Here is a 71,225-nt window from a genome sequence, read left to right as displayed (position 1 = left end):
TAGCGACAATACTCAAGGTTAACCAATGTTCAATGTGGGTGTGCCAAAGCCTATTTGTGAGGATCAAGGAGAGTGAGTCGCAATAGGGCAAGTAAGAGCTATAACTTCTCACAATCGAGATGCACAGGAGAGAAATACAATTTGAGTTAGGCGATGGCAAAGACATAAGCCGAGGTAAATATTTCGAAGCGTGGAACTACCCTATAGAAAGACTAGTTGAGAATCAGCCAAGGCATTGAGGTAGTTTCGGGATGAGTTAAACTAGGGTCATTTCGAGGACGCGACAAAGGCATCGCGAGATAGGTGGGGGAGAATGTCATGAGTTACGAATCAAACCCCGTGACCTGAAACGACCCGAAGGTCAGTGTTGAAAAGTATGGTTTTAGAATCTCAATTCTGTAAATCAAAATCATAAATATTTTTATTAAATATTTACAGAGTTATATTATAATTGAATTGAATTTCATCCAAGTACTTTTGGCGAATTCTATATTAATTAAAGGACAGGGACTAAATCGTAAAAGTTTCAAAAGTTTAATTCTTAAAAAATCTTTAATTTAAACATGAATAAGGGATTTAAGAAACAATTAAACCACTACCTTAAGTATAATGGACGGTTGTAACAAGGATTAATTATTTTGTTTTAATAAAAAAATAGTTGTTTTGTTAAAACTTAAAATAAAAAGAAAATGCATATTATATATTTTTTTTTAAGTTAGTGGAGGAAGAAAAAAACATATTATCTTCCTCCTCCTAACCAAATATTAAGAAAGATGAGAAATTAAAGGACACATAGGATTTGGAAGCTTTAATATCAAAATTCAAGTAAATATTTGGTCTTTTTTTTAAAAAAATTATGTTTTCGAAATCCTGAGAGCTCAAGCTAGTTGACCTATGCCTTATTTTTTGATATTTTTAAAGTTTGTGGATATTTCCATTGTTAGATAGTTGAAATTTTAAGGCTTAATTTGATAGGTTTTAAGTTTAGTTATTGAAAAAGGACTAAATTGTAAAGTTAATTGATGATTTTTGTTTAATAGGGACTAAATTGAATAAATTTTGAAATTTGTGGTATAACAAAGAAATAAGAAGTTCAGTTGGGCTTAAAGGGAAATCAACATGAAAATTTGTGGCTAAATTTGAAAGTTAAGTTAGTCTCGATTTTTTAGACTAAATTGAATGAAATACAAAAGTTATATAAATTAGAAATTGAATGTGAAAATGATTGTGTATTGATGATTTGGTGTATTTATGTTAATCCATAGCTAACATCGACCCGAATTCCTCAAAATAGAAAAGAAAAAAATGAAGTCATCAACAAATAGCTCGGAGTTTACAATTTGCATTTTTATAACTCGAACATTTTTAATTGTTGCATTTATGAACTTCGTTGCATGGTAATAACATAAGGTAAGCTGGAAATGATAGAACGAGCTGAATTGAATCGATTTGAATTAGTTGCTTGTGTTAATGACTAAATTGAATAGTTTTGAAAATATGATTTATTGTTATAATTATGCAATTGAATTAAAATTATGATGATTTATGTCATCACATATGTAAACATATGATTGGATGATGAAATTATGTTGTGAATTGAGAATTTGATTATTTTAAATTGAAATAAGGTTAAATAGTGGATTTTGGATTATAGATTCGGAAATATAAAATTTGATTGTATAAACAAGTTATATATTTTGGTATGCAGATAGTCATATTAATTTTCATTTTCATTTGAATTTTTTGATTTATGCATTACATAATTTATATTATGATTTAAAGTTTGGATATAGAAATTCCACTGAGTTATACTCAACGTATGATTTTGTTCTCGTGTGCAGGTTAAGTACTTTTTGATTCGATTGTTGACTTAGCATCCAGCAACGATCCCAAACTCAAGAGTTGGTGATTATTGGTTTGGTCATGACATGTACCTAGGAAAGTTATGTGGTTCTATATGTTATGTATTGGACTAATTTGGCATTTTGAATGTCTTGTGAATATGTATATAGTTATAAGTTTGTAATGATCCTTGAATTTGGTAATCTTTGTGGATTATTAGGTATGTATGCTAAAGTCTTATATGGTGATAAGGTAACATGTTTTGAAATGAATGGTATGCATATGCTCAGGTTGAATGGTCTTGGTAAGGATTTGTGCATGTTTTTATGGTTAATAGTGAATCATTATAGGTTGTTATAAATGGTTAAATGTTGTATTCCATGTAAATGGAATTGTGGTGCCTTGGAAGGTATATTGGATTGGTTTGAATATGGTGTTATGTTTGAACTTGAAATTGTTGGATTAATGTGCCAAATGTGGCATATTAGTTAGGCACTTAGATTGATTGTTATAGTGATATTTTTGACATGATATTGATACCTTTGAATTGGGTGAGAATTGGTATAATGTGTTGCTTATGGCATAAGTGAATTGGGTTTTAAAAGCTTGTTGTGGAAGGTTTCTACAGGTAGACATAGTCTAACACACAGTTGTGTGCCATGTATAGGCATATGGCATGACCGTGTGGTTTATGCATTTTGGGTTTTAATAGATGCACATAGGTACATTCTCTCACATGGCTTGGCAACATGACCATGTGACTGTTTGCAAGTTTTACAATTTAGTACACAAATAGTCATAGTTTGTTACACGGTCTGGAGACACGATCGTGTGACCTGTATTACACGGTTTGACTTCTTGCACACGATTTGCCCACACGACCATGTGGTCAACCCCACATGGCCTCAATCTTTCCACACGGTCAGGGGGCAAGTCGTGTAACCCCTGTTTATTGATTTTCTTATCTTTTTGTTTTTGTTTTGATTTGATCCCTGTTTGATACCAGGTTGGTTTTAAGCTTTCGTAAGCTCGATATAGACTCGAATTTGGTTGTATTACATGTTGTACTTGATTATATATGAATAAATTGATATTGAATGGAGATTTTGGACTATGAAATGTAATTAAATGTTTCGTATTTGCTTGTAGCACCTTATTGCTTGGGTCCGACGATCGGACCGGGAATGGGGTGTTACATGACCATTGCACACAAAATCGCCTATGGAGATCAACTAATCAAATGTGGCTCATTTAACCCATTTGAACTAGTCCAATTCGTGGAACACATGGAGAAGCACCTCTACTTGGAGCCTTGGTGGCTTAGTGAAACATTTTAGAAAAACTAAAGTTACCATGATGAATATTTGTAATCTTAAAGGATATTGTAAAGTGTTTAAATCCCTTAGTATTCTCAAACTTGTAGATAGACTTAATCTTGACCGTCGATGTAATTTAAACTATGCTATTGGATTTGGGGAAATTTAACTATAAATAGAGGTTTTCTCATTATTTGTAATTATCCCATCATTGAGTAATCAAAATACCTTTGAGAGCATTTACTCAAGCACCTTGTGTGAATTGCTTTATTGTGGCTTCTTTGTTCGTTCGTTGCTTCATTGCCGCTTTCCGCTAAGTTCTGTGCCTTAGAGAATTTTCTTTGTGAATTCTCACTTTTTGAGAGTTAGGCTAACTTAGGTGGATTTGAAGCAAAAAAATCATCTAAGACCGCATAGTTTGCTAGACTAAAGTTCTAAACCCGTAACATAAGCGGGTTGTTAATTATAGTTCTTATCAAATTAGAGATCCAATTATGCACCCAAAAAGAAATTAAAATAAAATTTATTCCATTTATAAAGGTCGGTTTCAATAACATTTTCATGCCTCTTCTTGAAAAAACATATTAAAAAAAATATTAATAATATTTATTTAATTTGAATTCCGGTCTAATTCAAAAGTTTTATGAGATATGGAATTCATATTTCAAGTTACATTGCATTGAACATATACATGATGAAAATACCATATATAGTCCGATCCTAATCAATTCTAACCTTTTGAAGAACACCACTAATTGCAATTTATTAAAAAGTTTAATGGGATCCAACTCTAAATTACATCTCATTCATGAATTTCGCAGGATTGGGATGAATTTGTCAATTTTATAAAGTATGGGAACCAAATTCTTTCAATTTTCATAAAGGAAAGAGATAAAATTTATAATTTAATCAATTACTATTTAAACAAATTTTTTTATAATTAAAATCAAATTAAAAACATTTTAGAATAATTAGAACTCGTACCGAATGGATCTAAATTTAATAATTTTGGTACTTGAACTTGGCTTCAATTTCAAATTGGTACTTAAGAGTTTTTTTTTTTGTCTAATTAGGTTTCTAAACTTGACTCTTTGGTTTAAATTGGTATAGTTCAAATAAGTTATTTAACGTAATGTAATGACCCATTTTCAGTAAATTGGAATAGTGGTTTCGTAACCACAAATCTGAGCTAAAAAGAAAATTTATTTTAATATTGTGGTATGGTCTATATTATGATAGGAAGGTTGCATGAAAATTTTGATAATAAAATTTTATTGATTATATGGTAAAATTTATTTAAATAGATTAAATAAAAAAATGCATTTCCGGGACTTCGTTCAGGTAAATCAGATTCGTAAATATTTATCATAAATATTTTACGAAGTTAATTGTGTGTCTAATTATATTTTAACTAGGAGAATTTGATGTAATTAGAAGTAATTAGGAAAAAGGGATTAGATTGAAATAAGTGTGAAAATTTAATTATAAATTAAAGAAAGCTAAGAGGACCAAATAGGCAATTATGCTTTTTTTCTAATTTGAGGCGGCATAACAAAAGAAATATCTGAGATTTTTTTATATATATTATATATTATGTTATTTAATTAATAAGTAAGTTATTATATTATATTATTATAATATTATAATATTATTATATACATAAAACAAAAGAAAAAGAAATGAAAAGAAAGAGACAGAATACAATTCGAAACGAAACAGGGGAGAAAGAAAGAAAGAAAAAGTAAAGAAGAAAATTAAGGTTTTTAAGGTTCAATTTCAAATTGGTAAGTCAAATTAAGTCCTTTTCTTGAAATTTTTGAGTTTTTATGATTCTAGATCAAAATACTAGTAGGTATATGTTGAAAATTTGAAAGTTAGTAGAATTTTTTTATGTAGGTTATATTGAATTAGTGGATGAATTAGAGATTGAATTGATGGAAATTCAAACTAGGATTGGGAAAAAGATTAAATTGAGAAATAAGTTATAAGTTTAATGTAAAATTGTAAGAAATTTGAAATTATGGTTTATTAGTGAAAATTTGAGAGTTAAGTCAAGTTGTAAGTAGAATTTAAGTAAAAATAAGGTATAGATTGTGATAGAAATAGAAATAATTTTAGTTATGAATTAAATTGAAATATTAGCCAAGGTAAGAAATTATTATATCATATATGTTTATTTTTATTGAATAATATAGGAAAGTTATTTGATTGTTTTTCTAATATACATATGTGTTATGTGTTTTATATGAAATTGAAGAGAAAGAAAAGAAAGGAAAGGATCTAATTGAAGAAAAAGGAAAAGAGAAGCTAAGGAGTGAAGGAAGACATCATCTCAACCTTTTTGTTGTAAGTACTACAAGGTTATTTTTATTTAAAATTATTTTATTTAAATGCCTATATTATAGTATAGAATTATTTAGAAATAAAATAAAATAAAGTAAAATAAAAGATTATGGAACTATGAAATTTGTAAAGAAAATTTTAGATGGAAAATATAAGATGGTATATTGTTTGAACATTAAGGAAATGTTGTGACAGAAAAAAAAATATATATGTGCGTGAAAATGTGTGATATATGTGAATTGTGGAACAAGTAGTAAATTGTAATGACGGAGAAATGATAAATCTTTTTGAAATAATTCTATAAAGTATTTAAATGAATGAGATTAAATTTTAATGCCCAAGTAGATGGAATTTAGAACTACCAGGATATTAGTGGCATGCCATTAAGGAACTTTAGCGCGCTCTCTGATTATTAGCACGTTGGTGCTCTCTGATATTTAGCACGTCAGTGCTCTCTTTTTAGCACATTTGTGCTCTCTGTATTTGTTCCGTATATTCGGGGTGTTCTGTAAACTCTACTTTGGGCTAAGATTATAAGCTGTGGACAAAAGTGAATCATTAATGTGTTAAGGTAAGTCTTATAAAGTTTATATGTACGGAAATACGTATTAACAGAATGAATTTGAAATATTTTATTTAAAATTTATTTATCTATTTATTCTTGTAGTGCTTTCTAAGCCTTCACAGGCTTAACGCGTTTAATTTTAACGCGTAGGTACAATTTGACTCGAAGAGATAAAGTCAGGATAGAAGATCTCTCATCTCATCACATCCTCAAGAGCCTCGGAAGTAGGTACCATATTTTGACTTAAAATGGCATGTACATAGACAGTCAGTTATGCTTCCATGTGTTAAGAACTAAAATGTAAACTCTTGGACTTCTATCTATTTTTAGGTACTTTACGTATTTTGGTATATATATAAAATGAATTAGTTAAAACTATATGTATGTTTGTAAATATGGTTGGTAAGTTAAAATGCTATGTATAAATGTTTTAATTAAACAATATCTAGCCATAACAGTTTTGGCACCAAATGTAATAGTCTTATACTGGGTCTGTACGATTAGATCAGGTATAGGGTTGTTACACGTAAGAACTAATTTGGACAAAAAAAAAGCCAAGTTCATGCCAATATGAATTAAAAAGTCAAGTTTAGATATCAAATTGGACCGTAAAGTCAAGTTCAAGTACTTGAACAAAAGAAACCCCTTAGGTGCCTGTTTGAACCATGAAGCCAAATTCAGGGCCAAAATGAATATTTACCCATTTTTAATAATATCATATCGGAAACTTGACCCGAACTAAAAACTATAAAAATCAAAAACCAAATTAATGGGAGCGTGAACTGTCTTCCCACTTTTTTTAGTCAAACGATCAGATAAAGAAACCCTTAATCCACCAGTTATATTATTCCCTTTTATTTATTTATTTATTTATTATTATTTTTTAAACCCACACTCTATCCCGCTCACTCCACTGACTCTCTCTTCCTTTTTCTCGAGAAAATCAGAAAAAAAAAAACCATAGCAAAAAAGAAAGAATTTAAAGACCAAACATTTCCTTCATTTCTTCTTTCTAAGCTCTAAGGGATGTTTCTTCTTTGAGCTTAGAAAAAGAATCAGGTCAATGTTTCAATCTTTATTACACATTTTAATTAATTCTTCAAAATGCCCATTGGCTAAAGCTTCTTTTTCTTTCTTCTTTTTTGTTTTCTTCTTTTTATTGTTTGAATTTCAATGTATAATGCTTCATTAATCTCCAGATCGATTTGGGTTTACTTCAATTTTTTTTTACTCTTTTAGGGAAATGGGTGTTTTAACAAAATGTGGGTTTTTGTTCTTTTTTTGTTTCTTGGTTTTGAGGATGAACTTCATATTTGGAAACATTATTTAGAAATAAAATTTGTTTCCCTTTTTTATTTGCCAAATTTTCTTGTACATTGTTGTTGATTATTATTTGTTTCAAATGGTTTTTGAATTTTTCACGTGTTACCCTTGATTTCTCTTTGTTTTAGAAACTAAAACCAAAAGAAATTTGGAAACATTTCAGATCTATGTTTTGTTTTAGATTTCATATTGTTCTTAAAGATTTCATATTCAATGTTAGATTTGTTTCCTTTTATCAAACTTCTTTTTTTTTTTGAAAAAAAAATTTGGCGTTTGATTTGTCTGTTCTGTTCTTTCTTTGAGAGGGAACAAGACATTTTTTTAAATGTGTTCATATTTCTAGTTTTTAAACTTATGTTCTATAAATGATAGGTGAAATGAGGATTTCTTTAGAGCAAAACATGACAAATTTGTCTAAAAAAAACCTGAATGGAGAACAAGTATGTGGTTTACTAAAGTTACGGTAATTTCATATTCAAATCTGATAGAACAACCTAGAAGAGTCTAAGAAAACATGGTTTGAAAGACATTATTTTGAACAATGTACCAATGTATGTTCTTGTTTTGATTTTGAAGCATCAAATGTTCTTTGTTGTCACAATGTTACCTTATCTACCTTATAGGTTTAGTTTAAGACATTGCCATATGTTTAACCAAACCAATCTATGTTTTAATAAGACCTTGTTGTTTGATCTCCTAATTATGATATTCATTTGGTATGGTTTTCACCATGGATGCAGGTTTCATTTTTGTAGATTCATTTTACTGCTCTGTGTTGTGATTTTCCGGAACTTGTAAATATGAGGAAAGAAAATGGAGTTTCCGCTAATGTTGGTGCACTTAATGGTCGAATCACACGTGCTCGAGCGGCTACATTGCGTGCTTCTGGACAGTTGCTGCCTCTCAATGCACCTAAGCAACCAGATCAGAAACGGGTTTCACGAGCCAACACAAAAAGATCGGCCTTGGATGAAAACCACAATGCTGGTCTTCAGCATAAGAAGAGAGCTGTTCTTCAAGATGTCACAAATGTTTGCTGCAATAATTCATATAAGAGTTGCATTAATGCAACCAAAATCCAGGTTGACATTCCATCCTTGATTAGACTATCACTTTAGCTGTGGTCTTATATATGTATAGCTCTTTAGAAATGTTACGATATCCGTATTTGATCCGTATCTGCTTGGATACTGTTTATAGTTTCACCTATTACTTGAGATTTACAACTTCAACACTGCCAGGCTAAGAGCAACAAGCAGGCTAGGAAAGGGGCGGCCAATTCATCTAAAGTGGCACCGGATGTGGCAGCACAAGTCCAGCCAACTCGAGCCAACTTACAAAAAGAAGACACTCAAGAGCTTGCAAAGATTGAACCTAAATTAGAAGTTACATGCTCGGTTAATTTGAAAGAAGATGCTACTCTTCCGTTAAATAGCATAAATGAAGGTGTGTTTTACCGTTGGCTTTCAAATCGAAGTTCAGCAATGCCTTCACAATCCCAAAGTCGTCCTCGAAGAAATGGTTAGCTTTCTCCTTCACCCTTACATCCAAAGTTAATGGTAAAGATCATATGCAAAGATGCATACACATTAAGTTCTGTTAGCATGGGAGAAAGTACATCTATAATGCCAAGCAATACACAAAAGCTAGCCTCATAAATCAAGTGTTTTATTTCATTGTATTATCTATAGCTTTAAAGATTAGGAAGGGCAGAGTTAGAAATGTAGATGTTCATCTCCTAGATAAGAGAAAACCATTTTCCGGTGGTTTGTCCACAATTAAGTAAATCGACATTGTATAGGGTAAAATGTTGAAGGAGATACCTGAAAAGCCATGGTTGAAGGAGGATTCGTTTACCTGATGTAAATGTATCTGCGGCTTTGTTCTGTCAGCCAACCCCTAATATCCATTTCTAGCAATTTGTACATTGCATTTCTTGCTTTGTGGCTGCAAATGCTGACATTTTTGAAATGGTTACTGCAGGGAAATTTAGCTTTTCCGGGACCACGATAACACCTAGCGACCCGGACTTTGTCGACATTGATTCGGATAAGAAGGATCCTCAACTGTGCAGCCTCTATTCCCCTGAAATCTATAATAACTTGCGTGTTGCCGAGGTATGTGGTATGCATGTCATTCTTATCTTTGTTTCACTTTGATGTTCCCATTTCGATTTAATGTCCCTCTCAGTTCTACTAAAGAACTAATGGATTTCATTCCCTTGATCAGAAAAATTACTAACATGATTGCTGTCTCAATCTTTGTCTAAATTGTGAGACTTGGGAGCTAAGTTACTATGATTATTATTCTTGAAGTACCAATGTCCAACACTTGCATCAAACTCATCTATATGGGGATTTGACCTCCAAATACATGTATCCAACACTCATACCCGAACCCGTGTAACTTACTTGGGGTGCATACAGTATATGCATCCCATCTCATGGTGCATATTGCAATTCTTGGTCATATTATGACTTCATTTGTACCTGAATCCTTAGGTTGAACTTTTGATCTTTGCATTTGGTTAAATCACTTTTGTTCTTCAGCTCGCCCGCAGGCCATATCCTAATTTTATGGAGACGATACAGCGGGATATCACTCAAAGCATGCGGGGAATTTTGGTTGATTGGCTTGTGGAGGTTAGTTTTAAAACTGTTTAATCACTTAAAAAACAGATTATGTTGTTCCGACTCTTCATTTTTCTTAACATGCTCGTGTTTGACATTTATGCGAGTACATAATTGTATATCATGCTCACATCGTGATCAATGGTTTCAGGTATCTGAAGAATATAAGTTGGTGCCTGACACACTTTACCTCACAGTGCATCTCATTGATTGGTTTCTCTCTAAAAATTACATTGAAAGACAAAGACTTCAACTTCTTGGGATCACTTGCATGCTAATAGCCTCGTAAGCTTTTGCATCTACATTGTTTCGAATCTTCATTTTTTTTATCGGACACATATTTGGATGTGGATTTCGGGGTATATGACTCTCCATACACCCAAAAACCGACACTTAGACCCAAATCTGCATTTGCTTTCCTATCGTGATTCTAACATCGATATTCCCTTTAAACTTGAAGCAAATACGAAGAAATATGTGCACCTCGTGTCGAGGAGTTCTGCTTCATCACAGACAACACTTACACTAAGGAGGAGGTATTGTTTTGCATATAGTTTTTTAAGTGCCTTGGACATTTATATCAACGTATATCCAAACACGGGTCACATGTAACTGTATACCCGACAGTCCGAATTCAAGTAACATAGAGAAAACACGAGCCTACTGAAGTTAAAGATATGGACTACTACATTATTCTTACTATTTCTGGTCATTGTTTGCAGGTGCTAAAAATGGAGACTAAAGTATTGAAGTATTTTGGTTTTCAAATATTTGCACCTACTGCAAAAACGTTTCTCAGGTAATTTATTTCAGTTCAATCCCGATATATCCCAATGTATTCTTGAAATACAGACATATTTGGTTTCTCTCAATTTCGATATTCATCAATTAATCCCTTTCGAAAAAAACAGAACAATTTAATCCTTATTAATTTCAAAAGTGAGCAACTAACGACAATTAATCATAAGGCTAATACTCATGGCCAGTTATACAAATTTAACCTGCTAAGTTTACACGTTTACGGGATTAATTGTTCTTAATGTTTACTTTGAAAATTAACGGGATTAAATTGCTTCAATTTCTTAATAGGGATCAATTTGGTCAATACAAAATTAGAAGGGACCGAAAAGGTGTTTTTACCTTTAATTTTTCCTAATTCTTATTTTCTTGAATAAATTTATGGGTTTCTTCAGGAGATTCTTAAGAGCAGCACAAGCCTCTTACAAGGTAATACCAACTAGGAAATAGAACACGTCTCAATTCAGGGTAGAGCCAAGTTCAAGCTTGAATTTGACTCGCTCGATAACTCGAGTTATATTATCAATTTTTCTTTTTTGAAACATATGACCTGAGTTTAATTTATCAAATGCAGAGCCCCAGCATAGAAATGGAGTACTTGGCAAATTATCTAGCGGAACTCACATTAATTGACTATGAATTCTTGAATTTTGTTCCTTCAATCGTGGCTGCCTCTGCTGTATTTCTTGCCAGATGGACTTTGGATCAGTCATCTCACCCATGGGTCAGCCATTCTTTTCCTCTTCATTTGCTGTGATTACAAAACCGTATCAGATAAGTCGGTTCAATTCTTTTGAAGAAAACACTGAAAATTTTTTGTTATGTTTTGGGCATAATCTGTCCAACACGGTCCGCTTGGGTCAACAATTTAATTTAAATGATTTAACATATATTTTTATTTAAATTTAAGGTTAAAATGTCAAAATAGTCACAATTGTTTTCCTCATGTTATATTTTAGTCACTTATGCTTGAAATATTACATTTTAGTCACTGAGTGTTAATTGCCGTTAACGTTGTAATAATAAGCTGACGTGACACGTTAAATCTTTGTTTCAAACGAAAATTTTAAGTTAAATTATACAATTGGTCCCCATATTTTTTTGTTTTGAGTATTTTTTTCCTTTTACTTTAAAAGAGATGGAGAAGAGAGTAGAATAGAGGGAACCAATTGTATAATTTAATCTAAATTTTTGTTTGAAATGATGATTTAACGTGTCACGTCATTTTATCATTATACCGTTAATGACAATTAACGCTTAGTGGCTAAAATGTTACAACACGATAATGTATGTAACTAAAACGTAACATTTCAAACATAAGTGACTAAAATGCTTGTGGTAAAAAAAATGACTATTTTGATAGTTTACCCTTGAATTTAATTATAAAAACGTATTAATACATTTTTAAATATTTTATTGTGTTTAAGTAGTAAAGTGAATTAATCATAAAAAGTTCTATTTTGGCCTTTTAACCTAATTTTAGAGTAACTTTATTCATATTAGTTTTTCATTTTTGTGCAGAATTCAACTCTTGAACACTATACGGCTTATAATCAATCAGATCTGAAAACCACAGTTATTGCATTGCAAGATTTACAGTTGAACACCAAAGGTTGTCCTCTAAGTGCTATTCGCATGAAATATAGGCAACAAAAGGTAATTCTTCCATTTTTCTAGATAATCGTATCTCTCTCAAAATACCCATAGTTGAATCCGAGTAGCATAGTTGATAAGAGAGCTGTAAACAAAATTTGATTCTCCTATATGTTAACTAATGAGGTTTGTTGTTGATACCAGTTTAAATCCGTGGCAGCCTTAACATCTCCGAAACTGCTTGAAACACTGTTTTGAAGACCAAAACAAAAGGGCGACTTACAAGGGGGGACTGGTAACAGATAAAAAGAAAACACAATTTTCAGGTGGTTTGAATTCTAACATAATTTTAGAGCTTCAAAATCTTTGTTTAGGGTTCTTCCAATAACTGTAATTTTTTTTTTGTTTTATTAATCATCTGCCGTGACAGACTAACTGTGTTTAATTGTAATGTTTGTAAGAGAATGAGAAATTTGTAAAACGGCTTAAATATAAGGTCAACTTCTTGCTATAATGTTCTTTAGGTTGTAGGATATTGTCATTATTATTTGGTTATTTTTTTAAAAAAATAATTATATTTAAAAGTATATTTTAGGGATAAATTCAGTTTAAACAACGAACAAATAAAATAGCGAAGAAATTAACAAGATCAAATATAAATATTGTACCTGAAAAAATTCTTCTAAAGAGAATAAAAAATTACTGGCAAAAATAAAAAATTGCAAAAGAGTCAACAGTTATGTTTATATTATTTCAATCATTAATGTACCAAATCTGAAAATATTTTATAACAAAATAAAATTCAATGAAAATCAGTAGGTAAAACAATGTGCAAAAAAATAAAAATAAAAATTCAAGATCCAGAAAAGAAATTGAGAGTTGAAATACACAACAAACAGATTGAAGCTATTAGTGTGAAGGAAGGAGAATTTATTTGAAGGATTGCCTCTCGAGAACAAACTGCGAGCTTCTTGGACTTGGATTGGATGATATATAATTCTAACCACAGCAACAACAGCATTCGCATGTCTCGTAACAGCAGCAGCAGCAAAAAAGTGCAAACAAACTGCACCAGATTCACCCATTTCAAACTCCATTATTTTATAAACATAAAAAAAAAAAACCATCTCAAGCATACTCCTTGTAAGGTATCTGTCTCAAAATATAAGTCTCGAGGGAGATTAACTTTTTGGAAGAAAACTTCGAAGGATTAGACATCCCACTGATTCCCCTATAATTAAAGATATTATTTTTTTTAGGAGGTTTTGTCTCTTCTGGTTTGTCGAGAGTCAATGTGTCGTGAATAGTTGCTCTGAAAGCTTGGGTCATAGAGTTGAGGAGAATAATTATGGAATTCACTCGAACAAATGAGGACTCGATTATTTATAACCCTCGGTTTGGTGGTTTGAGTATTGTAAGTTTATCAAACGAAGTGCTCCTGGCTTTGTGAACTAAACCCTTCGAGTAACTTCTCAGGCACACTAGCTCTTAGCAAAGAACGGGAAACAAAACCACCCACCAAAATACAATACCTTCGATTGTTGGGGGATTAATTCATTTCCTAGCATATTACACTTTAAAGATTTCTCCCGAAAGAATCAACCTCTTTCAAGAGACGATTTTTACTTTCAAAATGAATAATTCGAGTACATAACGATATTTTTAGTATAAACAAGATTAAAATTTTAAAAAATAAAAATAAAACGCAAACCAGGCATAGAGGAAGCCTTTGTCGTCGTGGCGTTTTTTAACTTCTTCATAATATGAAATCTGTTGTGGAGATGGTGCTTCCATTTTTTTTCTTTTTCTCTGTATGATTTATTTCATACAAATGTGGCGAAATATGGATGGAAAACAGTTGCCTGTAGAAATTTATAGGGGAAAATGGAGAGGGAGGGAACTTTAATGTTAGCTTTTAGTTAGAGACCTTTTTCCCATGTAATTTTTTTTTACGAAGCCTAAAATTGAATTGTGTATATTTTTAAATAATATGTAATTTTTTTATTAAATTAATTTTTATAAATTTACAATTTTTAAATTAATTAAAAATATCTACTTATTAATATAAATGTATTTCTTTTGGGTTAACTACAATTGTTACGATTTAAGATTAACTTTACGAGTCGAAAATGATATTCAGATAAAACTATATATTCATCTGTTTAAGAAATGGTATTAATTCACAAATGTATATATATATATAATATTCACCCAAAAAAAAAGAAAAAAGAAAATGGTATTAATTAAGGAGGTAGTTAGTACTTATGGTAGTTAGAGGCTCAACTTCAAACCTCTTTCATTAAAACATTCATTTAATTTTTGGGTTTTACCTCGCTTTAAAGAAAATAAAGTAATTCCAAGCCTGAGTTCTTAAAAAATAATAAAATATTTAAAACTGTTATTTTTATGATTAAATTTAAATAATTTAAAATTAATTTAAATTCGAATTATATCACGCCGTGATAAAAAAAAGTCTTCATTACAGATCTAAACATTTATTAGCCGGATTTAATAAAAATGTTGGTTTTAAAAATATATTTAGGGTTTTAGGTCAATTTCTGAAATATTTAGGAAAATAGATCGATTTTGTAATAATTTTTTGATTTTATAAATAAAAGATTTATTAATTAAAAATATGAGTTGAAAATAAAAAAAACTTAAACAATATATTTATTAATTAAAATAAAAAAGCTTTGAAACAACATAAAATAAAAAAATACAAATTTATTTAAAATCACTCATCTAACCAAAGGAGTTAATAGATTAAAATTAGTAATTAAAAATAAAAGTAAAGCTTGAACAACATGAAATAAAAATAGAAATATGAATATGAATGGAATTAAACCAGGAATTAAAAGATAAAATTACTAACATTTAACCATCTAACCAAAGAGGTTGATATGTTAAAAAGTTAGAAAGTGCGATGTGTAAGACATGTTTTTAGCAGAAAACGCTTATTGAAGAGCGCATTTTTTATTTCTCTCTCCAAAATCGATCTATTTCTCTAAATATCCCAGAAGTCGATATTTTTTTTCAAATTTGACCACATTTATTGATTCCTTTAAAAATAGTTTACTTTGAAAAAAAATTAAATAAAAATCGAATTCAGTTATAAATTTTGTTAACTTTTTTTACTTTTTTTATACGAAATATTTGAATAAAATAAGTTTAAAGATTGAATGGGAACCTAAGGAAGATTCATTTATAAATATTTTTACCATTCAATCTATGATATATATATATTAATTTTAATTTTTTTTATGAAATAAATATTAAAAAATAAAAAAATTTGAGAGAACAAAAGAGAACGTATGAATTTTATTGATGAATGAGATTTTACAATAATTTTTCAAAGTGTATATTTATAGATATAAGTACATATGATATAAAAATAAGTGTATATTTATATATTTACTAGTCTAGCCATGATTCTCAAAAGTATTTTTGGGAAATAAAAATTTTAGGGAAAAATTAAAATTTTCAGTTTCTTTAAAAATTAGGTTAATTTTTGGCTTAGAACAAAAAATTTTTCTTTTAAAAATAACTTATTTAAAAATATTTTTGTCTTAAAAATATTGTTGAGATAAAAATATTTTTTAGAAACAATATTAAACGCACTCTGTTTTCTGGAGAATTGGCGAAAAATGAAGTTTTGACTGGAGTAGGTTTTAAGGCAGCAATAGTACAGTACAACAAACAGAGACCATTAAGAGATACAACATGCACGAAGCAGTTTTAAAGCAAAACCAAGCGGATTTAAGCAATTCTAAAATAGTTTATTACGTTATTAAATATAAATAATTAATATGTATGTTAAATGAGAAATTATTTGGTACACTGCTAGATTATTAGTGAAGTTTTTAGACTTCATAAATAGAATTAAGAGATTGACAAGTGTCATATAAATATGTAATAAAATATTTAAAAAATAAATATTAAAAAAAGAGAAATATGTCAATTTTTAAAGATATTTATGAAATAAAAAAATTACACTGTCGATGTCCTCGTCCATGTTAAATAATCCTAAACATTATAATATTTTTAACAATTAAAATTAAAAATTCATTATAATGTAATAATGTTAACCTTCATTCAAAAATAATTTTTATAAAAAAAATAAAATTATTCATAAATGTATTTTTTTTTAAATTGTGGCTTATGATTTTTAAAATAATAAATTAATTTATAGGGAAAATAGCATCTTTTTCCTTGATTAACTTGTTTCTCATAAAACAAAACATTTTCCATGAAACAATAAAACTAGAAGGAAAAAAAGAAGAAGAAAAAAACAAGGACCAAGACGTAAATAAAATAAATAAATATAAAGGAAACGTCAAATCAAGGAAATTTGATATTTGAAGTGAATGTGAATGACAATTTTGAAGTCATTATGTCGGCAGTGACTTACAGTTAGTTATCCAGAAAAGGAGCGGATGCAATTAATGCTGCTAAGGTCAGTGGATAAGGAAGCTCGTGATGTTTCACTCATCTCGCATAATAAAAATTCCCCTTTTCTAGAAAAAAAAACTTAATTTGATATTTTCTATATTCGTATTATAATGTAAAATATATTTGGGATTTGTGATTGTCCTATCTGATAATGTCGTTTTTAAATTTAAACTTCGTTCGTCTATGAAAGGACGATGTGTATTTAAAAATAATATAAATAAGTAATAGAATATATAATTTAAAACTAATAATAACAACAACATATGTAAGAAATTATAATAAAATAAATTAATTTAAACTAACCATATATATTTATAATTTTATATATCTCTCTACTAATATTAAACTTTTTACTAAATTTGATGTCACAAGTGAAACAGATATCAACTCAATTGAGTAATGATAAAAATATCTTTACTTTATAGAGTAAGTTATATTATATCTACTAATATTGAACTCTTTATAGAGTTTGGTGTCACGAGTCAATTGAATACTAACTCAGTTGATAATGATGAAAATACTCCTACTTTATAGAAAACCATATTATTTTAAAGGTGTTTTTTTGTCATTTCATATATTTTATGTGGAAAAATCGAAATATAAAAATACTTAATAAAATTTGAACCGAGTTATGTGTCTGATAAATTAAAAAAGTAAGTAGTGAAAATTAAAAATTGAATTTTTAGTATTTAATTTGTATTATAAAATTGATTGATATATTAGTAAAATTAACAACCGCATATAATTATTTCGATATTAGTAAATTTTGATTTTTGAAAATTCATTATTTTATAACTTAATATGGCATTGATTATTTTATTTTGAATTGATTTGGATAAATGTTAAAAATAATAATTTCATTATTTTATTTTATTAAAATGAGAAATAATTTATTTCATAAGATTTTATAAATCAACTTAATATTTTAACAGTGTTTGAAAAATCACTTAGTAATTGGATTTAAGTGTAATTACTTGTAATTGAAAGGTCACATATTTAGGTAACCATAGTAATTGGTGAGTCCCACCAAATTGGGTGTAATCGGAGCACTCCAATTACACTTTCCATTTCTTTGGGGAAGATAAGAGTTTAAGTAGTTGCGTAGGTAATTACACTCAAATTCAATTTTAAATAAATATTTTTATATAAGTTATAAGAATTATATTATAAGTATGAATTTATATGAGTGTTTAAGATAATTATGACAAAAAAATTTCTTATGTTATAAATCTTAAAAAATTATATTATAAAAATAATCTACGTATTTTATAAAGTTATAAAAAATTATATTATAGCTTATTATAAATCTTAAATTATTTTAAAAGTTACGGTCAAGAAGTTTTTTATAAAAATAATTTACATGTTATAATAGTGTTATAATATATTTATTTATAAAAAGTTATGACCAAGTATGGACATAACTTATTGATGTGTACATGCTATATATTATAAAAATAATATACTTATTCATACAAAATGTTATAGTTTTTTTATATATTAATTTATTTATAAAAAATTTTCTAAAGTTATTGTAAAAAATTATATTATTTATAAGAAGTATTATGAAAATTTTGGACAATTTATAAAATCTTATTTATAAAGGTTATATACTATAAAATTTATATTATTTTTTACTTAATTTACGTATTACAAAAACATATATAACCTAGTATAAATCTTTGTCCAAATTAAGTTTATATAAGTTTTTATGATTAAAACTACAGAGCAATTGACATGTGAATTCAAATACTATAAGGTCAATGCTAATTGTGCAAATAGAAAAGTTTATTGCACCATTTGAGAGAACAGACTCAAGCTCCATAGACATCTTCTTAACTCTTTAGTCTTTAATTTGAAACATTTGAAGCTTCAAAATGTGGTTGAGAATACATTTGTTGTTCTAAAAAATATTTCTCATATTAACAACATCACCTTAATATAGTATAAAAAAACAATGTTAGATTGTACTAGTATGTTGCATGTTTCACAACTTCAATCATAGGTGGAACATAAGATCATTGATATTTTGTAGAGTACAAGGAAGAAAGAAGTTATGATAATCTTAATGATGCAAATTCAAATGATGATGAACTCGGCCAAGAACCAACAAATAATGATAACGAGCATATGTTAAATATTAAAAATGGAATACCCCAACAAATATACACTACAACAATTAGATAAATTTGCCTATGAAGTTTATATTTCTTGCTATTTTTATTAGTAGTCGTGTTATCAACTAATTTTTTAGATTAACATAATATACATGATGATTTAATTTAATTTTTTGTTATTTGCTTAATTTTTTCATAACACTAATAATTTTTTTGTAGTAAATAATATTTAAAAAAAATATAAACTATGTAAATGTGTAATTACAAATTATACTATATAAGAATTTCAAAATAATTATACTCTTCTTTCAGTCAAACACTTTTTTTATTAAATTTTATATTATTTAAAAGGTTAATATATTTACCAAACACAATAAAAAAATTGAATACTTTTAATGGTTTATCAAACATACCTCACAAATCTCTATAGTGTTCAACATTTGTATTTTCTTACCGTTCAATCAAAACTTCATTTATAAATCATATCATTTTTTTATAAATATATTTATTATATAATTATGTTTTTTATCCACATAATGACTTTCCGTTATTTAATATATATAATATTCAAAGCAATATCCAACCGAAAGTATTTTACATCAACTATGAAAACGTGGCTCAATTAATAGACCAAACACAATTATACATTAGGGATGAATCTTAAAATTATACATGATTTTTGATAAAATGTGCAATATTATACATTGACTTTGATTTTGTGCAATTTTATACATGAAATTTTAATTTGATTCAATTTTCAGAAATCGATAACATCATTGTCAATATAATATCATTTTAACTTTACATATTGTATACACAAATAATTATATTTATGAAATATAAAAATAAATCGATGTACTTATTTATTTAAATGTGTACAATTGGATAAAAATTAAAGTTTTATAAATATATTTATACCATATAAATTAAAGTTTATATATTTTGAAAATTTTTCCTAAAAGATACCCTATATTGATCTATTTTGTTTGGAGTTAGGGAAAACAATGGGTGAATCACACCGAACTAATTAAATTTTTGGACAATATTTTATTTTTATTGAAAAATGGTAAACTACACCCATGGTCACTTTTGTTTACCTTAGGTTACATTTTAGTCACTTATGTTTAAAATGTTACGTTTTTGTCACTTATATTATCATGTTGTAACATTTTAGTCACTGAGCTATTAATTGTCGCTAACAGTGTAACGGTAAGTTGACGTGACATGTTAAATCATCATTTCGAACAAAAATTTTAGGGTAAATTATACATTCGATCCCCATATTTTTTCATTTTGAGCAATTTAATTTTTTTTTATGTTATTTATTTTTTTTTATTTTCCATTATCTTATGTTTCTCCCTCTATTTTCTTACATTCTCCATTTCTTTTAACATATCAAGAAGCCGAATTGGCAGTGAAGAAATAAGTAGGAAGTTGAAAACCATCATTGCCTATAACAAAAACCCATAAACCCATACCATGCTTTTTTCTTCACTGCCAATTCGACTTCCTGATATGTTGAAAGAAATGGAGAAGGTAGGAAAATAGAGGGAGAAGCAGAAGAGAATGGAAAATAATGAAAAAAAAGAAAGAAAGTTAAAAGAACATAAAAGAAAAAATTAAATTGCTCAAAATGAAAAAAATATGGGGACCAATTGTATAATTTAACCTAATTTTTTTGTTTGAAATGATGATTTAATGCGCCACATTAGCTTACCGTTATACCGTTAACGATAATTAATGGCTCAATGACTAAAATGTTACAACACGATAACATAAGTGACTAAAACGTAACATTTCAAACATAAGTGACTAAAACGTAACCTGAAGTAAACAAAAGTGACCATGGGTGTAATTTACCCTTGAAAAAATTGTATAAAAAAATATTATTCATATTTTAATTTGGGCAAAATTTAAATAAGCATAAAAAATAGGAATATTTTAGAGTTAAATAAAATTTTTTCATTTTTAGTAATTACTCATATATTCAGGTTTCAACTTTTTTCTTGGGTCCTATTTAGTCTTTGAATTTAGTAATTGTTTCTAGGGTTTGATTTTTTTGTCAAAGTTAACTTTTAAATTTGACAATTGTTTTCATTGGAACTTGAATTTTTTTGGTCAAAGTTCATGTTTGATATTTCTTTGAAAATTCTAAAGTTCAAATTTTAATATAAGAACAATTGTCAAGTTCAGAGATTAATTTAAATAAAAAAGAGTTCAAGTTTCAAAATAAAAATAATTATTTAGTTCAAATCTGAGAGCAATTACCAAGTAATTTAGAAAAAAAATTCAACCCAATATCTTATCTTAAATCCCACTTAATCAAACCGGTCTATTGGCTACCCTAATCCGATGGCCCCTATTTCATTGGTTGTCGGCTCGTTTCCTGCTAGTCATGGCCATAAGCTCATCTCCACCGTACGTGCCATTGTGCTTAGCACTTGGGTCGTAGGCAATCTTAGCCGCACATCACACATCATGTTTAACATATGGGAATTCAATTTTTGGTTAAAATATGTCCTAACTCCCTGAATATTTTATAAATTTTAAATTTACTTCCTATATTTTTATTTTCAAGAATCTACTATTTAAAATTTAAAATTTAAGTTTAACTATTAATATTGTTAAATTATTCTTTTAAATTCAAGTTTATTACAATATCATTTTTTAACTACATTACTATTAATGAATTTTTTATTTTAAAATATCACACCACAAATTTAACAGTGTTAATAATTGTACTTAAAATTTAAAAATAGAAAAATTAAATTTTTAAAAATAAAAATACAAGGACTAAATTTTAAATTTATAAAAAGTACAGAGTATTTTAACCTCAATTATATATTCTAATAATTTAAATAAAAAATAATGTCCATTCACTCCATTCATGATTCATTCAAGTGAAAGAAAAATATTTTCTACGGAATCAGCAGCGTGTTGAAAATTTCACAGTTCATCTTAAATAGATCTTCATGCCCCCAAAATAATAATAATAATAATAAATAGATCAAAACCAGTAGGTCGCGAAAAGATCAACGACTTTGATCTCAATTCTCTCAATCAAACGGTCCACGAATTTTATCACTTTCTTACCAACCAGGACCACGCTTGCTTATTCTCTCTCTCTTGTTTTGGAGTTAGCAATGGAGCAGAAATGCTGTCGCTGTATTTTCTCGAGAAAATGAAAGAACAGTAAAAGTTTTGTGCTTTGAAAGCTATTTCAGTGTAATTATTCACACGTATTTTTTTCCTTTAATTTACTTTCCTATACTCTAAGATGTTTTGATTGAAAATATTTGGTAATATTCTAACCTTGAATTCCAATGTAAATATCTATTCCCCTTTCTCATTTTCATGTTATTTTAACTTGATTCTGCAAACTTGATAACGGGTTTTCAGTTTCCTTCTAGCTAATTAATGGGTCGATTCCAATTTGCGTAAAAGACATAGATTAAATATATAGAAGATTGAACTTTGTTTAATTTTCAGTTGAACTCAAGTTATTGTGAAAATTTATGCTTATAGAGTTATGGGTTATCAAAATTATAACTGGAAATTTAATATTTAGTTTACTTCAATCATGTTCTGTTGAAAAAGGTCTAATTTTTTTTTGCTTGGGTTTTTATTTATGAGTAGTTTTAATTTAGTTTTATATGTATTTTCTGTAGAAATACCAGATATTTAAAGCCTTGTTGATGCTTAATGTCACCACTATACTGTGTTTTTTAGTAGTTTAGGTTGCATTTTTGCAAATTTAATGTATAGAATTTTTTTATCTTTTGAAAAATTCCATTTTTTTGCTTGGATTTTATTTATGATTAGTTCATATTTAGTATTGTATGAATTTTGTGTGAAATTATCAGATATTTTAGGTTGTTAGGGTTTGATTGCTGATCATCGTATGTTGGCTGTTATGATCGCTGAGTGATTTGAACTGATTTATTAATGTATTTGTAGCGAATGCAATCCTCAATATGTTGTAGTCGCATTGTCGGCTGACTATGCTGTTTATGCATCACTTTGGTGAACTTGAGCTGCTCGATTTTAGTTTCCAGTTTTGCATTGTTGTTATTGTGTTATAACGACATACACACACATATGCTCTCTGAAATTTTAAGACATGGTTTTTGTTAGCATGATTAGTATAAAATTGATTCTATGTTCGATTCATGGCAGCTTTTGTATATGGATGGAATAAAGTTGTTGGTTCTGTCGATGTTGTGTTGTTGAGTGTTAAGTTGAGTGGTACCAGTTGTGAACTTTGGGTGGAAAGTAGATATCTGGAAAGTCGATAAGCAACCTATGCTTCCACACTATGTAATTTGGTTGCCGGATTTAAATGGACAGTTCCTCTCCGGAAGATAACAGCAAGCAAACTGACCAATACCCGTTGCTAATGGAACGTGTGGAAAGCCATAGCGATCAAGAGCACATCATTAACGTAACATGGCATGACGAGCTTGACGATGCTTCTTCGAGCTCGGCTCTGGATGAATTATCCTCTAGAGTGAACTTAGCACGGAATGAATATAGATCTTCAAGCAGCACACAAGCTTCCGGATATCAGACTTCTTCCTCAAACGGGTTGAACTCTCAGAATTCTTCATTCATGAGGCATCGCAGGAGCCCTTTAAACTCTGCATTATGGATTTTGTTCGAGTTACTGTTTATTGTCAGTCAGATTACAGCATCTGTGGTGGTTCTATCGTTGTCGAGAAACGAAAAGCCAGAAGCTCCCTTGTTCACATGGATCGTTGGTTATGCATCTGGTTGTGTTGCAAAACTTCCTATTCTTTATTGGCGCTACCGTAACCGCAACGGTGGTATTGAGCAAGATTCGTTGCACTCAAGTCAAGGTTCTTCTTACGGCAATCCTAGTGAGTCTACACCATTTACTGCTATTGCAATTATTCAAGCTTTGGATGAGGATAATGATCACATCACTGAATCAACAAGGGACGGTCATATTTCCGGAACCTTAAGTACCAGGTGTGTTTGCAATTTGCATTTGTTTGTCAGTCATTACTTTTATATGATAAAGTTGGATAGAATGGAAAGGAAAATAATTTGTACATCACAAACATATATAGGGACATGGGTATGGATACCGTATCCAATACTCACATCAGAGTCCGAGTAACATAGGCTAAACAGCTAGAATATGGGAAAAAAAATGCAGTACACTCTTTGGTTGATACATGTATGCTTATATAATATAAGCAATTATTATAATATCTAACAAATTTCTTTCGATTCCGTATGTTATCATATCAATGGTGTCATTGAGTGAAGAATCGGCATTGGATTTGCAGGTTTGATGTATTAGTAGACCGTTTCAAGATGGTGCTAGATTGTTTCTTCGCAGTGTGGTTTATCATAGGCAATATGTGGATATTTGGTGGTCATTCATCTCCTTCTGATGCTCCTAAAATGTACAGGTACGATGAGGACTTATGATATCGATTACTCCTTTTGACTGAGAGTTGCAGTTCTGTTGCGGTTTAAGAACTGTTCATCGGTTTCATTGCAGGTTATGTGTAGTGTTCCTTACTTTTAGCTTTATTGGATATGCCATGCCATTCATACTATGTGCAGCAATTTGTTGCTGCTTGCCCTGCATAATTTCTGTCCTCGGTTTTCGGGAGCACTTTTCGCCAACTAGAGGAGCCACCATGGAATCTATAAGCGCACTGCCGACCTACAGGTTCAAATCTAAGAAAATTGGAAATGTTGATGATCCGGACGTTTCATGTGGAGTTCTGGCTTCCGGTACTGCAAAAGAACGCGTGATATCGGGAGAAGATGCGGTAAGTTCAATTCAATTCAATGCTATTGCTATCAGTTTATCGGTCTTTAGATGTAAAATGCAACCCACTCGAACTTAATTCTGTGTACTTGCTAGGATCGAACTAGATGAAACCAAACAAATTTAAAGCATTCCATGTTACTTCGACCCTTCATTTTTATTGAAGTATCCGTGTTGGCACTCTTGTCTGACGCATACCCATCTGATATGGGAATGTGACCCTTCAAGGACCTTTCAAATATACGAAAAACCTGAACATGCTCATGTTAGCTCTATACTTGTATCCGACACATAGATCCAAGTCTGAGTAATGTAGATAATAATCGAACTTACGGACTGGAGGTGTTGCAGGTTTGTTGTATTTGCTTGGCAGCATATGCAGACGATGACGAACTGAGGGAGCTGCCATGCATCCATGTCTTCCATGTAAAGTGTGTAGATAAATGGTTAAGAATCAATGCATGTTGTCCCCTTTGTAAAACCGAGGTTGGCAACACCAGTGACTGTACTTCGCCATCAGCCGGAGATTCAAATTAACAGCATACCGGAAAAATGACAGTTGAAAGACGAAGCAATGTCTTAAACAATTCGACCTTCATATCTTGTATTCATAGCTATTTTTATGTATTTTGTTATATCATAATCGTATTTATATTATTTTATGTTGTGTCAAAAAGATTTTGAGATATTCGTACATTCATGTGATCATGTTTTTTTTTTCAGTATCGTTTTTTGATTGCAACTGTTGGTGTAAACAAATTTGTTTATATTAAATAAAAAATGGATAATATAATTTTTTACCCTGAATTTGGCATTTAAATTTGAGAATTAGGTTTATTTGTCTTTAAATTTGGAAAATATAAAAGTTTAATGATGTGAAATTATAAGATTGTCTTATACCATTACTTGAAAATTAATATATATATATATAAATTTTTAGGTGATGAGATGGTATAATTTCATAATGTTATATTTAGTGTTATAATAATATGACCAGTGGTTGAACAAGCTAGATCATCACTTCTCTATTCAACCAGTTTGATCGGTTTAATCATTAGACCGACAATAAATAAATAAAATTTTATGTGCAGGGACTAAAATGGATATTGTTGCTAAGTTCAATGATCGAAGTAAACTTAATTGCCAAGGCCAAAGGATAAAAAAAAATATTATCCTATAAAAGATAATCAAGCTAAATATTTTATTCAAATTTTTATACAAACTCGGTTAAAGTTCACCCCGAATTATAGAAGCCAAACTTGAGCTTAACCCGACTTGACTAGACCTGTTCATGGGTCGGGCCACCCGGCCCAGCCTGAAGGCCTGTCCGAAATGTGGGAGGGCTTGGGCAAAAATATAGGCCCGAAAAATGGGCTTGGACAAAAAATAAGCCCCGTTTAAAAATGAGTCGGGCCTCAGGTAAGGTATTTTTGGCCTAAGCCTGGCCCAACCTGAATTCAATAAAGGACAAAAAAAATATTTTTTTAAAATCTTATTTTCTTATTGTTTTCTCCTTATTTTGCTACCATTTTACTATTATGTTGCTATTATTTTGTTGTTATTGTTTGGATATTGTATAAAACTTATTTTATTGTTAATTTTGTTATTATTTTAAAGGCATTTGCTTGTTAAGTTGCATCTATCTTAGTGTTATTTAATTATACATATTTTTTAAAATTTATTTTCAATTTGTTGGGAAATATTTATTTTGATATTTTTAGTATTTTTGGTGTATTATATATATTTTAAAATCATATAAAAATTAGTATGGGTGGACTGGGCTGGGCCGGGCCCAAGTTTTAACATTTTTATTCGGGTCGAGCTTGGGCAAATTTTTAGGCCCATACACACCTCTAGGCTTGACCCATATTAATTTTTTTAATTATTTTATTATACACAATAAATTTGTAAATATAATATATCAAATACACTTAAACATAAACAAATATTAAAACAACAAACAAATTAAAATAGTAACAAAATTAATAATAAAACATAAGTTCTACAATATCCAAATAATATTAAAAACGACAATGAAAAAACATTAAAAACGGCAGCAAAAAACAACTCCCAAACAACAAAAACAACAATACAAATAACAACAAAAATAGTAGCAAAAATAACACCAAAACACCAGTAACAACAACAAAACAACAAGATAATTTTATTAAAACATAATTAATTTATTCGGGTTGGGCCCGAGTCAGAAAACTCTTATTTGAGGCCTGACCCATTTAGAAAATGAGCCTCATTTGTTGTCCAATCCTATTTTTCGGTCTTATATTTTTATTTAAACCCTCTTATTTTTCGAACAAATCTTCTGAATGAGTTAGGAGACCCGAACATGATGAATTCTAATTATAGCGAAACCCATTTTAACTTATTCTTTCCCTTTTTCTTGGATTAGAATTTGAGGCTCTACATAATTACATACAAATACAGTAAAAAATAATATTTTAATAAATTTATTCATATATTAAAATTTATAAAAAAATAAACAGTAAAATATTTTAAATGCATTTATACCATGATAAAAGTACAAGATTCCAAATGAACTAAATTATGTTATACCCATAAGTGAGAAAAAATTATGTAAAAGTAATTTTATTAAAAAAAATTATGTAAAAAAATTATCATTTAAATGAATGTGAATTAAAAATTAGTAACTCTTTTAATAGAGTGATTTTTAATTAATGTTTAAATTATTTTATTTAAATATATTATATAAAATATCTAAAAATAAAAGTACCTTTATAATACTATTTATTATTTTATACAAAATTAGAAGAAGAGGAATGCCACATATTCAAATGTAAAAAGGTTAAAATATGCTATTAGCCCTTATACTTCAACAAAATTTAAAATTTATTCCCTATACTTAAAGAATTAAAAATAAAGTCTTTTTTATTTAAAAATCTTAGTCCTATTATTAAAATCGTAAGTATTTTTTAATCAAAATTTGTTAGTTTGGCATGTTGATGCTACTCCCATGTAACGTGACATATGATTGACGGAAAATAAATATGTTAAATTGATAAATTTTAACAAAAATTACCAATGACAATAATGATTGGACTAGGATTTTTAAATTAAAAAGAAACATATTAAGTTGATAAATTTTAACAAAATCTACCAACAACGATAATGATTGGAGTATGATTTTTAAATTGAAAAAGTAGGAGAATTGAGTTTTTAAAATTTAAAGAATAAAGACAAAATCTAAACTTTTATAAAAAAATACAGGGACTAACAGCATATTTTAACTTAATGAAAAAACACCTATTAATGGGAGACAAGTTGGTAGATTAAATGTTAAAAGTCTGAAGAATATAGGGACTAAGAGAAGAATTAAACCATTGACAACAATTTCACTTGAATTGCCGATTGCCGATTGCGATTACTCTCTGTCTCGATTCATATTAAAGCCTACTGTTACTTTGGTTCGGTTAATTTGTTTATTTATTCCAGCCATTGCGAAGTCGTTCTAAACTTCTAGGGCAAGCTAAAGCACTTTGTCGATACCAATTCAGAAATCGTGTAACCTCCATATGTCAATCTCCGATGCCGAAGAGGTTATGGAAAATCCTCGAGAACGAAGACCGGCTTTAGGCCGCAAACGAGCTCGGTTTTCTTTGAAACATAATTCAAGGTTAAGATTATTCTAAATTGCTCGGTTCATTTTAATTCTTTTTTTGTTCTTCTGATTAATGTTATTATAGTTTAATTTAATTTTACTTCTTTAATCTTTTGTAGTCAGCCAACTGTGAGTTTAGAACCAAGTTTAGATATCGATAAATTGAACGATCCGGAGGAATTCTTTATGGCTTTTGATAGGATTGAAAGTAAGCTCGCTGCTCATTTGCTTTATTTAATCTGAAATTATTTATATGATTTTAGCTTTTCGATATGCGAAGTTTGCTGCTCAATTGCTCTTCTTCTTCTTCTTCTTTTTTTTTTAATCATTGTGGGAAAATCTTTTCTGTAAATATTTTTATGAACCTAGCTTTTCGATGTGCAAACTGTAAAGCAAGTTTGCTGCTTAATAGCGGCTTTTTTAAAAATCGTTTTTGGGAAATCTAATCTGCAATCTTTTTTATGAACTTAGCGGTTCGATGTGCAAAGCAAGTTTGCTGCTCAATTGCCTTTTTATGTATTTGTTTATTATGATTGTTGGAAAATCTAATTTGCAATTATTTGTATGAACTTAGTGTTTTGATGTGCAAAGTAAGTTTGCTGCTCAATTTTGTTTTATGATTGTTATTATTGTTGTTGGAAAATTTAATCTGCAACTATTCACATGAACTCAGCTTTTCGATGTATGTTTGTGTTGTTATAGAAGCCAAAAAAGAAATACAGAAACAAACAGGTGGTGTTCCATCAAATTTGGATGAAAATGCTCAATCCATGGCTGCACGCCCTCGTCGCCCTGGAATAGCGAGGTCTGATCAAAATTTTTCTGTAGCCAAATTTCTGTTGTATTCAGTTTTGTTACTTCTTTTATCTTTTGTATATTTGTATATAACATAGTCTTGTGATTTTATTTTTAGGAGATCAGTTAAGTACAAACATCGCTATTCTACTTCTATGTCCCCGGTGGAAAGCTTTGATGAGGAACTTCGTAGTCCACTTTGTGGTTCACAACAAGAAAAATCTGACCCGGTCCTCGAACTAGCAGAGAAGTTGGCTGGTGAGTCATGAAAGGTTGATTTGTCAATTCTTAATTGTGTTACTTTATACCCCCTTGGCTTCCCATTCTTGATATCTTCTAAAACTAACCTGCAATATGACTAGGTTTTCGTTTGTGTTTGGTTTTATAATGCTACTAAATTTTCCCTTCTTTGCGTATATGATAAATTGGTGTTATATACTCCTTAGGTTCGGTGACCAAAGCAGAGAACAATATTAATCAACTTCTGGATCATTTGCTTTCCAGTAATTATGATGGGGACGAGGCAGTCAGTCTTTTAAAGGAGCGGTTGCAGATCAAGCCTGTTGATCTGGACAAAATATGCCTTCCTGATTTGCAAGATATACGAAGGATTGATTTGAAGGCTTCTAAAGAAAACTTGACAAAGCCTAGAAATTCAATATCAGATTTGATGAAAGGGATTAGTAAAAGGACACCAAACCGACTGGCTGAATGTTCAGTTCATTGTTCAGGTTCTCCAACTCCGCCAAGTTCATTGGCTTCGGTATTATTGCTGAAGAAACAAAGTTTGCGATTCAATGTACTAAATGATCCGTTTTCAAATGATGATATTGACCGATCACCTGTGAGAAATGCATCTCCAATGGAAAATACTAGTAAACAATCTGATCAGGTTGGTATAGAAAAAGAACCAAGTGTGTCACACTGCATTGATAGAAGATCACCAAAGCAACAGTGTGAAAGTTTTGTTCATCATTTAGCTTCTCCTACTCCTCCAAGAAATCCATTAGCTTCAATGTCATTGCAGAATAAATATGTGTTGCAGTTGGATCCTCTTAGTCATCCTTTTCCAACTGACAATATTGACAAATCACCTGGGGGAAGTGCATCTGCTGTTGAAAGTATCAAAAAACAATCTAGTCAGGTTGATACAGAAAAGGAATGGAATGTGTCTCAACTCTTAAGGTCTCCAATATTAGAATCAAATCAAACTACGACTGCTAATGCAAATACTGAGCTCGATGGGAGAGATTTTGCTGGTCTTTTTGACAAATTTGTTAATGATAATGATAGTAGACTTGATTGTGGTATTAGTGCTGTCTCAAGTGGATCTCAGGCTGCCTTAGAGAATAATGGTTTAAGTAGGCCTGAAGTTGATACAGATAGTCAAACAAGAAAACCAATTGAATTTGGTGGAAGGGTGAGTATTCATATTGACTTTTCAAGAGTTAGTCATTTGCAGTTTGGTGCTAACCTTTGTTACTAAATGTTAATTAACTCTGAGGTATTGTGACAAAACACAGGTAGAAGATATACCATTGGAAGCAGTGGTTTCTGCTCATGTCCAACTTAATGTGGAGGGCACAACCATTGTTAATTCACATACCATTCAGATAGAGTCAGGTATGATTAAGACCAGTACTTAGTGGTGCACAAATAAATGGAGGCAAACTACTTCTCAGCTTAGCCAAATTCCTAGCTAGACGCTTATGATCCTTCAAAAAGTCTAAAGATTTTTTCTTGCATGATTATGATGAATGGATGATAGTTAGCTTATTATATAAGATTTTTGTGAGTGGTACAAATTTGTCTCCACCCTCTCTATCTCTAAGGAAAACCTCCTTTCCACCAAAATATTTTCTGGTTGATATGTTGAGTTACACATAACTTGCCACATGTTATATAGTTCTCACACTATTATAATCAGAAACCAAGTCTATTTTATGCTCGTATCTGACGCTATAGGATTTTCTGCTCATTCCTTGCCCTCTCTCTCCCTCTATCATATCGTGGATTTATCTAATATTATGCTTTAAATAAATTGTCCTTAAAATTTCTTTCTAAATCTTGTATTACTAGATTTATTTACATTTTAAATTATACTTTTCCACCTTTGTTTGCATTGGACCTAGCACATCATGAGCCTAATTTACCTTGGTCGTTGATATAGTTTTGATGGTTTCAATTTATTAGTTTCATTTGTGTACATTTCTGTTCCCTAGATCAAGCAAATCCTGCTATGGATCAGGACCATGGAATGGATGGACCTTCAAGAGCTGTAGAAAGTGGTCAGGAGTTGCATGAGGTTTGTAATTTCCACAATTATTTATCTTATTGATTATTTTATATAGTTATGTTCTGCTTTTCTGGGCTTATATATAGAAATTATACTATTACCTTTCCATTTTCCAAAATTTATTTTTGTCTGATTCTGCTTAATTTTCTCAAACTCGTATACCTTCCCTTTTGAAAATCTCTCAATTCAACTTTCTTTTCCCAACTTTTCTAATTTTCAATTCATTTCTTTAGCAACAGAATAAGAAGGGCAAAACAAAACGAAGTGCACACCGTGTACTTAAGAGGAAAGAAGTTTCTCGGAGACAAAGCCTTGCAGGTGTCTCTAATACCAAAACTTCAACTTGGATCTTTGGAGTGTTTTTGTAGTTGCATTGCAATGACTCTGCTTTCTTCCTTTCTAGGTGCTGGTACTACATTCGATACAGAAGGGAGGAGACGAAGCACGAGGATCAGATCAAGACCGTTGGAATTCTGGAAAGGTGAAAGATTCTTATACGGACGTGTACATTCAAGTGAGTACCTTCAATTATGTTTTTTTCCCTTTCTATGCAAGGATTTTATTGTCCCGTTCTAAATTTATAATTTAAAATTAACTGCCTTTTGGAATGAACTTTAAATTTCACCCAAAGTTGTTCTCTAAGGATGACGCATGCTTCACTTGTGTTATAGTGTGATTCATATAATATCTTGATGACAAGTATGTCAGTTTGTTATAATTCGAGTGTGGCTCATTACTACTGTAGTTTTTACTCAACTATCTCTACTTGATTCTATGGGCCCTTAATCTCTAATTTTGTTGAATGCTTAGCCTAAGTTTGTCCCCACCCTTTCTTAAAGTTATGGAGATAGCATCTTGTCATACGACTTAAGGCAATCCTATTTGTGGCATCCTGCAACTTGATGTCATTTCATTGTGAATCACTTATCCTTATAATATCAAGTTTTAGCATAGCTTATACGTGTTTAGTTTGAGGTTCATAATAATATTTGCTAAAGTGTGCTGTATATATATATTTTTGTGCTGCCTTCTTGATGTTTGAAACCAAATATATCGTGTTCATGTAATTTAGTCCTGCTTTTAGTTAATATTATTATTTGGGCACAACCAAAGTGCAATAAGGGTCGAACCTGAGATCTTTACGTGACATCCATCATCATATTTTTTTGCTTTAGAAATGTCGAACACGTTTTCAATTTGATCTACATGAGACACTTTATGTGGTTGGATTTGTGAGTACATTGTTTTTGTACAGGTTTGTCAACTGTAATTGGGATAAAGTACGAGTCTCCAGAGAAGGCTGATGGTGAAAACCCTACCCTGAAAGTGAAGTCTTTTGTTAGCGATGAGTACAAAGATCTAGTTGAATTGGCTGCCAGGTTCTGAGATAACCTTGATTGGTGGATTGTGGAGTAAGTTCCGCATACATTAATGACATTAAAATTAATTGTTTAGTGCTTTTTCTTTTTTCTTTTCCTGATATAGGGTTGTCCGATTACTTGTTTTGTAGTTCAAGGATTTCTGTTGCAAATATAATCTTATTCCCTTATAATTTTATGATGATCATTAAGAAGCATAAGCTTGACGTGTATGGCACTATGGTATTTTTGCTCCGAAATTTTCTTTGCAGTAACATGCCAGACAAATGAAGGCTTGTCTCCTATGGATCCTGGAGATATGCAATGGGTTTCGACTTTCGAGCCTGTACTTAAGCTAACCATGCTAGGCTGCCGCAAGACATCCAATTTAGACATTCATTTGGTAATTCTTTTCACCCAATTTCCTGAATGTAATGTGAGTTCATAACTTCAGTTCTTGTCACAGAGAACAAAAAGAAAATTCTATACTTCAGTTGGTATCTCTAATAGTTAAAGTTTCCGATTGAAACTACGGAGATCGTAAGAGTTTTATTGTCATTTTTCTCTTAGTTTGATCCTCATTTTCCTTTTTCTACTAAGGCTTGGTCTAAAGTAAAGGCAGTTAATTTCTTTTAAAAAAGAATTAAATTATAATTTTCTTCCCGAAATCCGATTTTTGTGGGGAATCCGGTTTTGGATAGGCCCAGAGACATAGAAAGTAGTGTACCTACGAAAGAGAGATTCTTTGTCACAGGGCTTAAAGCTTCATAAACATTTATTTTCCCTTGCAATATTATTTGATTGTAGAAAGTTTGGACTCCCGTCCATTTATACCAGCTTAGTAATTATTAAAAATATAAAATTCAAATAAGCGGCAGCAAGAAAGAGCTCTGAACAGAATAAAAGCTTTAAAGCCACTAAATCATCAGATCCAACTTATTAAATTAAAGAATCCCTTTCACAATAGCAGAGTCCAACTGTCAAATATCTCAATAAAATACTCCCAAAATATGACATATATTTACTCTAAAAACCAGGCTTCTTAACTCATCAACCAAGCAAGTTTTCTAGACAAAGATGGAAGAAAGGGAAAATAAACGTCAAAGCCCACCATTTTTGCACAACTTATCATACTAAAGCAAACTGCTGCTGCTGCCAAGATAATCTTTGTTCCATACTTTCATGGAGAAGCCTCTGCCTAAATTTCTCACAACCTTCATTTGCAAAATTCACGCCACAAGAAAAAGCCTGTAAGGAACAATAATTGTGGTGGTTTCAGGGAATTTTCAAGCAGTAAATTTGAGGAAAGAATATTATCTTTTTATCTGAATTCATACCATATATTTAAACGAGGGAGATCCACCCGTCAAGCCACGATAATATTCTTGAAACTCGATGTAGCATGAGCAGGTGTTTGTCATTTATAACTCTGCCATGACAACATAGATGAAAGAGAGAGATTTAAGGTTATAGGATGATGAAATAACGAGGCCGCCATCGATTACTAAGAGAAAAAAAAGGTGCTGCCGATGTATGGATTTTCAACTCATTAAGCAAAAATGTTTATAAAACTATAAAACTACACAACAGGCCAGATTGAATCAGTGCCACAGTGCCATTAGTTAGAAAAGATCTTTTAACATTTTTCACATGTGGCAGTAGTTGCATAAGAAATTTCCAATTTCTCATCGTAGGAGAGGAGAGGCACGGAAATAGAAACTGCATTGTTATTTTGTGCATTTTTTTGGACACGAAATAAAGCCACAGAAGCTATAAGTTTCTTCTAGGAAAAAAAAAACCTCAAACTTCAAACAGATTAAGAAGGCATTAACTAGGGACGAAGCATGATTTACCTACAATATCCAGAAACAAATTGCAGCCAAAGTGGTCCGGGTCAAAAGCTGGAGATCGCCAAAGGCCTTGAAGAAAAGGCCTGCACTCACCACCCAGTACATAAATAAGAAACGTCAAACATCCACAAAAATAATAAAAACTTTCATAGCCAAACCATCACCTTTATCAGTTTATTGGGACAGGCTCCATCTATAGTAAATCACTTGCTAAAGCTCATCTCTGAATATCTGTATGGAAATCAAGGATAACAAATCAGAACACATATAATAAATGATGTATCTGAAAAATATTTTCCACTCATTCACAGAATCCACACTTGCCTGCGAGGTTGCTTATTTGGGTTATTTTGTCGTTCACCATAGTCATCATTCACAAGCTCTACATAGGAGACAGCTAATTAACTACTAAAATATAAAAAGTATGGCAGAGTGCTAACTGCCTATGTTCCAAAGTCCACAAATTTAAGACCAGGACAGATCGTTGCTTACCAGGTTCTTGAGAAGGCTTCCATTCATTAATGGGTTTGCCAGAAGTATTTTCTTTGCTGCAAAGGGCGATTAAATAGTAATAAAAAATTAGTAAGCAACCATAATAACCATTTTTGCAACTTATGAATGGGAGAAATTGTAACCAGCTACACACCTTGAGGATCCTGTTGAAGACGTCTGTCCTGAAGAACGGGCATGATAAGCCCCGTCAACAGGAATATAAGGTGGACAAAATGTTGCGCCTAAAGCCCCAGCACCACCCGTCAATACTGGTAGCCTAATCATGAAAACGAAAATCATTAATGCTCTTTGATTAAACAGATTAACAAGAATGAAAATAAGCAATCAAGAGAGATTTAGCGCTGCATTGATAGTCAAATCGATATCCCCACTCAAAAGGATTCCTACCTTACCCTTCTACTACTGTCAAAATCTGTAGCAAATTGGAGATTTTTTTTTACAAAAAACTTATTTTGAAAATATGAGGAGTCTTAAAAGCAGATTGATAAGTATGATTCATTATGGAGAGGAACTTCCTCCATAAGAAAATTGTGGCCAGTTATGGACCTGACCAAGACATAACTTTTATTTGCCAAAGGAAGCCTCGTGTCATAAACAGAAAAAAGTTTCTACAGGCAAAGAATTACTGTACCATGTCATTTCTGAACTTCCCAAACCATTTTGGGACTGGGCAACATATCCAGGAAATGCCATGCCAACTGCAGGAACACTAAGGCCACTGGGGTGCTGACCTCCAAATTGCATAACTGCATGCCAATCATTCAGGGGGAAAAAAAGACATTGAGCTTATAAAAAAGTTCAATACAAGGAAAGCATAGAACTGTAAAACAAAAGGCATAGAATGATATAAATGAATCTAAGCAACCAAGCACACAAAAGCCATTGCCCTGCACAAACTCAAGCAAGCTTGAATCTTTAGTCAACTCATAAAAAGCATATCCCTACTAAAACCACCACATTCCAGGAATTAAAACTCAATCTGACCTTAGCCAAAGGAAATTAAAAATATTCAGATGAAAACTACATCTAATATTTAATAAATTTGATTTAATTCATAATTCAAAAGGTGCAGCCAGGGATTTTGTATGCACCGTTCCAGGTAAGACAGTGTCCACATGTTACAGTTACCTTTTCAGGTAGATTCCAGAAAAATTAAAAGATTAAAGTATAAACTAAATAATTAGTAGTATAAAAAGCTTTACCTGGCAAAAAGGCAGGAAAGTTTTGATCACCATTGTGGACAGCAATATTCCCTGTAGCCCCCATTATCTGAGCTCCACCGTACATAAAAGAGCCCCTTCCAGCTCCTTGAACACTGTTTTTCCCTTTGCTCACCAATGCATCCTTGGATCTACTTGTTTCTGAAGAGTCAACCTCTCCAGATTCATTTGAATTGACTGACATAGCTGTTTTTGGTGGAGAGGAAGCTTGAGACCCAATACCAGGATGCTGGCCCAATAGCTGAATAGCCGCTTGTACAGAAGACTGAGCCCAGCCTTGAACAGGACTTCTCTGAACCGCATTGACCTGCATTTGTGGAGAAACTCTGTTGACTTGGTTCTGCCGTGGAGCAGACTGATAAGACTTCTGTCCTGGGATAGGTGTGCCTCTAACCTGAACCCTGGATTGAGAGTGTTGACCAGTATTACCCAATGAAGATCCAGAAGGTAGCATTTGCACATTGTTCAAAGGCTTCACGGAAGTTGACCAACGGGAATCATCTATACAAAGCTTTGCCATGTTGACAGAATCAAGTGCATTCTTCCCTCTTAATGAATTGGATTGTGACACAGAATAATTCCCATCTGTAACAGAAGGGCGAAGATTCCTGCTCATGCTTCCAGCTTGCATGTCCTTCTGAGTCACAGTAACGTCTTTGTTGGAAGACCCAGATGGATAAAAAGGTGGGGAAGCAGAACTCAAGCTCGATGCAAAAACATGTTTCCTAGAAGGAACCGATGCAGCATCTGCATTTGTTGCATGCGTGAAAACTCCACTTGAAGGGGCCTGTGAAGTTCTCTCAAGAGGTTTTCCAGATCTGAAATGTTTTAACTCATTTCAATGTCATGCAGATTTAATCATGGTAAGCGTGTATGACAATATAGAAAATTGAAGAAAACAAATGCATGTCAATACTCACGATCTGTTCCGTGTTGGAGGTGCCTGATTGCTGTTTTTCATAGTAGGTTCATACTTCCTGGGTCCTCTCCCTCTCACAGACTTCGGAGGCTGGTTCTGATTGTTTTTCTTCCCAAATGCTTTGGACCTACTTCCCCTAGGATAACCATGATCTGGACCCTGATTTTTACTCCGAGCTCGATATCTACCTCTAGAAGATCTTCCCTGAAAGTGGAAGGGAAAACATATCAGTAGGGAAACAAAATCAGATCAAATAACATTAAGGAAAATAGAACACTAATCATGCAAGTTGAATGCATGCCAACCCTTACCTCTTGATAATGTTTTTCTTGCAGAGTCATCTCCTCAAACTTGTCATGTCCCCATTTCCTATCATCTTTGGATTCCCACAGTTTTCTTCCACCACGTGTTCGCCTAAAGTGGCAAACGATATTGATAAAAAACTTAAAACATAATATTAACTAGTGTAAAAGAAAAAGAAAAAAAACAAAATACTGAGGATTGAAATCATGTCTGGACCAAAAGTTAAGCAATGATAGTACATTATCATCAGGTAAGTGGTTTGTCCCTGAGGATAAACCCCAGTGGTTAGAGCTGAAGCCTTCATCTAGGAAGTCTTGAGCTCAAATCCTAGGATGTGAGGGTTGAGATTTATGCTATGGAAAAGGGCCATCCCATTGTATAGATCAATATAACATGTATCAAAAATATCAAGTTATTGGTTTCAAATGCCCCATTAATAAGGTAAAAAGTTGGATTATATAACAAACCTTTACAAAATATGGACACAGTTACAAAACAATTAGTCTTGCAAACACACTTATATTAGTGATAAATTGATAATGAATTAGAAAATAGAGATATAAATAAAGATTCAGACCATAAAGAGCCTATGGTTAATAAAATTTCATATAGCTGTCATAGTATTCGTATAGATGAAAAGTATGTTGATAATTAAATCCTACTTTCCCTTACACATAAGCAAACGAGTGAAAGAAATAATTATCACTAATAATGTCATCAAATACCAAATCAATCTAGGCCTAACTTTTGATCAAATAAGGTCAAATTTACCCTTATATTTGGGCACTATTTGTTTTATAACAAAGGTCTTATTCAAACCAGGTACCTTTTAATCTCCTAAATGAAAGAAAAACAACCACCAGAAAAAAGGAAAACGCCTCAAGTATGAGAGCACCCAGTATGCAGCCCTACTTGTGTAGCATTATGCTAGAGTAGATTATGGCATCTTATGTCCTTAGTCCTCATTCCAACTGTTAAAATTTTGTAATCAAATTGTGTCAGCAATCATACTTGTCTAGAAGAGAAAGTACGCCGAACTCTCATGACAACCTTACATTTCCTTAAAACCTACTACCAGACCGATGACAAAAGGTAAAACAGCTGCACACAGAGCATGAATATCATAGGTGCCAAACCTACCCAAACACATTTTGTTGTCCAACTGTAACATTGCTTAAAAGTATGAAAGACTTATTTGCTATTAATTTCTATTGTCTGCATAGGGAGTTACGTAGCAAGGCAAGTAAGCATTCCAACTTCAATCCTTAAGAAAACTAAAATAAGCATAACAAAACCCTTAGGTAAACACACCATATACTAGAAAACAGTCGATTAATAGCTTAAATAGTTAAATTAAAACATATTATGCAATTTAACCAGAAAAGCAAACAAAAATTTTTTGAATACCTACGACGACCGCCAACATTCTCTCGAAAGCGATCATCATGCATATAGAATGCACCAGCAGTTGGCACAGCAAATGGCTCATTCTCCTTTTCCTTTTCATCCTTCTCTTCAACATGATTATCATTGTTATCATTAATCTCCACATCCACTTCTTCCTCATCCGTATAACTCCAATTCACATCACTCACCACGGCTTCCTTCAAATCTTCTCCAATTTCATCCAAATTCCTTTGCAACACTGTTTTCCCTACTTTCTCTACCCCCTCTTCATAAATTTCTTCCTCTTCCTCTTCTTCATCATAAGATTCTTCTAAGTCCAATTCTTCTTCGCCATCATCATAATCTGCAGCACCTCCCTGGCCGTCGGATTCATCGGAATGAACCACAGTCTTTCGATCCATCCTCGGTTCAGTATTATTATCCTCATCATCACTCGCCGCCTCTCTCCTCCGCATTGCCAGTGAACGCTTTACCTCCTCTGGATCACTCTCGTACTCCACTTCTTCTCCGGTCGTAGCCATAACTTTCTCGTTAACCAAACACCAATCGCTAAAACTTACTAATTATTCAAAAACACAAAACAAAGAAAAAAAATCCAATTCGAAGAAAATCAAAACCCTGAAAACCCTTAAAATGAAAGGAAAATTAGGATATTTATAGGAAATATAGGGGATAGCGTTACTTAGGTAAACCCTAGATTTTTATAAAGAAAGATGGATATTTGAGGGGGGGGGGGATTTTTGGGTGTAATTGAAAGGAGATAGGTCTTTGTTTTCTTGTGTTTTCCTTTTTCTGGTTTTGGCCTTTCGGTAATTAAGTAGAATAGAAAGGGTATTTTAGGAAATGTGGAGTTATAAAAATGAAGCCTTTGAGATCACATGAGTTCTTTGGATTCTGTTGGGTAAATCTTAAAAGGAGTTTTAGGACTGGCGACCAATAGTATCTTGCCACGTTTTCCACATGTAATTAATGTATCAACTAATAATTGGGATATGAAAATAAACCATAATTCGGTTTTTCAGCACATATGAATAATATTTAACTTTTGCAATTAGTTCTTCTTTATTCTAGTTGGGGAGTTAAACTACCGCAAACATGAACATTAGCGTCTTTGTCGATGCCGCTAACCGCCTTTTACTTCTAGTTTTTTTGTCGTGTGTTTTTAAATGAAGAATTTGTTCCTTCCGTTTTTAATTCTAAGGCTTTCATGAATTTTTTTGTCCATAGAGAAACGTTTTTCCATTAAAGTTTTCTTAAAATGGTTTTATCTGCTTTTATGGCATGGTTATGTCTATTTCTACAGCACGATTATGTTTGCTTCTATAGCATAGTAGTTTGAGTTTGTGTTTAGCTTTTTCAATTTTCTAAGTGTTTGGAAGAAAGAGGGTATAGTTGCGGTTCAATGATTTGTTAAGTGGTTAAGGTGGTGGTTTTGGCGGCACTGTCCATAGAGTGTAGGGAAGTTGACGAGTGGCATATCAATTCCGATGAGGGGAAGAGGAAATTGAGTGATAGGTAGGCAAGCCAGAGGGAGTGACGAATGACAAGGGGATGGATTATAGGAGAAGCATTATTGTTAAGCGCCGTGGTGGGTCGAGTGAGCTTCAAATCGTCGAGGATGTTACCACTAGATCGAGGAGTGGGCATGGATTGGATATTATCGTCTTGAAACGTAACAATGGGAGATTGAGGGTGAACAGATGGTAGTGGATCTTGTCAAAGTTGGGGTCTTTCATCATTCATTTGTCATGGGAGACGTGTGGTATCAAGAGAGCTATATATGTAAGTATCAATGTGAAAATGTTAGTTTGCACAAGGGGCAGCTCAAATAGCGGTTAAATGCACATGGATCTTTCCTTTGATAGAATGCTAGTTAGCGAATGGGCCCCAATCGTTATCTCTTGTAGAAGACGAACGACGAAAAGTGTCCATGGAGGTGGTGTGGTGGATGGGTCAAGCCTGAGGGCGATGTTGGCGGGAGACGTAGGATTGGAATGAATCTCAACGGTCAGGATACTTACCATCGACTTGTTTATTACCAGATGCTTCTGCCATCGTCTATAACTAGCAAAGGATGTAGACAAAGGCAAATTTGGGAGCTTTTCAGTTTCTTGGTATTCTGATTTTTAGACGAGAAAAGCTTAAGTACGTTTAAAATCTATGTTTTTCTTTTAATTTTATTTTTTTGTAAATCTTAGGGTTTATATTTTATTTGATTTTTTTAATTCCAATCTCTAAAATGTTGCCTTATTGCTTCATAAAAGATGTTTAGCCTTTGTTTCAAAAAACTTTTGGAATAAAAGGTATCGCGATAACTGTTTTTTCTTCTATACAAAAATTGAGATTTAAATGTTTTATATTTTTATATTTGAAAGTAAAATTTATTAAAATATAAAATATTTTTATTTATATTAATTATTTAAAATGTATATAAAAAAGTAGATTAATTTATGTTTTATTTATCATTATATTAAATTATTTAAATATAATATATTATTATATTAATTTATTTAAATTTCATATAATTTAATTAATTGTGGTAAAAACACCTATTTGGTCCCTTTCAATTTCGATATTAAGCAAATTGATCATTTAAAAAAAAGAACAATTTAATTTTTATCAATTTTGAAAGTAAGCAACTAAGATAATTAATCATGGTGTTAATATTCCGCGTCAATTTTGCATAACTTTGATAGGTATAATAACAAATTTAGTCTTGGATATTTATCTATTTTATCAATTTGGTCTTGATTTTAAAAAGCTCAATAAATTTAACACTCAACATTTATACATTGTCAATTTGATTATAATTATTAAAAATTTAGGTAAAAATACCTCTCTAGTCCCTCTCAATTTCAAAATTGAGTAATTTGGTCCATTTAAAAAGATGAAGTAGTTTAAGCTCTATCATTTTCAAAAGTGAGCAACTAAGGACAATTAATCACGACGTTAATGTCTTCTGTCAATTGTACATAATTTTGATTGTTATAAATAACAAAATTATCCTTTAATGTTTACATATTTTGTCATTTTAGCTTTAATTCTAAAAAAATTCAACAAATCCAGTCTTGGCATTTACATATTTACATAAATGTTGTAGAATAAATTTGTTAAATTAAGACTAAATTGACAAAATATGTAAACTTTGAAGGCTAAATTTGTTATTATACCAATTAAAATAATATACAATTGATGGAAAATATTAACATCGTCATTAATTATCTTTAGTTGCTCACTTTCTAAACTATCAGAATTAAATTACTTCAATTTTTTTAAAGAGATCAATTTGCTCAATTTCAAAATTTTTACTAAAAAATTATCTGCAAATTAGAACACACAAAATTTTAAAAATCTCTTAAAATTCAACAAAGAAAATATAAAACAATTAAACTTCAAATTTTTTTTATGTATTTTTAATTTTAATTTTTTTCTCTCATCTCTTCTTGGTTTCTTCCTCAACCAAAGAAAGCGAACCCATTTCTCCCTCAAGTGTAGAAAGCAAACCAAGAGATCATGTATTCCTCAAGTTCAAAACAAAATCTTCTTCGTTTTCAAAATCCCAACTCGAGATAGCTGATATTTTATTTTATTTTCTGAGTGGATGTGGTTCCTTGCTTGTTTGTGAATCAATACGATTATATTTGTATTGCGATGTTTGCAGATTTAGAATTATGTGTTTGTATTTAATGTAAACCATAAGTCCCTTGTGGGTTTTCTGGATTCTTGGCATGAACAGTGAGGTTCAAAGAAATATTTTTTTGGATTTCTATGTAGTTTTGGGGTCTTTATGTTTGCAGTAACTTTTGATTCATCTTTGAGTTTCATCCATTGCAGTAATAAATTACATATTTTATGATACTTGAAACATGATTTGATGGTTAAAAAGTCTTGTGCTATAAATTACATTAGAGTAATGAGCTTGTATAAAAGCTGAAAAAAAAATGAATCTTTAGGATTGTCACAGTTTGACCATGAAGCTATAGATTTTGGAGTGATGAGTTCAGCTTTGTGAAATGGTAGGATGCTAATGGTGATTAATGGCGGCGTGAGTGAGGGTCGTTGAAGGTGAAGGTTAGATGGTGATTATGAGTTTTGGGTTGAAGATGACGATTTTTCGGTGGAGTAAAGAAGAAAGAAAACTAAATTGGAATTTTAAGTTTTTAAACTTTAATACATCTTTTCGGATTTTTTAAAAAGCTAATTAGTTTTAATTTATATATTGGTTTTTTTTTATATTTTTTAAGAATTAGAATTAAATTGACAAGTGTGTAAATATTAAGAGATAAATTTGTTGAGTTTCTTAGAATTAGGACCAAATTAACATAATAGATAAATAATACGGACTAAATTTATTATTATATCCATCAAAGTTATGCAAAAATGATGAAAAACACTACCATTAATGCCGCTTTAAGTAATCATTAGTTGCTTAGCCTTAAAAATTGATAGGGATTAAATTGTTTCTTTTTAGTGGGATCAGTTTGTTTAATATCAAATTTGAGAGGGATTGGAGAGATATTTTTACCATTAGTTAATAAATCCCATTTTCACAACACTTTTTTATTACACTTTTGAAAAACACTTTTCAATTGCAATAACAATGAAGAACAAACCTTTATTTTAAGGGTAAACTACAAAAATACTCAATTTTGTTTACTGTAGATTACATTTTAGTCACTTATCTTTGAAATGATACATTTTATTCACTTATGTTATCGTTTTGTTATGAAGTGGTCACTCTACAGTTAAGCACCGTTACCACCTTGACGGTGGTCCTACGTGGTAGTCCAAATGGGTTTTAAATGCCAACTTGGATGTCCTATATGATAGTTCAAATTAAATTTATTTAATTAAAAATCTATTTTCATCTTAGCAACCGGACATTCAATTGAAGATGCTTGGAGGAAGAAGATGGTGGTGGTTATCCTATTGTCTAAGACCAATGGGTTGCTAGAAAGAGGCGGCTCTTCCACAAACTGAGTTGGACAAAAATATGGGAGTTGTGGGGCCAAACAGAACAACCAAGCATATACGAATGAAGAGGAGAGGGAGATCTTTCTAGCGTCTACCACCGTGGCCGGAGAAACAATCAGAGTTGGTAGTTGCAACTCTCTTCAAGAGAGCAAAGCAAGTAAATCTCTACCTTGAAGTAGGCTCTTCCAAGTCCATATATATGTCGCCTGATTTCTTGACTTGTAAGAAATTAGAACAGAAGTTCGAATTTTTTGTGAAAACAAGATGAAGGAAGAAGGAAAATACATTTCTACAGTTGGGAAAGACCATGTCAACCTATATTTGCTAGTGGTCTATGTATAATGAGGGAATAGATTGTATGAAATTATAATTTCGCGCCATTTCTATCCTTTTTCAATAGAAGAATGAAAAATCAAAATTTTCTTCCTGATTTTTAACATTTTTAGTTGGATTTGATTTTTTCAGAATAAAAAAACTGAAAATTAAGTGCAAAAATCTGATTTGCCATTCTCCTATTGAAAAGGAATAAAGAAGACGTGAAATCACAATTTCATATAATCTTTTATCAAAAACCCGTATATTACAATTAAGCCCAAATAAAATCAACCCCTGTATATAATTTCTCTTATCATGTTATGTTAAAAATAATATTTACATAAGATTTTATTAAAAATTTTAAATTATTAAGTAAGCTTTTTCGCATTCATCCGTACTTATTTGATATTGGCGGGTAGTATAAAGCATAAAGTCAAATTGCGGGCAATGTAATGTTCCCTCTCAATCACCTCAATGGCTTTTTCGTAAAAATAAAATAACGGTCACTATCTGCCATCTAAACGTCGTCGTTCTTTTGGGCTTCTCCTCGTCCTCCTCTTCCCATGCACGCAGTCTTTTTCATAATCTCTCAGAAAAGTCCAGCGGTGAAACGCCACCGTTCCCGCCGGTACAACAGTTTTTTTTTCTTTTAGTTACAAATGCAGCCTATATTTTTCTCTAAATTGTTAAAAATAAAAGAATTTTTTTACCTAATTTAGCTATATTATTCATTTAATCCTTTCAATCTTAATCAATTTTCAGTTAATTTTTTTTTTCTATCAGTTTTGCATTTTCCATTTCTCTGATTTCTTTTTCCTTTCTTCGTTTCTTTTGGCTTTGTTTTTCAGCAAGAAGAGAAGATTAATTCTTCTTTTTAGAAGAAAAATGAAGCGAAAAGTTGAAGAAGATGAGAAGAATGAGAAAATCGTTCGCAACCTCATGAAGCTTCCAAGCAATCGCCGTTGTATCAACTGCAATAGCCAGGTAATTTCTTTTTAACAATAAATTTTCTCTTTTTGGTTGATTAATTTTTTTTTTATAATTTCTTTCATTTTTTTACGTTGCATTTGGAAATTTGAACTTGAAAATAGTGTATGCAATTGCAACATTTATGTTTAATTTTTAAATTCACAGATTTGTTAGACACTAGCCATAGATGATTTTGAATTTGAACTTTTCAAATATATAATCAAATTGTATTTTAACTAATTTATACATGAAAAATTATCAAGTAAAATTTTAAATCCATGTTTCGAAACGTAGTATTAGAAAAATGAAAAAAATCCACCGAAGGTTTTATTTGTTAAAATCTGCGCATTTGGCGTTGGAAATTTTTCCTCATCTCGGTTGCATGTTTCTTATTGTATGTATGTATGTATGTATGTATGTATGTATGTATGTATGTATGTATGTATGTATGTATGTGCAATGACTAATTAGCATGCGGAATGTACCATTTGAGCAGGGACCTCAATATGTCTGCACAAATTTTTCGACTTTTGTTTGCGCAACGTGTAGTGGAATACAGTTAAGTATTTCCCGTAATTTCAAATCTCTGCTTTTTCTTCTTCTTCTTCCTTGACAATTTGGTTTATGGCTCTTTTTAATTATGTAGTCGTGAGTTTTCGCATCGGGTTAAATCAGTATCAATGGCCACATTTACTGCAGAAGATGTTGCAGCCCTTCGTGAATGTGGGAACGAGGTAATTAATCATCAATTGCCAAACAGGCAAACACAGTTGATCATCTTCTGAAATATTTGCATGTTAATTTCTTTGATACACCTAGAAACATGAAACATGACATGAAGGTCTAATACATGAATTGGCGGATGGCTGTTGTTTCTTTAATTTATTTCAATCTTTGTCTTCCAGCATGCAAAGGAAGTATATTTTAGACAATGGGATTCGCAACATCAATCTCTTCCTGATAACCGGTAAAATTTATCCTGTTTATGTTTCAACGTAGTGCTGGAACTCTGGAAGGTGATGACAGTGTTAACTCATATGCTTGGTATCAGTAATGTTGAGGGGCTCAGGAAATTCATTAAGCACGTGTATGTGGATAGAAGATATTGTGGTGAGAAGGGTACTGTTGATAGGCCTTCGATTCCTAAGAGGGTAAGCTAATTACTTGAGATTAACATGGCATGTGAGAAATGTTCATTTGTGTTGAAAGTGTAGTGATTCAATCAACTTGAAGATGCATTCAGCTTCTGAAATTTTTTTTCTTTTGACATATTGCACAGGTTGAAAGGGAAGATTCTTTTACTTATCGTAATGGTGTTCATAGAATGCTTTCTTCGGATATCTTTGAACAACGCAGCCCGGAAAGATCTATGAATAAGAGTAATGTTGACGGGCCTTTAACTCCTAAGAGGGTAAGCTAATTACTTTAACATGATCTGCAAGAAATGTTTATTTGTGTTGAAAGGGTAGTGAATTAGTGATTCAATCTACTTGAAGATGCATTCATCTTCTGAACTGGTTTTCTGACATATTGCATAGATGGACAGGGAAGATTCTTTTACTCCTCGCAGTGGCCTTCACAGAATACTTTCTTCAGAAATCTTTGAACAACGCAGCGTTGAGAGATCTGGATTTTCTGGAAGAAGTGATGAAAGAGATTCAGGAAGCAGTTATGGGGAAAGAAGAAATAATGGAAATGGTAAAGAATCTGAAAAACATGGTGGTCACGGTGGCCTTCACAGAATGCTTTCTTCTGAAATCTTTGAACAACGCAGTGTTGAGAAATCTGGATTTAGTGGAAGCAGTGATGAAAGAGATTCAGGAAATGGTTATGGTGAAAGGAGAAATATTGGAAATGTTAAAAAATCTCAAAAACACAGTGATCGCAGTGGCCTTCATAAAATGCTTTCTTCAGATATCTATGAACAACGCAGCACTGAGAGATCTGGATTTAGTGGAGCAAGTGATGAAAGGGATTCAGGAAACAATTATGGGGAAAGAAGAAATAATGGAAATGGTAAAGAATCTCAAAAGCATGTTGATCGCAAGAGAATTTCTACATACTTCGAGGTGGTGGATGATAGATTTCGTGACGATATATCTGAAACTACAGAGACATACAATATGCAGAGAAAGCTCTCAAATCAGCAAATTGCACTAGATTCATCCAGGCCACGAGAGGTTCATTCTCTTGGGGATATATTAGATAGAATCCCAACTCTGCGACTAAGAGAAGCTCTTAAAGAAGATGGTGGTAGGCCTTCTGATAGTCCTAGTTCTATGCAAGTAAGTCTCTCTTAAACCATGTACTTGGCTTGTACATTATGCTTAACAGTTGGGGTAGAAGTTATATGTTGTTCTTCTGTTATTATACTTTTCATTTTGAACTTCATGACATTTTAAATGCCCTGATGCAATTTCTTTTGGTTTTAGTGTTTACCTAGTATTTTCTAAGTTAGTATCATGGTTTTTCTGTAAGTGTGCTATGAATTTAGTCTTTTAAGTTCTTCATCTTGTTATTTTCAACTATAGGTTGTATAAATGGATGAATCCTCATTGCGTTGTGATATGTGTTAGAAATGGTTTATTAGCATCTTTCTATAATTTTCTGGAATGTCTTATTCCAATAAAAATGTTCATTGCAGAGGACCGAATCTACTACAAAGCCAAGACACACTGATGAACATTCTACTAAACCTAGAAACCTGGATTCTATGGGAAATGAAAAACACACATTAGGAAGCGCAGATAGTATCAGTTCTGACCCTGAGCCAGCTTCAAAACAATCACCAAAACCCAGTAGTCAGTCTATTTCAAAACCAGCAAGTTCATCATCTTCTAAAAATCCTTCGACCATTTGCTGTCCTACTCCGAGAAATCAATCAAAGGCTGCTTCAAATGCAAAAAACCTGGACTCTGTTGTTCCTGCAGCTAAACCTATGGACGTTCAATCAAAGGAACCGACTACGGGTAAGTTGCCTAGGACTCCTAGCAGTAGTGGTGTATCTCCTGCTACAAACCTAAGCAATACATCGACTTCATCCCCTACTTCCACTTTTCTCAGTCCAAGAGCTTCCACAGTGAGTGCCTTATCATCATTGACTATTAGAAAAGGTGGTACCTCTAGCGGCACTAATCAGACGAAACAAGATAAAGACATCCCACATCCTCAGTGCTCTGTATTTCCAGATACTGCCCTTCAATCTACTTCCTCTATGCCCTCAAGCAGTCTAACCGTGCAATCATCTCAATTTGTCCCACAGCATATTCCTCAGGCCAGCTCTGGAGTCGCAACTGAGTCTCTTCCTTCAGCGCATCAGTTGGGTGGGAAAAAGGAATTGCAAGCGGTAAATTAAAGTTTTATCTGTTCATTTACATTTGAAATCATTCCATGCATAATAAAGGACAGAAATGATGTTAATGTGTTTCGTTCTTATTCTTGAATTTTTCTGTGTTATCTATTTGCAGGATCAGGGGACTGGTCCTTCACTCATGCCAGATTCTGGTCCTTTAGAGCAGAAATCTAGTGGAAGAAAAGAAATTCCTCAGGTAAACTGAAGTTCCTTTCTTGTACATTTGCATCTATTCAGAAAAATAAAGAAGAGAAGACCTGTATTCTTTTATCAGTATCTAATTAGTATTCTGAATGTTCTCCAGCACCTTTTTGTAGCAACCCATTCATCAGCTCCTGCACAATCCCCGGGGTGGCAAGCACTTCATGCCCATGTCACGGGGCCTGGCTTGCAGTATTCACTGGCGCCTGTACAATCCCCTGGGTGGCAAGCAGTTCGAGCCCATGTCATGGGCCAAGGCTTGCAGTATTCACCAGCTCCAGTACAATCCCCTGGGTGGCAAGTACTTCAAGCCCATGTCATGGGTTATGCAGTGGTAATTCTTCTCAGAATAAGATACTCTTTTCATAATGAGTTTCTAATCCTAATCTGTGTTTTCTTATACAGAAAGCGCCAACAGTGTGTCAACCAGCAAATCAAGCAAACACATTTGATCTTAAGAATGCGAACGGGACACATCTTCAATCCTCAATGGTACACATCTAAATTCCTCTTTAGTTGTTCTAATGATCATCTAACTTGTGACTAGAGCCTAGAGGTTTTCATTCACTGAGACTGTTGTTTACTTATTCAAGTTTTCACAGAATAGCTATATTATTATTTTTGTCCATTTTCAAAAAGCTATTTCTGGTTGTATTTGTATTGTTTATGGAACTTATTTATTGTTTCTTACAATCTTAATCACTTAGTTGTGCACCCTGTCAAAAAGTTCTTGTCTTTAATTTTATGATGAATTGGGCCTGCTGTTTTCTATGTTGGTGTCCCTCAAAATTTTTTATGTACGCATATTTAACATATATCTGAACATGGGTATAAAGATATAATCCTCCAAATATATAGAAAAACTTAGAAAAATAGAAAATACCCATGTCGGACATATATTTAACAATACCTAAATCCGAGATAGTGTGTCTTTCATACATAATTAATTTGCTGAATTGTGACGCTAGGAGGCTCAAGCCTGCTAAAGAAATTTTGCTAGTTAATGAGCATAAATTACAAGAGGGAGATTCATATTGGCGTTTAAAGTGGCTGCTAGGTAGCTTAAACATCTGGTAGGGAACGATGTTAGAGACTATTTTTGCGGTTTCGATTCTTTCTGCCTCTAATATTTTTTGCAATTGACCACGTTATGTCCAAAATCAATAAATGCAATGCAACTAAAAGCATGTGCCTTTTTTTGCTGGAGATACCATCAATGATCTAAGAAAAGGTCATTGTGCGGTTGAATGTATTCACCATGCTAATTTGAGTTGTATGTTACAGTCACCTTCCGTGGCTTCTTGGCATGGATCTCGACCCATTGATTCCCCTTCTGTTCAATGGTTGCCACAGCAGTCGTCACCTTACGGGACAGTACTTTTCCAATCATTATCAAGCCCTTCAGGAATGTCTTCAAGTAAGTTTCCAATCTTCTTTATATCTTTCTTATCATTCTGGTAGACCAGACAATTTTATATCCATATCATGCCGAGTCTTTTGTTGTGCGCTTAAAATATTTTATATTTATGTAAATTTTGATGCGTTAATAATTCATATTATTGAACTTTTTAAATATTCGTATCTTCATATTATGTTGATATTATTTTATGTCATGTGATGTTTTAGTTATTAATCCAATTTCGTTTAAGTGTACTGTTTTTAATATACTTAAATGATCCTCAGGTTCATATATAGGGCAACAATTACCTAACAACCCGCAACCTGCAAGGTAACTTCATTTTTCATCCTTAATAATGAGCTGTAATTTCTTTTGTTGGGTTCCCTTTGATTGTGACATGGCAACGCTGAAACTGAATGAACTATAATAGTGATTGGTTACATTATTTATTAATGTAGAGAAAATTTATAAAATTAGCATGTAAAAGAACATTTGGATGAAATTGCTTTGTTCCCAGTAGTATCTTTTTTCTATACTACTCAATTGAATTATCATTTCAAACAAAAAGAGTAAGATTGTATGAAAATGGATAAATTAATCCTTATATGTTAGATTGTTAAAAATTTTATGAATTTCTACTGTTTAAAATTGGTATGGTTGGTGGAATAACAAGACAAATTACATATAGCGTGCCACATACACCTCATGCTCATCGCCAACTAGGCTAATTTTTAACAGTAAAAATAAATAGAATTTTTAATAAAAATGATAAATTTACTTTTTAATCTAACGTATATGAATTAATTTATCTATTTTTTAAGTAAAAAAGAATGAATGCAATTTAACTTTTAGGGGTCTCTATAGTACTTCTACCAATAATTACATAAACCAAACTTACGGCCTGGGACTAAGACTTAGTCCAAACTACGTTTGAGCAAGAAAATTAAAAGGAAAAAAAAGATTGCTCAATTTTAATTCGGGCTATAAATACTTTTAAAAGTACATGAGATGAGAAATTCCAAACTCAAAATTATTCTAAGTGATTATATAAACCAACTATCTTAAACATTTTGGATCTGGAAAAAAATAGCTGAATCTAAATTCAATTAAAAACCCTAGCATTTTGGAAGGTGGTGTTGCTCGTGACTAGTGATACATTTCGATCCCAGTACATCCATAAGATTTTTTTGATGGACATTTTAATGAAAATTTTGGTGCGAAATTTCAGCCCATTAAACACCAATCAGCACCCTGGTGGCGAATTCTCCACCCCTGCAATCCACAGGTCATCTTCTTCTTTTGGAGGGAATCCCTTTGCATAATATTATATATGAGTATATGCTTAATACGATCAAAGCTTTTAACTACAAATCTGGCTCATGTATATCTAAGCTATAGCACAAAGGGTATTAAATTTGGTCATGCGAATATGAATATGAAGTCCCGCTTGCGGCGGTACGGCGCCGTTTAGGGAAGTTAGTACTGTGAGAGAAGCTCCTCAAACTCTAGGTTCTTATCATGAATATTGTACATCATATTATTAGTAAATTATATGAATTATATATGTTTTGGTGGAGTGTGTTTATAAAGAAGTGTGTAAATTATTTTTATTTTTTAGTAAATAATAAATATTAGAGAGATGATGTAGTAAGTTTTTAGATATTGCTTGTAGATTAAATTTATTAATTATTTGGTTTAAATGTGTTAAAAGCTTTCGAAACTATAAAAAAATTAAAAATCTATGTTTTCATTTAGTTAGGTACTTAAAGTTGTTAAAATATATAAAAAATGTCTTTTGATTATTAACTTTAATTATTCATCCTTAAAATTAATTATTTTTTATTAAATTATCTCTACCATATGTCACAGTTAAAAAAAAAACCTTATAAAAACTGTTATGTTGATTGAAGCGGTCAGCATATTTGTTATTATTATTATAAATTATACTTATTCAATCCAATTTCAAACGAACAACAATTTAGTATCAATATTAATTAATTAATTATTTCAAAAGGATTCTATTATTTCAATTATTTTATTTAACGTGTAAATTGTAAAAATTGAAACGTCATATTTTATTGATAGGAATAAAACTAAGTACACAAGTCAGCTGTAAACCATTAAACCAGCTAGATATGAAGCATCGTTACAGAGAAAACTCCTTCGTACCAGTACCGTACTAGTATCTAACATGGACACGCCACCGACACATTTGGATACTTACCAGATACACCTCAAAGTAGGGTACAAAATTCGAATAAAACTGAAAAAATTCGGTTAACCGATCGAATTCGGTTAGTCGGTCGGTTAACCGAATTTTTTCGGTCGGAGGTCGGTTAAATATTTTTTAATTTATCGGTTAACAGTTAATTCGGTTCGAAACCGGTCGGTTAACCGAATTTTTTCAGTTTAACCGAAAAATTAATAAATAAAATTATAATATATAAATAGGCCCACTATTCACCTAAACCCAATCTAAACCAAAGTATTCAACCCAACCTAACCCAATCATAAAAATTACAAATAATTTAATAAATAAAAATAAAATTCTAAAACTAAAGTCTAAAAGTCTAAAAGTAATTTAATTATGTAGTGATTTAATTCGGTTAATTCGGGTAATCCAGTTAATTCGGTTAATTCGGGTAATTCAGTTAATTTTTAACTAAAAATAAAAAATATATAATTTTCGGTTAACTCGGTTAACCGACCGAATTAACCGAAAAAATTTCGGTTCGGTTAATTTTTTTTGAAAAAATTTCAATTTGGTTAATGGTTAAAAATTTTAAAAAGTCGATTAATTTGGTTAATGTTATTTCGGGTCGGTTAACCGAATGGATACCCCTACCTCAAAGCGTCTCAAAAAAGGGACACAGCTGGATTTTTTTTTTGGCCTAAATCAGAAATGAAAAAAAAACTATATACAAGGAGAACTTTAGAGCTGTTGGAAGTTCGAAAAATAGAAGACGCTACCCGATATTCACCATTCCACGGTCGCAAATTCATGGAGACGAGCGACTAAGCCACATGCAATCCGTCGTTGACGCTGTTTGCACCTGGCCGGGAGCTTCTTCGATCCACAATACACAGAATCACCTCTGGCAAAGCCCTTAATCGTGAGTAAATGAGCAGGCTGATTGCATTTTTCGTAAATATGACGAACTTTACATGCATGAAGCGAATTCATCAATAACCTTGCATCTTGGATATGAGCGAACATTTCTGATCTATCATCCCCTCCGACAGTAAGTCGAGAAAGAACAGATCGGGCATCACCCTCAAGAATGACATAAGTGAAACCCAAATCGGCAGCAAACTGTAGGGCCTGAACACCAGCTAACGCCTCTGCAACAAAAGCATTAGGAATATATTTTTTGGTATGGCAGCATGCACCCAAAATTCTACCTTCATTATCTCGTATAACCCCTGTGCTGGCCAATTTTTCAGAACCTCCAAAGCCTGCATCAAAGTTAATCTTGACTAAAGGGGCATCAGGAGGTTTCCACCGAGACACAACCCTCTCGATATTCACAGGTACACTTTGTTGCAAACTCCCTAGCTCTAGCATGAATGCTCTTACAAACATACCAATGTCTTTAACCGTGTCCCATTTATGCTCATGAATCCCCTTATTTCTTGAGTGTCGTAAAGCCCAACATATAACAACAACTAGCTTGCAAGAATCAACATCATTATGAGAAAAAATAGATAATAACCACTGAAAAACTGATATTATTCTGTTCAGAAGGCCACTTGACATTAAAAGCTTCCCAAACACCTTTTGCTACATCGCAGTCCCTGATGGCGGGGGCGGGGCAACCCAATTAGGGGTAGCCCGAAAAGCAACGTCCCAACCGAAAGCCACCTCCTGCTTATCTATTGTAATTCGATGCGGGCAGAAACTTTCACCATGTCCAAGCCAGCCACAAAGGAAGTAGAAAAGAGATTATTTCTCGTAATAGAACTGCGCATAGAAATAAGAATCCTTTAGGAGAGCATTCTTCTTCCTTCGTTTCACGGGGCAACGAACTTCAAGGCGCACCTTAATATGCATATACCCTTTAACACCCTGACTCATGGACTTGGCATCATAATCTAGGAAAGCCCCCACAAATTTACCAAAACTGATGCACCATTGCCTCCGACATTAGTCCCGAAGGAAGATTGTGTACTTACACCAAAAAAATTGTAAAAAGAGTGGAACTTGCAACGGATCCTTACTTTTCTTCGGTTTATGAAACATTAATAAATGATTATTAAAGCTCCACGGAGTCCCTGTTAATATCAATCTCATAAAAAAACTTAAACAAAAACTTTTTTTCACCTAAATTTGAAATGACCACTCCCTCAAGAGAGTGCCAAAGATTGGCTTAAAGTATTCCTCATTGCCTGAAATTGCACCAAGCTAGGCAAAAATTGAAAGAGATATCACATTCCTCCCCTCTATCCACCTCCCCAACCTGACCCAGAAATTTTGACGGATTTTAAAGGTCACATTGACTACCAAAATGACTTAATAAAACAATTAGGCTTTTCAGAAAATTTTATTTTCTTTAAGTAAATTGCTTATTTTACAGAAATCTAAGTGTGACTTTACTTGAATTTATAAAATTATTAATTTATATTGAATTTAATCAAGATCAATTAAATAAAATTTCTTATTAAATTTGAAAACTTATTTAACTATTAATTTGTCATTCAAAGTTTCAAAAACCAATTTTACAGCGGAAAATCTAGAATTTATAATTTATTAATGGAAACCATCATTCCTAATTTTTAAAGATCAATTATTAATTTGTTATTCAGTTATTTAATTTATCTAGTTTTGGTCGCAAATATCAAAATATTCCTATAACAATACCTATGTCACAATTCGTAAAATAAATTATTACAAACCCGAATAAAATAAAATTATAAAATTTAACACTTATTTAGCAAAAATCGAGATGAAACCTTCGAATGCTGAGTCTGACACTACACCAAAATAGGGATATATCAGCGCTTTTAGCGGCGTTTGGACAAAAAACGCCACTGATAATCGAGCATTAGCGGCATTTTACAAAAAACGCCGCAAAATATCGAGCATTAGCGGCGCTACATAAAAAAACGCCGCTAAAACCAAGCATTAGCAGCGTTTTACAAAAAGCGCCGCAATAGAGTCTCACAGAACAACGCCGTTTTCATATATTTGGGAACATTAGTGGCGGTTTTTCCCAAGCGCCGCTAAAACTCCGTTCTTCAGCGGCGTTTTATAAAAAGCGCCGCAATGGAGTAACACAGAACGACGTCGTATTTCATATATTTGGGAACATTAGTGGCGGTTTTGCCCAAGCGCCGCTAATACTCCATTCTTCAGCGGCGTTTTACAAAAAGCGTCGCAAATAGAGTAACACAAAACGACGCCGTTTTCATATATTTGGGAAAACTAGTGGCGGTTTTTGCCCAAACGCCGCTAATAATCCGTTCTTCAGCGGCGTTTGGCGTTAAGCGTCGGTAAAGTACCAGTATTTTAGCCGCGTTTTTGCGTCTGCGCTGCTAATGGTCTTATCTTTAGCGGCGTTTTTCATAAACCGCCGCTGATGCTCCGCTCTAAAGCGGCGTTTATGGAGAATCGCCGCTAATGTTCCGGTCTATAGCGGCGTTCCTGGAGAAGCGCCGGTAACTCTTGGGTCTATAGCAGCGTTTGTGTAAAAACGCCGCTAATTAGAAATATTAGTTTATTCTTTTATATATTCTCAATTAATGTTTGAATTATATTATTATATTATAAGTTATATATTATGAAACATATATATATATTAATATTGTGTTAGTTATGTATGTACATTTGTTTGTTAGCTTAAAAATAGAGCATATATTAGGATCTAAATTAAAGTTGTTATACATTATATTAATTTGAATGATTTCAGTAAGTTATAAATTATAATGTTGGTTATATTTAAATTATACATACTGCATAAAATTGAAATAATTTTATAAATTCATATTAATGTATCAATTTAAAATAATGTCATAACAATTATAAAAAAAATCTACTAAAAATCATTAAACTTATAAATAAAGACATAAATAAAATAAATTAAAAAATTAGCGGCGCTTATACAGAAAACGCCGCTGTAGAACAAGATTTGTGGCGTTTATTGCAAAAATGCCGCAAATGAAAGTTATGTATTTTAGGGTTTTGGGATTAATATTTAAGTTTTGTTGTATACGGTTTGGGGTTTTAGGGTTCGATACATAATGTTTATTAATTTAGGATTACAATTTTATGTTTAGGGTTTTGGGTTTAGGTTTACGGCTTGAGGAATAGGGTTTAGGGTTTGAGTTTACATGTTAGTTTTAATGCGAGGTTTACGGCTTATAAGATATATTAATGATAAAATTTATTGTTTTACGGCTTGATGTTTATGGTTTATGGTTTACCCTTATTGATTTGAATGTTACAATGCTTGGTTTTTGTGTTCGGATTTGCATGAAGAATATGAGGTAACTAGGGTTTAGCCCTTTAATTTTAATGTTTACGGGTTATAGGGATTAATAGCTTCGGGTTTTAGGGTACAAAAGCAAAAAAAAAATTAAAATTAGATGAACTTTTTACTTCTTATTATGTCACTAGTATATAGGATTATAAGAGACAGGGTTATATATATATAATATGCCACGATATGCATATATATATGTTATATATTATACATATACTACATAAAATTGAAATAATTTTATAAATTCATATTGATGTATCAATTTAAAATAATGTCATAACAATTATCAAAATAAAAAATCTACTAAAAATTATTAGACTTATAAATAAAGACAAATAAAATAAATTGAAAAATTAGCGGCGTTTATACAGAAAACGCCGCTATAGAACAAGATTTGTAACCGAAACGACTTCGTTTTTACACTGTTTATTGGTATTAGCGGCGTTTTTGTAAAAATGCCGCAAATGAAAGTTATGTATTTTAGGGTTTTGGGATTAATATTTAAGTTTTGTTGCATACGGTTTGGGGTTTTAGGGTTTGATACATAATGTTTATTAATTTAGGATTATAATTTTATGTTTAGGGTTTTGGGTTTAGGTTTATGGCTTGAGGAATGGGGTTTAGGGTTTGAGTTTACATGTTAGTTTTAATGCGAGGTTTACGGCTTATAATATGTATTAATGATAAAATTTATTGTTTTACGGCTTGATGTTTATGGTTTATGGTTCACACGTATTGATTTGAATGTTACAATGCTTGGTTTTTGCCTTCGGATTTGCATGAATTTTACGAGTTAGCTAGGGTTTAGCCTTTAATTTTAATGTTTACGGGTTATAGGGATTAATAGCTTCGGGTTTTAGGGTACAAAACCAAAAAAAAAAAATTAAAATTCTTTCTGCTTTTTACTTCTTATTATATATGTCACTAGTATATAGGATTATAAGTGACAGGGTTATATATATAATATATGCCACGATATATATCTATGCATATATATATGTTATATATTATATATATAGTACTGCATAAAATTGAAATAATTTTATAAATGCATATTACTGTATCAATTTAAAATAATGTCATAACAATTATAAAAAAAAATCTATTAAAAATCATTAAACTTATAAAGAAAGACAAATAAAATAAATTGAAAACATAGCGGCGCTTATACAGAAAACGCCACTATAGAACAAGATTTGTGGCGTTTATTGCAAAAACGCCGCAAAATGTGTAACTGAAACGACTTCGTTTTTATACTGTTTATTGGTATTAGGGGCTTTTTTGTAAAAACACCGCAAATGAAAGTTTTGTAGAATATTGTATTGGGATTAATATTTATAAATTTTAATGTTGTTAATGTTTAAATTAATCATACTGTATTAAATTAAATTTTTTTTATAAATTTTGTCAATTAAAAAAAGTATTAAGTAAGAAACTTATTAAAAATAATAATTATTGTTAAAAAGAAAAAAAAATATTATAACAACTGAATTATTAGTGGCGTTTTTATGAAAAACGCCGCAAATATATTTAATTGAAACGGCGTCGTTTAGTGCGAGATCAGATTTCGGGGTATACCCCCTCTCCCAGCGCCAATTTCATTTTCCCTATTCTAAAATCCCTAAATTCTGAAATCCCTAACTCATAAACGGTTTTTGCTTTCTCCCATTTCTGAAAATCAATTCTGTATCTCTTTCAAATTTACTTGTTTTGCTGTTTCAATTTCTTGCAAAACTGATAAAAATCGGGTTCGTACATTCCGTAGACACAGACAGTTGACGGAGAACGTCAAGGAGGATCGTCGGAATTGGTGGTCGGGGGAATAATTGTTCAAGGTTCGCTTTCCCCATTCTGCCTCCGTATACGTTGGGTTTTCCCCAATTTGTTAATTTTATTTTTCCTTCCCTGTTATTGTGCTGAGAAACTGACATTAAAAAAAATATACTCTGTTTAATTATAGGGTTTTCGGTCTTCCTCTTCAATTTTTGTTCATCGTTTTGAAGGTAATGTAATGCTTCGAATGTTTATTTATTTTCTGAATGGTTTCATTGGTATTATTCTGATTTTATTCTGTTTAATTATAGGGTTTCATTCAATTCCATTTCGTTGCTTCCTTTTCTGTTTTCTGCATCGTTTAGCAGGTGAGGGATTTAGGTACAATTTCTTTCTGATTCCTTCTGTGCTAATACAAGATTAAGTTGAAAAGCATTGACATGTGTTATGCGCTAATATATTTTTACCATCATATTGCTAAGAAACTTAATTATTTTGGTTGTGTTGTGTGATTAACTGCTGCATCATGGCATGGGCTCGACTTAGAAGGGGACGCTTCTGAATTAAATAATAGACCTGCTAGCTAACATTTACTTGCTCTTGTATGTTGCTTTGCCACATGTTTCATTCCAATACTTTTATCCTGGTAAATATTAGATTAAACATAAACCACCACATATCATCTAATTCGTACATTGATTTATTTTAACTATCAATGTAGTTAGTGACAGAAACCGTTAATTGGAAAGTTTAATTGAGTGCAAATTTAATATAAGGGTTAATCAATTTTTTGCATTTTCTTAATGGTTTTCTTTACATATAAGCCTTTTATTTTTAAGAATATAATTTCTCTATTTTTAAAATTTAAAAATTTAACTCCAATTGGTAACACGACTAAAATTTTTGTTAAATTTGTTTAAGTAACATTTAAATTTTTTTTTTTAAATATCGATATGATAATCATGTAACAAGGCAATGAAGCATTGCAATGAATGTAAATTTAATAGATAATTTTATTTGTATTAACAATTTTTAAAATTTTAATTGTATTAACAATTTTTAAAAATTACATTATTTTAATAAAAAAACAATTTTAGTCACGTAGATTAAATATTTTGGTAACATTTTATAATCGATAAAATCCCAACCAAATTAACCATAAAAATATTTAGCAAAAATTTATTATGCATTTTGTCATATTCGTATGTTCTAATTAGTTTATTACTTTTAATCAAAATAATAAGAAGAATCTTATTTAGTCGCTAACCTCTACCGATGCTAGAAAAAGATTCCGGTGAAGAAAGATAAATGCAATGAACATTATTTCTAGCATTTTTGCTATAATGTAAGGTAGGGTTTGAAAATTAAAATTTCAGAAAAAGATTTCGGTGAATAAAGATAAATGCTATGGACATTATGATTGATACATTAATATGAATTTTTATGACACCAAATATATTTTAAACAATAAATTTTAAACATTAAAGTTTAATTTTAAACACCAAATAAATTTAAAGATTATTTCGAGTAAATTGCAATTATATTTTTAATTTAATTCATCAACAATTTCAAACATTAAATTTAAGCTTAAAATATGTTATTATTTTATCTATTTAATTAGGTAATATGTTTATAAAGGTTAAAAAGTATTAACTTATATGTCTTTATCTTTGCATATCGTATCAAATTAATTTCTAATATTTTGTTTATATCTAATTTTTTTGTTTTTTTATTTAAATTGAGGTCTAATTATATACAAATCTAAAAATAATGATTTTCTAAAATATTGTTAAGAAAAAACAAAAAAAAAACCCATGTTCTCCGCAATAACTACGAAGGAAAATAAATATCTTGTATTTTTTTTTGTTGAGTGTTGTTTAGTCTAGTTGTGTAGAGCATGCCTAATATTAACATATACCATTTTAAGGTACTGTTAACGGGTTATATAACTTGCATAATACGACATAATACATAAATATATATCATATCTTAACTTACATAGTGAAATAATACTTATAAGTGAAAAACTTACCCTTGTAATATCTGCTAAAAATCAGACTTCCAAGAATTAAGAAATGAACCGGTCTTGGATGAATTTATCAAGGGTAAGCAACGAATATCGAAATGGAGTACAGACTTTTCTGAATTTTGCATTTCAATATTCAAGCCAAGAGAACATGATTCTTTTCCCCTGTAACAAGTGTGTCAACATAAACTGGCATTATCGTGAAGTTGTATACGAGCATTTAATTGTTGATGGGTTTGTTCGGGGTTATAAAAAATGGTTTTTCCATGGAGAATGCCCGCCCTAGTACTTCCTCGTCAACAATGGATGTTTCTTATCCTGGTAGATCTTACCATCAGTCCGTTGGATGGGATGACATGGAAGGTATGTTGCGGGATGCATTTAATATGCACAGTCATGGTTTGCATTCGTTCCCAGCTGACTTTGTGCCATCTGCTGATTGTAATGTTGGTCCAAGTACTTTTACCGAACCGGGAACAAGTGTACCTCCTGAAGAGCCGAATGGAGAAGCGGCGAAGTTCTACACGTTACTTAATGACATGAACGAAGAACTATATGAGGGGTCAAAATTCTCCAAAATGGCTTTCTGCGTTCGTCTTTTCCAGTTAAAATGTTTGGGAGGGTGGACCGAAAACTCTTTGACAATGCTGCTAGAGTTTTTGAGAGAAATGTTTCCATTTGCAAAAATCCCTCAGTCATGCAAAGATATGAAGAAAATGATAAAAGACTTAGGTCTTGGGTACAACAAAATCCATAGTTGCCGGAATGACTGCATGTTGTATTGGGGCGATCGAAGAAACCAACAGTGCTGTCATGTATGCGGTGAATCCCGTTGGATAAATAGAAACACAGAAGATGGGAACGACGACGAAAATGATGCACAACCAAGAACGAAGCCGGTCAAGATTTTACGGTATTTTTCGCTGATACCAAGGCTTCAAAGGCTTTTCATGTCGTCGAAGACAGCGGAGTCAATGACGTGGCACCATGATGGACGAACTGATGATGGATTATTAAGGCATCCGGCAGATTCTTTAGCTTGGAAATCATTCGACAATAAATTTCCAACATTTGCAAGCGATCCTAGGAGTGTGAGGCTTGGCCTAGCATCTGATGGATTTAATCCTTACAAGATCATGAGCACTGCGTACAGTACTTGGCCAATAGTGCTTGTTCCTTACAATCTGCCTCCGTGGATTTGCATGAAGCAATCTTCACTGATCTTATCTATGATTATCCCTGGAGAGAAAGGGCTCGAAAATGATATCGACGTTTATTTACAGCCACTTATTAAAGAGTTAAAACAATTATGGGCTGGTGTTGAGACATACGATGTGCTGAGAAAGGAGAACTTTAAATTACGTGCAGCTTTGATGTGGACCATTAATGACTTCCCCGCTTATGCCAATTTATCCGGGTTGGAGTACAAAGGGTCGTTATGCGTGTCCTTGTTGTGCTGCACAAACATGTTCACAATGGTTATACAATGGGAAAAAGTTCTCTTACATGGGGCATCGACGGTGATTACCGGAAAATTATAGATTTAGATTTCAGAGTTCAGTATTTGACGGTACCAAAGAGTTCAGAGAAGCTCCTTCGCAAACAAGTGGATCTGATATCTTGTTCATGTTGAAAGATATAAATTTCAGTTATGGAAAGATGAACCACCCAGCAAACACGCAAATAAATAAAAGATCAAATAATGAAGCTGATGATGACTCCGATGAAGAGGATGATCCCAATGAGGCGGACTTGTGGAAAAAAAGAAGTATATTTTTTGAGTTGCCTTATTGGGAGCATCAGCTTTTACGACACAATCTTGATGTTATGTACATTGAGAAAAATGTCTACGAGAACATTGTGGGTACAATTTTGAATGTAGATGGAAAATCAAAAGACAATCTTCAGAGTCGACTTGATTTAGTTCAAATGGGAATTCGACCTGATCTTCATCCGAATCCACTTCCTAATGGGAAATATCGGTTGCCGCCTTCAATTTTTTCGATGTCGAGGACAGAGAAAGAATTGTTCTGTACGGTGTTGAAGGATATAAAGGTTCCAGATGCGTATGCATCAAATATATCTCGATGTGTTAGTGTTAAAGATCGAAGACTGTATTCGCTAAAATCACATGACTATTACATCTTGATGCAAGATTTACTGCCAGTTGCTCTACGATGTTGTATGTCGAAGAAGGTGACGTCTTGTATAATTGAACTATCCAATATAATGAAAGCCATTTGTGGCAAAGTTTTGGATGTTCAAGAACTTCAAAAGGTACAGGATAGAGCCGCATTGACTTTATGCAACATGGAGAAAATCTTCCCACCTTCCTTCTTCACTATTATGGTTCACTTGATAATCCATCTCCTGGGAGAAGCAATTCTTGGCGGACCCGTTTTCTACCGATGGATGTATCCCATAGAAATGTGTTAATTTATTTTAAAAACTCTCCTTCCCTAAACCCTATATGCCTTTAAGTACAACTTTTCATAATGTTGCATATCGTGTTTAGGTTCCTATCCAAATTAAAGTCTTACTGCCGCAACAAGCGTTATCCAGAAGGATCGATTGCTGAAGCCTACTTAGCAGAGGAATGTATGACCTTCTGTTCGCGATATTTGGATGATGTCGAAACAAGGTTGAGCAGGCCAAATAGAAATGCTGAACTCACAGATCATAACTTGGCCGATACTTATTTGTTCCAAAGTTTTGGAGAACCAATCGGCAAAGTGGAAATTGCAGAATTAGATGATTTTTCGTGGGTACAAGCATATCGGTATGTTCTGTTTCACCACGAATCAATGGAACCTTTACGCAAGTAAGTTCTATAAATTTGCCAAATATTCATCACCTTTAAATTGTTTATCTTCTAACAAGCGGAACATATTTTTTACATAGTGACTACAAACAAATACTGAGATCTCGTTCACGCTCCCGAAGAACACAACTTCGAGATATCAATAAGTTGTTCACAGAATCTTTCCACGAATGGTTAACCCAAACGGTATGCAATTGTACTAGTATTCATCGACATATAATTATAATTTTTTCTCATAAAATTTTTATCAACTTAGTTTACTTTTCGTACAATAGGTTTGAAGTGGGAAGAACGTGACCGACGAAGTTAAATGGCTTTCCCAAGGTCCAAATCGGGTGGTTAAAAGATATAGTGCGTTCCTCATAAACGGATTTAGATTTCATACAAAACATCGCGAGAGATTGAGGAGAACGCAAAATTGTGGAATAGTTGTTAATTCCTCAATTACTAGTTATGCTAGTGCTAGGGACAACAATCCTGTCGAGGGAAATGTAGAATATTTCGGACTTCTTACTGATATAATTGAGTTGAATTACTACGGAAAATGGAAAGTTGTCTTATTTCGAGGTGATTGGGCCGATGTTAATATTGGTCGTGGAATTAAGCAAGATCAATTTGGTTTCACAATGGTGAACTTCACTCGATTGATTCATACAGGACAACAATTGATTGATGAGCCGTACGTATTTTCTTCTCAAGTCAAACAAGTTTTTTACTCAAAAGATCCAACTGATGAGGGTTGGTACGTTGTACTCCGTAACATCCCTAGGGACTTGTTTGACATGGGCAGTGGAAGTAGAGATGGCATTGACGACAGAACACAAACTTTGCCATTTCCAGAACAAAACCTAAACGAAAACATCCCTAGTACTAGTACACACAGTCAATGGGTCCGCCAGGATACGGACGAAGATATTTATGGATTATAATATAGTAAGCTTTTACGATTATTTAATTATATGGACGAACATATTATTATTATTGTAATTGTATATTAAGTTTTTAACTAATTTATTTGTATTCCAGATAAAATGCCTAGAAGACCCGTCCGAGCGCACCGCATTGTTCAAGGTACTCCAGACTCGGTAGATACAAACAGCACTGAACAACAGACTGGTATTGGATCTTCGAATGTTCCGGTTACACCTGAGGAACCTATAGAAGCTCAAAGTAATTTAACATTTAATTTACATGTGTGTTCACTTATTATTTATTTTATTTTATTAATTTCTTATATTACAATACTTTTATTTTCCAGCTGAAACTGGTGGGATGCGGAGAGTTCGCGGACGTACGCTACTGAGGGATTTATACGATCTAGATCCAGTTGAGCGTGTCCAAGTATCCAGTAATAGCTTTGGTCAGCCTGTTGGATCAGAAGCTCGCCTTTTAGCAGGATACATAGGCATTCTAGAACGGAATGCAAATATGTTGCCAATTAACTTCGAGTCATGGCAGAAAGTGCCCGAGAGTAACTGATACGAGCCAAGGAGGTGACACTCAAAGGGTTGTCTTTCCTAGTGGTCCAATCACTCGAAACAAGGCACGACAATTAAAATCAAAGATGAATGCTTTTGTCCAAGACTTTTTTGGGACAAATTGAATTCATCATGTTTGTGACATTGATAAATACGGGAATGCAATTCAGTGGACCAATCTTGGAATAGTAAAAGCCCATAAATTGGTGGATTAATTTTTTATGTATCTTATTATTATTATTTACTTAATTCTCATTGGTTGGGACACATCATTTATGAGTTAAGTAATTTTATTGGTTAGGTTATTATTTATTTATTTTCTTAGATAATTTTAAAGAATTTTATTAGGATTCAATTACTCTTTAAAGAGTTTTTATTAGGATTCAATTACTCTTGAAAGAGTTTTATTAGGATTCAATTACTCTTGTAATTTGCCTATAAATAGGCTTGTTTTCTACACATTGAGAGGGGAATAAAAAAGAAGAGTATTTGTTTTCTTTCAAATTTGTGTGAGGTAAATTTTTTTAGAGTAGAGTGATTCTTCTCTTGCTATTTAGTTTGGAGTTTGTTACTTTTCGAGGGTATTTCGGAGTTGCAAATATTCAAATTTCTTTCCCGTTCATCGGTGTTTCTAGAGGTTCTTCTTCTAGGGGTTTCGTAGGGAGCCGCTCAATCATTGGCGTTTTTGGTTACAAGTTAACCAAGGGTTCCATAGGGCAAATCTATCCTTATTTATTTATTTATTTATTATTTAACTAATTTTATTTATTCTCGTTTTATTTCTAATTTGTGTTTCTCTTGTGTCTAGATCCGGGATTTCGCATCAGTTGGTATCAGAGCCAGGTTATTCGGTGTTATTTTTGAAGCTAAAATCATACCTGAAACGAGTCAAAATATCAAAAACACTTTTCATCGATTTCGTCGATTTAAAAAAAATTAGTGAATAAAAAAAAGCAAAAAGCGCAAAAAAAAAGTTGAGAAAAATCTAAAAAAAAAAGCAAACAGCGCAAAAAAAAGAGTTGAGAAAAATCTTTAAAAAAAAGCAAACAGCGTAAAAAAAAAGTTGCCTACCTCTCATACGTAGGTTTCTTCTTTTCCTATTATTATTATTTTTTATTTTTTTCCAAAATTGAATTTTTTCCTTCTTCTTTTCTTGACTCAAGTATAATTAAAGCTTTAATTTTTTTTGAAAATCTTAAGACACCGAACGTTTCTGATTTTTTTTTTTAAATTGGGTTAAGTTTTCTTTTTATTAAAGCTTTTCTTTAACTCTAGAGTTAGGGATCGTTGCAGGTCTACTTTTTTTTTCTCTTACGCTTTCTAACACATTGTTTCTTCTTGTGTTAGCAGATATTAAAGGCACGCACAATTCCTTCATCCGTGTAGCCTCCATTACAAATTGCATCGTCAAGTTTATTGGCCTCTTAGAGCAATTAGGGCCTTCATTGTTTCTTTGACGTTTGCACCTTCGTTATTTGATTTTGATTAGTAACCCTCTCCAAACATATTTACAAGTTTTGAATCATTCAGAGAGTTATTCTTTTGAGAGCTAACGAGTGAGGTTATTATTATTTTTTCTTTTTTGTTCTTGTTTGTTTGATCTTTCACAGATACCATGCCGCTCACTAGATCCCAAACTAGTAAAAATGAAGAGGATGAGCAAAAAAGAGAGAATGATCCTTTGGTCGAGTTGTTACAAAAAGAGATGAAAAAGTTGCAAACTCAAGTCGAACATCGCATGACCCAGATGTTACAAGAGCAAAGGGAGTATCTTGATACAAAACTTACAACTCAAGAGAGATACATTGCCGATAATTACAAGAAGTTGAATAAAGCCTTTATAAACCGATCAAATTCGCGAGATCGAACTTTTAAACGAAGGGAGGACCATGTTTTTGATGATGACTTTGAGTCCGAGTATGTACCTAGAGAAAGGGTGGAACGAAACAATGACACCCCCAAACCAAAATTTCCTTCTTTCTCAGGGAAGAATGATCCTGATGCTTACCTTGATTAGGAGGAAAAGATGGAAGCAGTCTTTGCTTGTTACAATTACTCTGATGAGAAAAAGGTAACATGCGCTGTCGCTGAGTTCATTAATTATGCACTAACATGGTGGAATCAATTATGTAAAAGCAGGATTCTTTATAGAGAACAACCTGTTACTACTTTGGTTGAAATGAAGCGCATCTTGCGAAAACGGTTTGTTCCACCATACTATTATCGAGAACTCCATCAAAGACTCCAACATCTTGTTCAAGGAGATAGATCTGTGGATGACTACTACAAAGAGATGGAGACCATTCAGATTAGAGCCAATCTTGTTGAAGAGGCTGAGGTAACTATGGCTAGATTTCTTGCCGGCCTAAAGCCTGAGATTGCAAATCGAGTTGAGTTACAACACTACATGGATGTTGAAGAGATGCTTCAAACCGCACTCACCATTGAAAAGCAATTACGAAAGAAAGGGACACCGAAGGGTGCTAATTCAGTTTCTAATCCTGCTTGGAGAGGAAATTGACAAAAACAAGATGATAGATTGTGGAATGGGAGAGATGCACGGTTCAAGCCAAATGAGCCTAGAACTTACTCCAAAGATAGAGGTATGCCTAATTCATTTAAAGGTTCTACTTCTACTAATCAAGCTCCATCTTCTTCTTCTACTTCTCCTAGTGCCATTAAGCAGCCAAAAGATATTACCTGCTTCAAATGCCAAAGAAGGGGTCACTATGCTCGATAATGCCCTAATAAAAAGTCATTGGTGATTCGAGAAGATGGCGAGGTTGATTTTGAGTCTGATAACGAAGATGAGATGCCTCCTTTGGAAGATGCTGATGATGTGCATACTCATGATAAGTACGAAGAATACTTGGAGTATGGTGAGAAAGCATTTGTTGCTCGAAGGGCTTTAAATGTCCAGTTTAAAGAGGAATGGCGCGAACAAAGAGATAACATTTTTCACACGAGATGTTTGATTGGTGGACAGCCTAGTTCATTGATCATCGATAGTGGCAGTTGTATCAATGTGGTGAGTTCTTCCCTTGTTGAGAAACTTGGCCTACCTTGTATGAAGCATCCAAGGCCATACCGCTTGCAATGGCTGAATGATAGTGGGGAGGTAAAAGTATCTAAACAATGCTTAGTTTCATTTTCCATTGGTAGATACTCTGATAAAGTTTTGTGTGATGTTGTTCCAATGCAAGCTGGGCACATATTACTTGGACGGCCATGGCAGTTTGATCCACGAGTAAATCATGATGGGTTCCTTAACCAATATACCTTTGTGTTCCTTGGAAAGAAGTTTACTTTGGCTCCACTTCCTCCTCAAGAAGTCTACAATGATCAACTCAAACTTGCTAGTGAGATGGGTAAGGGAAGTGAGGTAAAATCATTGAAAAAGGCTGAGAGTAAAGAAGCCATTAGTGTTAAAAGCCAACTTAAAGGCCCAACATTGGTGAGTGATTGCACACACAAGTCACGAGATGAGAAAGTGAGTTTATTCGCTAGGTTTCGAGATATCAAATTTGCTCTTTGTACAAAACAAACATTTATAATAATTAGGTTTAGGGAAAACTTTGTTTTGACTAACCCTAATACACATTTGCCTAGTTGTTTTGTTGATCTTTTGCAGGATTTTGAGGATGTATTTCCTTCTGAAATGCCTAAGGGATTACCTCCTTTACGAGGGATTGAACATCAAATTGATTTTGTGCCTGGTTCGAGTATTCCGAATAGACTAGTCTATCGAAGCAATCCTGAAGAAACTAAGGAGTTGCAAAGACAAGTTGAAGATCTCTTAGAGAAAGGGTTGATTCGTGAGAGTCTAAGCCCTTGTGCGGTTCTTGTACTTCTCGTCCCAAAAAAAGATGGTTCTTAGAGAATGTGTGTTGATTGTTGTGCTATCAAGAAGATTACGGTAAAGTATCGATATCCAATTCCTCGATTAGATGATATGTTGGATGAGCTTAATGGTGCATGCATTTTCTCTAAAATTGACTTAAAAAGTGGTTACCATCAAATAAGAATGAAACAAGGTGATGAATGGAAAACTGCTTTTAAGACTAAGTATGGCCTGTATGAGTTGTTAGTCATGCCATTTGGCTTAACTAATGCTCCTAGCACATTCATGAGATTAATGAACCACATACTTAGACCTTTTTTAGGAAAATTTGTCGTTGTGTATTTTGATGACATACTAATTTATAGCAAAACTTTGAATGATCATGTTAGGCATGTTAAATTAGTATTGGATGTGTTAAGGCATGAACGACTCTTTGCTAATCTTGAAAAATGCACATTTTGTATGGATAAGCTTGTTTTTTTGGGTTTTGTGATAAGTTCTACAGGAATCCATATGGATGAGGAGAAAGTAAAGGCAATTAAAGAATGACCTATCCCTAAAACTGTTTCTGAGGTAAGGTCTTTCATTGGGTTAGCCGGTTTCTACCGCAGGTTTGTTCGTAACTTTTCCACAATTACTTCGCCTTTGACTGCACTTATTAAAACGAATGTATCTTTTCATTGGACAGATAAGCAAGAATTAGCATTTAATGAACTTAAAGATAAATTGTGTAATGCTCCTATTCTTGTTTTACCTAATTTTGAAAAGACCTTTGAGATTGAATGTGATGCTTCTGGTGTAGGTATAGGTGCCGTCCTCATGCAAGATAGTAAACCACTAGCCTACTTTAGTGAGAAACTTGGTGGAGCACATTTGAACTATTCAACCTATGATAAAGAGTTGTATGCCTTGGTAAGGGCATTAGAAGTTTGGCAACATTACCTTTTACCAAAGGAGTTTGTGATTCACACTGACCATGAATCACTTAAGCACTTAAAGGGACAAGGTAAGTTGAACAAGCGACATGCGAGGTGGGTTGAATTCATTGAATCTTTTTCTTATGTTATAAGGTATAAGAAAGGTAAAGATAATATTGTGGCTGATGCTCTATCAAGGAGGTACACTTTACTTAGTACTTTGCATACTAAGTTATTAGGTTTTGAGTATCTTAAAGATTTATGTGCCACTGATTCTGATTTTGCAAGCATTTATGATGCATGTGAACATGGTGCATTTCATAAATTTTATAAGGATGATGGCTATCTTTTTCGAAATAATAGACTATGCTTACCAAAGTGTTCAATGCGAGAATTGTTGGTTCGAGAGGCTCATAGTGGTGGTCTTATGGGTCGTTTTGGAGTCACTAAGACTTATGATGTTTTACATGAGCATTTTTATTGGCCTAACATGCGAAAACTTGTTGAGAAAATTTGCTCTACTTGCATTACTTGTAAACAAGCTAAATCCACTGTGATGCCTCATGGTCTATATACTCCTCTTCCTGTTCCTAGTTCTCATTGGACTGACATTTCAATGGATTTTATAATAGGTTTACCAAGGACAAAGCGTGGACGAGATAGCATCTTTGTGGTTGTGGATCGATTTTCTAAAATGGCTCATTTCATTCCATGCCATAAAACTGATGATGCAACCCATGTTGCCGATCTATTTTTCCGTGAAGTTGTGAGATTACATGGAATCCCAAGGACTATCGTTTCTGATAGAGATGCAAAATTTCTTAGTCACTTTTGGAAGGTGTTATGGGGTAAGTTAGGTACTAAATTACTTTACTCTACTACATGCCACCCTCAAACTGATGGTCAAACCGATGTGGTAAATCGAGTTTTGGGATCTTTGCTTAGAGCCATAATAGGTAAGAATGTTAAATCTTGGGAAGAATGGATACCCTATGTTGAGTTTGCTTATAATCGTTCTGTTCATTCTTCCACAAGTTTTACTCCTTTTGAGATTGTATATGGCTTTAATCCACTTACTGTTTTAGATTTGCTTCATTCACCTTTGAATGAGATTGCTAATTTAGATGGTGAAAGGAAAGCTGATTTAGTGAAAGAGATCCATGAGAAGGTCGTAAAGCCATTGAGAAAAAGAATGAGTCCAATGCACATCGAGTTAATAAAGGGCGAAAGCAAGTCTTGTTTGAACCTGGAGATTGGGTATGGGTGCATATGAGGAAGGAACGATTTCCTTCTAAGAGAAAGAATAAACTTGAAGCACGAGGAGATGGACCATTCCAAGTACTCGAGAAAATAAATGACAATGCTTATCGCATTGATCTTCCTGGTGAGTATAGTGTTAGTGCTACTTTCAATGTTTCTGATCTTTCTCCTTTTGAATTTGATGTAGGTTCAGATTCGAGGACGAATCTTCTTGAAGAGGGGGAGAATGATACGAGCTAAGGAGGTGACACTCAAAGGGTTGTCTTTCCTAGTGGTCCAATCACTCGAAGCAAGGCACGGCAATTAAAATCAAAGATGAATGCTTTTGTCCAAGACTTTGTTGCGA

At 32.4% G+C, this 71,225-nt stretch overlaps 5 protein-coding genes across 20 annotated transcripts; 4 read left to right on the top strand and 1 right to left on the bottom strand.

The window, feature by feature from the left end:
- The first annotated feature begins 6,231 nt into the window (after positions 1-6,231).
- LOC121203422 (cyclin-A2-4) lies at positions 6,232-12,921 on the top strand. 4 transcript variants are annotated; one of them, XM_041100487.1, is made up of 12 exons: positions 6,232-6,290; positions 8,130-8,471; positions 8,631-8,910; positions 9,373-9,506; positions 9,939-10,031; positions 10,171-10,304; positions 10,480-10,555; positions 10,742-10,818; positions 11,213-11,246; positions 11,392-11,541; positions 12,339-12,473; positions 12,615-12,921. In XM_041100487.1, the coding sequence occupies exons 2-12, from the start codon at positions 8,190-8,192 to the stop codon at positions 12,666-12,668; spliced, it is 1,449 nt and encodes a 482-aa protein (XP_040956421.1). In that variant the 5' UTR covers positions 6,232-6,290; positions 8,130-8,189; the 3' UTR covers positions 12,669-12,921. The 4 variants fall into 4 exon arrangements, with proteins under 4 accessions (XP_040956421.1, XP_040956420.1, XP_040956419.1 ...); XM_041100486.1 differs by having other exon boundaries at positions 6,270-6,294; XM_041100485.1 differs by lacking the exon at positions 6,232-6,290 and adding an exon at positions 6,844-7,125.
- An 8,922-nt stretch (positions 12,922-21,843) lies between these two features.
- On the top strand, positions 21,844-25,579 carry LOC107891688 (E3 ubiquitin-protein ligase At1g63170). 7 transcript variants are annotated; one of them, XM_016816547.2, is made up of 5 exons: positions 21,844-22,198; positions 23,150-23,962; positions 24,286-24,411; positions 24,504-24,780; positions 25,131-25,579. In XM_016816547.2, exons 2-5 carry the CDS (start codon positions 23,313-23,315, stop codon positions 25,314-25,316), a joined length of 1,239 nt encoding a protein of 412 aa, XP_016672036.2. In that variant the 5' UTR covers positions 21,844-22,198; positions 23,150-23,312; the 3' UTR covers positions 25,317-25,579. The 7 variants fall into 7 exon arrangements, with proteins under 7 accessions (XP_016672036.2, XP_016672037.2, XP_040956417.1 ...); XM_016816548.2 differs by having other exon boundaries at positions 21,980-22,198; positions 23,321-23,962; XM_041100483.1 differs by having other exon boundaries at positions 21,980-22,272; positions 23,321-23,962.
- Positions 25,580-28,154: 2,575 nt separating this feature from the next.
- Positions 28,155-33,394, top strand: LOC107891691 (centromere protein C). Of its 5 annotated transcripts, none has more exons than XM_016816556.2 (11): positions 28,155-28,428; positions 28,533-28,621; positions 29,116-29,218; positions 29,327-29,466; positions 29,655-30,628; positions 30,732-30,831; positions 31,431-31,513; positions 31,744-31,822; positions 31,908-32,018; positions 32,760-32,916; positions 33,135-33,394. In XM_016816556.2, the coding sequence occupies exons 1-10, from the start codon at positions 28,328-28,330 to the stop codon at positions 32,888-32,890; spliced, it is 1,911 nt and encodes a 636-aa protein (XP_016672045.1). In that variant the 5' UTR covers positions 28,155-28,327; the 3' UTR covers positions 32,891-32,916; positions 33,135-33,394. The 5 variants fall into 5 exon arrangements, with proteins under 5 accessions (XP_016672045.1, XP_016672043.1, XP_016672042.1 ...); XM_016816554.2 differs by having other exon boundaries at positions 31,738-31,822; positions 33,146-33,394; XM_016816553.2 differs by having other exon boundaries at positions 31,738-31,822.
- A 359-nt stretch (positions 33,395-33,753) lies between these two features.
- LOC107891690 (protein MLN51 homolog) lies at positions 33,754-39,859 on the bottom strand. 3 transcript variants are annotated; one of them, XM_016816551.2, is made up of 13 exons: positions 39,075-39,859; positions 37,676-37,778; positions 37,366-37,568; positions 36,840-37,263; positions 36,428-36,752; positions 35,857-35,971; positions 35,359-35,481; positions 35,205-35,260; positions 35,037-35,094; positions 34,877-34,943; positions 34,716-34,795; positions 34,200-34,291; positions 33,754-34,110 (listed from the first exon to the last, which is right to left on the bottom strand). In XM_016816551.2, exons 1-10 carry the CDS (start codon positions 39,593-39,595, stop codon positions 34,916-34,918), a joined length of 1,956 nt encoding a protein of 651 aa, XP_016672040.1. In that variant the 5' UTR covers positions 39,596-39,859; the 3' UTR covers positions 33,754-34,110; positions 34,200-34,291; positions 34,716-34,795; positions 34,877-34,915. The 3 variants fall into 3 exon arrangements, with proteins under 3 accessions (XP_016672040.1, XP_016672038.1, XP_016672039.1); XM_016816549.2 differs by having other exon boundaries at positions 36,428-37,263; XM_016816550.2 differs by having other exon boundaries at positions 34,720-34,795; positions 36,428-37,263.
- A 5,251-nt stretch (positions 39,860-45,110) lies between these two features.
- Positions 45,111-51,875, top strand: LOC107892920 (uncharacterized). The gene is made up of 14 exons (XM_016817939.2): positions 45,111-45,347; positions 45,829-45,890; positions 45,979-46,066; positions 46,238-46,299; positions 46,384-46,483; positions 46,612-46,743; positions 46,871-47,617; positions 47,977-48,678; positions 48,800-48,880; positions 48,989-49,219; positions 49,291-49,377; positions 50,170-50,302; positions 50,569-50,614; positions 51,513-51,875. The coding sequence occupies exons 1-14, from the start codon at positions 45,249-45,251 to the stop codon at positions 51,604-51,606; spliced, it is 2,664 nt and encodes an 887-aa protein (XP_016673428.2). The 5' UTR covers positions 45,111-45,248; the 3' UTR covers positions 51,607-51,875.
- The last annotated feature ends 19,350 nt before the right edge of the window (positions 51,876-71,225 follow it).

This window comes from Gossypium hirsutum, chromosome D09, assembly GCF_007990345.1.
Source record: "Gossypium hirsutum isolate 1008001.06 chromosome D09, Gossypium_hirsutum_v2.1, whole genome shotgun sequence".
Lineage (NCBI taxonomy): Eukaryota > Viridiplantae > Streptophyta > Magnoliopsida > Malvales > Malvaceae > Gossypium > Gossypium hirsutum.
Note: the sequence above shows the minus strand (reverse complement) of the source record. Positions and strands in the feature narration are given on the sequence as shown.

Excerpts from the sequence above, each read along its gene's own strand:
- LOC107891690 (XM_016816549.2), bottom strand. The coding sequence starts at position 39,595 with ATGGCTACGACCGGAGAAGAAGTGGAGTACGAGAGTGATCCAGAGGAG. Across the intron at positions 35,095-35,204 it reads GAAGCCTTCTCAAGAACCTG|AGCTTGTGAATGATGACTAT; the intron begins GTAAGCAACGAT and ends TCTCCTATGTAG. Across the intron at positions 34,944-35,036 it reads CCAAATAAGCAACCTCGCAG|ATATTCAGAGATGAGCTTTA; the intron begins GCAAGTGTGGAT and ends ATTTCCATACAG.
- LOC107891691 (XM_016816554.2), top strand. The coding sequence starts at position 28,328 with ATGTCAATCTCCGATGCCGAAGAGGTTATGGAAAATCCTCGAGAACGA. Across the intron at positions 28,429-28,532 it reads TCTTTGAAACATAATTCAAG|TCAGCCAACTGTGAGTTTAG; the intron begins GTTAAGATTATT and ends AATCTTTTGTAG. Across the intron at positions 31,823-31,907 it reads TCGGAGACAAAGCCTTGCAG|GTGCTGGTACTACATTCGAT; the intron begins GTGTCTCTAATA and ends CTTCCTTTCTAG.
- LOC107892920 (XM_016817939.2), top strand. The coding sequence starts at position 45,249 with ATGAAGCGAAAAGTTGAAGAAGATGAGAAGAATGAGAAAATCGTTCGC. Across the intron at positions 45,348-45,828 it reads GTATCAACTGCAATAGCCAG|GGACCTCAATATGTCTGCAC; the intron begins GTAATTTCTTTT and ends CCATTTGAGCAG. Across the intron at positions 47,618-47,976 it reads ATAGTCCTAGTTCTATGCAA|AGGACCGAATCTACTACAAA; the intron begins GTAAGTCTCTCT and ends TGTTCATTGCAG.
- LOC107891688 (XM_016816547.2), top strand. The coding sequence starts at position 23,313 with ATGGACAGTTCCTCTCCGGAAGATAACAGCAAGCAAACTGACCAATAC. Across the intron at positions 24,412-24,503 it reads GATGCTCCTAAAATGTACAG|GTTATGTGTAGTGTTCCTTA; the intron begins GTACGATGAGGA and ends GTTTCATTGCAG. Across the intron at positions 24,781-25,130 it reads TGATATCGGGAGAAGATGCG|GTTTGTTGTATTTGCTTGGC; the intron begins GTAAGTTCAATT and ends GAGGTGTTGCAG.
- LOC121203422 (XM_041100487.1), top strand. The coding sequence starts at position 8,190 with ATGAGGAAAGAAAATGGAGTTTCCGCTAATGTTGGTGCACTTAATGGT. Across the intron at positions 8,911-9,372 it reads AAGTCGTCCTCGAAGAAATG|GGAAATTTAGCTTTTCCGGG; the intron begins GTTAGCTTTCTC and ends TGGTTACTGCAG. Across the intron at positions 10,032-10,170 it reads TGGTTGATTGGCTTGTGGAG|GTATCTGAAGAATATAAGTT; the intron begins GTTAGTTTTAAA and ends CAATGGTTTCAG.